Source organism: Fringilla coelebs (genome assembly GCF_963513975.1).
Source record: "Fringilla coelebs genome assembly, chromosome: 11".
In the NCBI taxonomy this organism is placed as follows: domain Eukaryota; kingdom Metazoa; phylum Chordata; class Aves; order Passeriformes; family Fringillidae; genus Fringilla; species Fringilla coelebs.
In genome coordinates, this window is record NC_140037.1 from 17,634,581 (window position 1) to 17,696,515 (window position 61,935).

General features: G+C 42.2%; 3 protein-coding genes across 5 annotated transcripts; 1 reads left to right on the forward strand and 2 right to left on the reverse strand.

The window, feature by feature from the left end:
- Window positions 1–8,548: 8,548 nt before the first annotated feature.
- LOC311157990 (PABIR family member 2-like) lies at window positions 8,549–19,323 on the reverse strand. Its single transcript, XM_084213078.1, has 10 exons — window positions 19,031–19,323; window positions 18,642–18,720; window positions 17,303–17,359; window positions 16,880–16,923; window positions 16,745–16,799; window positions 16,417–16,518; window positions 15,066–15,154; window positions 14,486–14,550; window positions 12,124–12,220; window positions 8,549–11,095 (listed from the first exon to the last, which is right to left on the reverse strand). The coding sequence occupies exons 1-10, from the start codon at window positions 19,144–19,146 to the stop codon at window positions 10,945–10,947; spliced, it is 855 nt and encodes a 284-aa protein (XP_084069204.1). The 5' UTR covers window positions 19,147–19,323; the 3' UTR covers window positions 8,549–10,944.
- Window positions 19,324–22,601: 3,278 nt separating this feature from the next.
- On the forward strand, window positions 22,602–38,499 carry LOC311157956 (P2R1A-PPP2R2A-interacting phosphatase regulator 1). 2 transcript variants are annotated; one of them, XM_084213034.1, is made up of 10 exons: window positions 22,602–22,923; window positions 26,136–26,214; window positions 30,091–30,147; window positions 32,206–32,249; window positions 32,329–32,383; window positions 32,810–32,902; window positions 33,354–33,442; window positions 34,072–34,136; window positions 35,147–35,243; window positions 36,379–38,499. In XM_084213034.1, exons 1-10 carry the CDS (start codon window positions 22,775–22,777, stop codon window positions 36,536–36,538), a joined length of 888 nt encoding a protein of 295 aa, XP_084069160.1. In that variant the 5' UTR covers window positions 22,602–22,774; the 3' UTR covers window positions 36,539–38,499. The 2 variants fall into 2 exon arrangements, with proteins under 2 accessions (XP_084069160.1, XP_084069161.1); XM_084213035.1 differs by having other exon boundaries at window positions 34,075–34,136.
- Window positions 38,500–43,916: 5,417 nt separating this feature from the next.
- On the reverse strand, window positions 43,917–58,624 carry MOSPD1 (motile sperm domain containing 1). 2 transcript variants are annotated; one of them, XM_084213063.1, is made up of 6 exons: window positions 58,539–58,624; window positions 53,312–53,568; window positions 53,055–53,130; window positions 50,104–50,330; window positions 47,997–48,158; window positions 43,917–45,642 (listed from the first exon to the last, which is right to left on the reverse strand). In XM_084213063.1, exons 2-6 carry the CDS (start codon window positions 53,463–53,465, stop codon window positions 45,611–45,613), a joined length of 651 nt encoding a protein of 216 aa, XP_084069189.1. In that variant the 5' UTR covers window positions 53,466–53,568; window positions 58,539–58,624; the 3' UTR covers window positions 43,917–45,610. The 2 variants fall into 2 exon arrangements, with proteins under 2 accessions (XP_084069189.1, XP_084069190.1); XM_084213064.1 differs by lacking the exons at window positions 43,917–45,642; window positions 58,539–58,624 and adding an exon at window positions 45,653–47,412 and having other exon boundaries at window positions 53,312–53,531.
- Window positions 58,625–61,935: the final 3,311 nt, after the last annotated feature.

Genomic DNA, 61,935 nt, shown 5'->3' on the forward strand with positions numbered 1-61,935 from the left:
ACAGAGTGAGCCAGAGAGACAGTAATGGTTATTTCTCCAAGAAGGAAAAGCGTAATTTTACCATGGGGATCTTGCCTCTGCCATGACCCCTCCAACAGCTCACAGGAACACAGGAGGAATTAACCAGCAGTGAGGACTAGTTCATCTTGTAAATTTGTAAAGAGTTTCATCTTAGTTCTTAACAGCAATATCCTTGATCCTGAAAAAAAACCCCAACAAACAACCTGCCCATCCCAAACTCAAATAAACAGCACCTAGTGCTAGATGCACTCAGCTTCTCCATAGCTTGTAGCACCCTCCTTTTTCCATCTAGCCAAGACAGAATTAGGGCTTGAACCTCCTTGGAGACTTCCCTGGGCTGCAGCTGAGGTGGTCAGTGCATGAAGAGCAGTGAGCATTTCACAGGCAGCAACCCTGGAGGGGCTGGTCCCAGAGAAGATGAGAGGACAGGGAGCAGGATGAGGATTATCAGGCTCAGAACAATTTGTGTTTGCTCAAGGTTGGTATCTGTGCATCTGACTGGTAAATGAGATGAACAGGATTTTTCCATCTTATCTAAGCAATATTCAAGTGATTCTTCTAAGGGATAATAATGTCTTATTATGACTAGAGGGCTTATTACTAGAATGCTGCACTAAATTCAATAATCTGAACTCACCAAATATCATCCCTCTTGTGGGAGCTTCAGCTGTTTGAGAAGGAGCCCCAGAGTTGCGTGATCATCCCTAAAACCTTCTCCCCTAAGTTCCAGCTTTGGAGAGCAAGTTGTTCATCATATGCTGAATTCAGCCTTGGAGTAACTCCAGTGAAAACAAAAGGAGTAACAACAGGAATGGATTAGGCCCAATTGCTTTCACATTTCTCCAACTTGAATTTTCAATTCCAATACTAAAGGAGGAGTAAAAAAAACCTGACCCAACTCATGGCACAGAGACAAATACACTCCAAAATGTAAGTCTGCTTTGTGATGTGACCTCATGCCCTTTGGAAAGTGCACCAAGGAGGGCTTCCCAAAGCCTACCTAGGGAAAAAACTCTGCTGTCATCTGGCAGGAGCAATATATATTCCTGTTTCTGCCACTGTATTGTACCAATTTTTGCACAAAATGGTCAAACCCTGCGGTTCTAGACTGCTGCATTTTGACTACTGACCTTACACATGTCTGAACAAAAGCCAGTATCTGCCAAACTGAGATATAGAGTCATGAGGTTTTAATTTAATTTCATAAAAACATATTGAGGAAGATTAAACAGTGTGTTTTCTGCACCAGCCCCATTTTCCAGAGGGAGCTGTGCTCAGATCAAGAGAGGGCACAGTCTCACCTACAAATTCTCATCTGACAGATCATCACCTTGGCACCTCTTTGGTTAAACAGAAGTGAACAAGAAGAGAGGAAGTGGAATAAGGACAGAGACAGAGAACCCCAAGCTCCCCTGCTGACTGTGGAGCCTTGCTTTCTTGCAGTGCTTGCTGCACCACTCACTCATTAGCTTTTAAGTTCCTTCTAACTTTGACCTGCTGTTTCCTGCCAGGGCTGATGAGCCACGAGTGCAGAGTCTCTTCCTCTGGGCCAGTTCCTCAGTTCCTTCCAGTGGCTGCCACATGAAGTTAGCTGAAGAAAAAAATGTTGCTCTTGTTTTGACTGGAGTTATTCCCAGTGAAATTCCCAGGCTATTCCGGTGTAAAGGGGGTAGCACAATTATCCAGTGATTGAAGAACTAAACTGCAAGTCAGAAATCCTGGGTTCAATTTCTAACTCATATTCAACCAACACTAACCACATGACCTCTCTGTGTCTCCACACACTCGAGGGTTTCAATAATAATGGTGACACTCAAAGCTACTCCCAAACAAATAAGAAGTTTATGAAACATCACAGAAGCACAAAATATTGAGGCCACGTTTGACCCATGAGCTTCACTAGGTGAGTGCACAGCTTTGTCCAAATGACAGGCTGGAAGTGGAGGAGTTCAGCTCAGCTGCTATCTAGCTCAGAAATCACTGCACATTGTTTGCAAACTTATCAGGAGTGACTTGAATTGTGAATTAGCTTCAGCAAGGCAGCTGGCAGGCTGCTGAGGCATACAATGCCTGCTGAATCTGCACTTCCTGCTGGAGACGTGCAAAGGAGAAGGCAAACTATGAAAGAGCAGAGAAACCCTCCCAGCTCCAGTCAAACCTACGTGCAGCACAGGCTCAGCAGGGCCAGCTGCTGATCCAGGGGCCAAACCAGAATTCCCAGCAGCAGCAGTGCTGACAGCACTCAGCACAGCACAGCACTTGCTGTGGAGGGAGTCCAAAGCCCTTTGGGAAGATCATGAGGCTCCCCCACCTTCCCCCAGCTCTTCTCCAGACGGGGTAAGGCCACAGAGCTGGAGGGCAGCACTTGGACCATCCCAGCCCACACTGTGACCCTGCAGGCAGCTCTCACACACAGCCCAGAGCTGGTGCTGCCCCCTTTGACACCTTGGTTTTCAGTAAATAACCAAATCTCTGTCCAAAGCAGCAGCAGACCTGTTCTGGCCAGCCTTACCCGAGCTCTCAGCTGGCCAGGGCAGCAGAGCAGGGCTCCATGGCTGGATGCTCCCATGCAGGCAGACATTCCCTGTGTGCTGCAGGTACAGAGCTGAAGCTGCTGTCCATTCTCCAGGATCCAGGTCTGTGTGTGCCCACTCGGAGAAACAACAGGAAGATGTGTGGTCTGATGGGAACACGGCAGCATCAGCACTTGGGAAAAACCCCAGCTTGTACACTGCAATCCCCCAAACGCAACCAAAATGTGCCACAGCAGGCTCCTGAAAGGCTCCACGGGCTGGGGAAACAGCCAGTGTGCAATGCACTGCTAGGGAAGCTCTCTTCCTGTGAGCAAGGCCATTCACTCACTTCAGGTTGTCAAGTAAATTTGATCCCAGTCCCCTCTAGCACGGACTTGTGTTATCCTTATAGCCACAGAGAAGTTTTTTTAAAATCAGTTTTAAGGTTACTATCATGAAGAAGTCCAAACCCTCACTCTGGGCAGTTGGTGTTGACTCTGAAAGGAAGAGGTTACCTTGTAAGTGAAAGGGAAGAAAACATTAGAAGTTTCTAGCACCAGAAGCGGCAGGGTCAGTGCAGATCCGAGCACTTCAGGCAGCATCACCGCTGCTCTTCGAACACCGCCCTGCGCTTTGCAAGCCGCCAGACGCCATCCCGTGGCCATCCCCATCCCCACAAGCCTCCCCAGCCGCTCCAAGGCTCCCAGCCCGGTCAGGGATGCGCTGTTTGCTGGCAATGGGGCTCGCTCCGAGTCCTTCACGCTCCGTGTTCTGTGTTGCTGATGTAAAGCAAGGCTGGAGAAGTTCTGCTACTTCCCCAAAAAACACCCAGAGAGGCGCAGGCTGCAGGATGTGCCGGGCAGGTCGCTGCCTGCGTTCAGCTGTGCCATCACCTTTCTCTCTCAGCCTGAGCCTTCTGCTGAGCGCAAGGACAGCCCTGCAGGATGAGCAGGGCCCTCTGCACCCCGAGTGTGTGCCCCAGCCCTGCCAGCCATGGTGACATTGCTCCCTGCTCAGCCACGGGGCTTTACTGTGGGGGGTTCCAGTTGTTGCTTTCCCTGGGTCTGGGTTGAGGGCACTTGAGACAGTAGTTCATGTTCAGACTCGGGTGTTTATTATTTTTTATCAGTAAAACAGTCTCATTACTATGAGTTGGGCAGCTTTTCATTAGAAGGCACAAAATGGCCAACAATCTCGTTACAAGGTCTTTTAAGACTAAACTATCCAATTGAGAGCTGACACCCAGATTATTTTCCCTTTTAACCCAATAACTGATCCCACAGAGCCCACAATGCAGACTCTTCTGCCCAATTAAAAAGGCCACCCAAACCCATGAAGAAGAAGGAAGAAGCAGCATGAAGAAGAAACCCAAGACAACACCCTGTGCCCTCCATCTTGCTTCCATCCACAACACACTAAAAATCCCAGAACCTCAATTTCTCACCCAGTGACACACCTACACTACTCTCCATAATCTATTTCACACTTCTGTGGATTCCAGTCTATCTTGAAGTCTGGGAAACTTTCTCCATGGATGAGGGTCAAAGTCAGTGCTCCCCTGGGGGTCAGGACACCCCAGAGCAGACAGAGAAATATTCCCTGTGCCCTGGGTTTGCACACTTTATCTACAGTCCCTTGTCCCACCAGCTCCCTGGTGCTCTGCCACTGTGCCCAGAGCTTCTGGAGCACCTTTGTTCCACTCCTGCTCCCTTAATTCCCCTCTCATTCCCCCAGGAAATGTTTTGCCCCCATGCAGGACACATCTGACAGAAGCTGACAATCTCGTGTGCTCACTTTCCAGCTGAAGACACGAAGCTGAGCTTCCAGCCTTGCTTTGGTTGTCCAAAAAACACAACCACAGCCTTTAAGGCTGATGCAAACCCCATGTGAAGGGGGTGGGAGGGAAGCTGTGCAATCCCACAGAAATTCAGCTGGCCCTCCATATCCCTCCTTGATGCCCATTCAGCTCACCCTACCCGTGCTCCTTTCATTGCTCAGCTGCTGTGTTTTAATACAGGAGGGGGAAAAAAAGAGGAAAAAAAATAAGAAGTGACCAGAAGCAAAGAGAGTCCTCAAAGGCAAATGTTTTCTATTACAGCACCAGTTCTTTCAGGGCCTTTGATGTTGCTTCTCCCACACAGAGCTGTTTCTTTCACAGTCTGTTCTTGCACATGAACAAGATGTTACACGTACTCTACATAGCACATCCTCAGCTCTTATTCAAAGCATATTTGTCCCAACTCACTGTACTTTGTAACATTTTTCAAACCAGAACTCATGCATCATAGGCACAGAGGCATTTTTATTCTAGTTCCCCCTTTTCTTATTTAATTTTCTTCCAAATTCTTGGAGGCTCTGCTCATAAATAGGGATGTGTTGACATTAACTAGGGTTGAAAGAGAGCTGTTAAGTTCATGGCAGTAGATTAATTTTTCCAAAAGTTTATGGGCTTGTAGAGCTTTGTCAGAGGCTAGATCTAACATTTGTATTTAGATGCTGGATTAGTTACCTTTCTTTATTTTACTTGGGCCCACATTTTTAATACCACCTGCTTCCTACCTGCCTATCACAAGCCCTAACTTTTACATACTGAAAAAATTGTTGAGCACACATTGCATTCATAAACGATTACAGTTCTCATGATAAATTTAAATTGCAAATTATTTGAGGGAAGGAAAATATTTTTCTTCTAGCACAATAGGGCTTTCGTAATCTGTGTTATAAACTATCCAAACACAAGTAACAGCTGGGAGCTTCTGCCAATTACTCAACTTTGGTGGTAGCTCAAAAGTGGTGCCAGAATGCAGAACGTTTCATTAGGTCATGGAGGGGGTAAGCTACTCATCCTCTGAAAAAAATCTCATGTCATTGTCTCCAAGATTCATTTAACTCATGTTGTCAAATAGGACTTCTGCATAAACTTAACGTCTGAATAAATCCAAACACCTTGCAGAATCAAAATACAATGCATAATTCTTCCAGAAAATATCACATTATCTGAAAAATAATCAAAAATATCAAATTCTGTTATACCCCAAGATAAGAGACAGGCAAGAGACCACCAGGAACTTTACCACAACTATTCAGTAAGACAGGCAACCTGTAGTAATGAAATCATAATTTTGTTTGTATAGAAGGTAATAAAATTTTATGGCCCTCAGAAATAAGCTAAGGAGGAACAAGAGTGTTTGAACTCTTGTACAGCGGAAGAGGATGCTTTTTGGACAGACAGGAATTGCTTGACAGTCTGGTGTCACCAACTGTCCTGTCGAATCACAGGGAGTGTTACTGCAAACTTAGGCAGAGACCAAGAGAGACCTGGCCTGGTTGGTCAGAGATGAACAAAACCTTTCAGTAATAAATTCTTACTTTACAGTTTGAAGGTGGAAGCACATTGGGTTTTGTTGCTGCTGCTAAAAATATGCTCAAAAGACTATTGCCTGTGTTTAGAAAAAGAGCCTGGTATCAAACCAGCCAAATTGGTTCACTAAAAATAGACATTTCTTTGTTCTGTGTTTTCAAGTCTCATTTCTTTTAAACCCCCACAATCTTTTGTGATCATCCAAGCTAACTTGCATTCTTTGTTAATAGCAAGAACCCACCTCCTCTCCATCTCCAAACTTCATAATGCAAGAACAACAAACCAAATTGCTCCAGGTTTAAAAAGAAAATGCTGGCCCTGGCATGATAATCAGAGGCAAGACTCAAACCAAAAGGCTTTAAGATCTAAGAGCAAGTAATAAAAAGCAGCTTGAATGTAAAAAAGGGTTTGGATTGAAACAAGAGACTTCCGCCAAGTGCCCAGTCCACTCTGGAGGGATAAAGGATAGCCTGGAGGTGCAGGGACCCTTTGCAGTGGCTTCTGTGCCTTTGCATTTGTAGGAACAGCAGCCCTGTCCCTGCAGCAGGAAGCAAACCCCAGCTGTCACACTTAAACCAGCTCTGCAGCAAAATTACTCCCTCAGAAAACAGACCAGCCCTAAAAAAGATCTACTTCTGATTTTAGCCTGATGACAAAGGTCCTTGTTGGGACCTTTGGGAATTTGATAAGCAGCCCTTAAGGAAACCCAAACACCAAACCCCTGCCCTCCCCAAAACCAGCTAGAACTGAGAGAATGCCACTCCAATTCTGATGGGCAAGCACAGCTCCCTCTTTTTGGAGTGGATTAAGCAAAACAGCCCTAGACTTGTCCACAAGGAGCCTTTTCCTCTAAGTCTGAACAGGGCAGACCCCCATGAAAAGTCTCAGTTGTCTGAAAAATGCATTTTTCCTCTGAAAATTAGCTGGGCAAGATTAACTCAAGACTAAAACTTAATTTATCATGAGGGAGCACATCACTACTTCCTTCTCACTGGGTCTTCTGGTACCTCCAGTGTCCAATCTTACACCGAATTGCTAAGGTTTACTTAACAAGCTTCAAGAGAGGGTAAAATACTCAATCATAGGCAAAGATCCTTCCCATCACCTATGGACAGCTGCCATTCATGTAATAGCCTTGGGATACAAGGGGCAGTTTGTATAGCTCCAAAAATATTCTTTGGCCTTTACTCAAAAAAAAAAAAAAAAAAACAAAAAAAAAAAAAACAGCAAATGCAACAGGCCTATGACTTCATTAAATTCTTGAACTCATGTTAATGCAAAGCTTTTTTATTATGAAGTTACCAGGAAAATTATATGCTGATGAGATTCCTTCCAGGAAAAACAAGTTCTCATCTTTGTTGTCACACAATGTATTAGCAGGGTCTACAGATAAGAATGTGAATATTTGCAAAAAATCATTTCCCTGGGCCAGTCTGTTGTGTTTGTGCACCAGAATCTCAGTTCCAAATCTGCCTGAGCCTGCTCAAGTTCCACCTCTGCAAACAGCCCCCAACATGGACCTGCCTGGAGAAACATGCCAAGTTAAAGCCTTGCATTTAAAATGTTTTTAGCATTTTGAATTGTTAAAATGAGTTTTCTATTTTTATCATGACTTGCAAAATAATTTTTAAAAAATCCCACTTTAATGTTTTTATGCAGAATAGAGTTCCTCGAGCCTTTCAAAAATTAGTTTTCCAATAAAGTCTGCAGGACTCAGATTCACATCCTCACCCACTGACAGTTTAATTACTTCCATTGTAGGAGAAAGTATTTAATCACATACAGTCAGAAAAACAGCCCCTTAAATACAGGCTTTTGGGCCCATGATCCCCCAATTTGAAATTCAATGAAGGAGAATGAAACATGCACACTGTGATCCATTTCCTGATGCAGAACACTTGATATTATCAAAACATACAGAGTTCCACAGCTGACACACACATTTTTCTAAACCATTGGTAAAATCCTTCCAGCATTTTAAGCCCATGAAATGAGGATTCAGTGTGCTCTGGATATGATCTAAAGGCAGTGCTGGTCGATGAGCTGTGCAATGACCATTGCTGTAATGCTGTGCTAATTAACATATTAAGAATAGTCCATCTAAAACCTGTTGAATTACACAGGTATTTTTACTTGGTTCTCAACTATTACAACATTAAAGGTACCTCATCACTGTGATTCTCAGCTAAAGATAGGCATTAATGATCCCTTTTAAAAAGAAGGAAGTGGGGGAAGGACAGGAATTCTCAGACACTCATCATGGCAATTCAGCCACAATGAGTCTGGTGAAGTCATAAAAAACAGTTGTTAAATGTCAATAATTATACATTAAAGCTGACTACCAGCACCAGCTGGCCTTCCTTCCCAACTGGGGTCTAATTCCCTTGGACAAGGCAGGTAACAAATCCAGAAATGCAACTTTTAAAAGTCAGTTTTAGAGTATGCTACAGTATCAATGATCCCTCTAAGCAGCAGCAACTCAAACGCAGTGAACTGCAAGAATCAATAATCAGCATGTTAGAAAACTTTGTTTCAAAATAAAGAAGTTGTGCTAGGAGTGTGGAAGAGAACCTGGGCCTACCCTGGAGCTGTTACACAGTGACATCCATTCGTTCTGAAACAACAGACACAGCGAGAGCAGGCATTACGGATATATTTTATATTTTATAAAAGAGCAATGTCTCGTACAAGACCTTCCAAGAGTGGGGAATAGCCAGAACACTACAAAAAACTGCTGGAACAAGAGTGACTGTTTGTGCGCTCGCTTTATGCAGCTTACATTCGAATGTTTACAGAGGCCAGCACTCAGATAGGACTCTCCACTAACAAACAAATCTGGAATACATCAATTGTACAGGTAAATCAGCCAAAATGAAGCAATAGCTATGCTCTTCTCGGGTTTAAGAAAGCATGCAATAGGTTTCCCCCTCCTGCCACCCCTCAGATTTCCACATCACAGTACCAGTAAAGCACGGTGGAAGGGAAGCAGGGCACAGGTAAGGGGTTGGATTTTATCACAGACTGTTTATCAATATTTTGCAAATGGAAAAGCAGCCTTCCTTAAGCACCAAGAAGGCAGAGAAGATACAGGCATGAATAAAAAAATAATTAAGCGACTTAAGACATCAAAAATTCAAGAAATAGCACTGTGCATATACAAACAAAATTAACATTCAATACTGTAGAGCTCATTTAAAAATGGCACCAATGGACAATATTTTACAATATGCACATTTATTTGAAGTGGGGAACTAATGTTCCACAGGTGGAAATGATCATACAAATAATAGTGCCACTGTTGGCCCATTCTGGTACTTCTTACAATTTAATGGAAACACTTTAAAAAATAATCTGGTATGTACATGTCTTCTGGATATCCAACGGCTTCTTCAGAACAGAAAAAACAGTTCTCCCCCTCCCTTTTAGCCAGACAGTATTGCCAGAGGTTTGTGCTCACATCTAAAGCACATAATCTTACTTTAAATTCAGTGCTATTTTCTTTCAGAAAGATCACAAGTTGTACTTTCAGGTAACAAACGCATTTATGTTACAAACATTCAAAAATGGAAGCTTATGATTCTGGCAGACAATGTTGCGTATTAAATACAAACCAGCCAGCAATTACTGAACATAAAAAACTTATTCAATCATAAAAAAATACTATAATTCATCACCACAGACTTTTTACAGAGTTATAAATAATAAATAGCATAACACAGTAGATTACAAACGGATTTATTTTGCCCCGTTATAGTCTTTAAAAAGTAAAATATCTGTTCCTACCTCTGACTGACCAAGGTACTGTATCAAGACTACTCATAGGTCAAAGGGAACTCCTTCACCAAGCAATTTGCAGAGCTTGTATCCAATCCAAAGCTTTTCCTTAGGAATCCAACGTTTGCTGAGCTGTTTGCTCTGCTCATGACCAAGAAAGGGACAAACTCTGCCCCGAGCAGCTGCAAAGGGTCTCACCTTGGCTGCCCCTCAGAGCTGGGGCTGCCCCAGCACCTCCATCCACACCTCAGAAAGGAACACAAAGGGAAGCAGCACCCCCGACAGGCTTGGGTAAGCACTCTATAAACAAGCTGTACACAAAGGACTTTCCCCACCCACCCCTCTGGTTTACATTCCATAATTTTGTAACAATGTCCCCTAAGGCACAAAAATACTTATGACCTCAATGCCACAGGAGACATCGATGGTGCCATACATGGTTCTCCTACACAGTAGTTTAATTAACTTAGTTATCTGCACTGTATGTCTTCAATCGAGGTGTGGATTAATTTTTCCTGGCCAAATCTTGCTGAATAATGACCTTATTTCATCCAATCTGTAGGACAAATGCTCTGGGAAGAGAACTATGCAGCTAATTTAATTGTTTGCAGAGGATTATTATTTCTTCACTGATGGCAAAAGTGACAGTCATTAGTTATTTTGCTGTGGGGTTTTTAGTTTAATGTAATAGAGTGAGATTTCCACACTCAATGTGGTCTTCTGTAAATGAATTCATAAAAATGACTAGCAGCACTAAGGAAACAAAATATTTTTTCTCCCTTCCATAAAGGAATTTGAGTCTAGTGACTGAAAAGAAAAAAAAAGCAAGAGTAATTTTACTCAATAGTAGAAGTGCCAGAGAATAAATTAGTATTTTCAAATCCTTCCAAACCAAGTTATTTCCCTAGACATAGCGACCATGATAATGATAGAAGTACATTCCTAAAAACTGCAACACTAATAGGTAGATACCTATTCCTGGAATCAAAAAGTGTATGCAAGTTCCTGAAAGCAAAAGTTAGTATAATATCAGCATACATCTTGTTTAAAAAATAAATTTGCAAAACCAGACATTAATATGGTCTACAATGTCCATTAAATGGAAAAATTAAAAAAAAAAAAAAATCACTGGAAAGTAGCCAAAGATTACAGTAACAACAATTTTTCCTTTTAATAAACCTCATATGAATGGTTCAAGGATCAGAGTTCATTTCTCTGTACGAGTGTACAGGAAGGGGACAGCACAGCCAGACACTGACTCAGGACTTGGTAAAGTCACTTGGGTGAGAAGTCATCCATCAGAATGAATGAGGAGCAGGAGTTGGAGCACGTCACTGGAGACTCCGTGGTGATGCTGCCTTTAGTCAGGGAATCAGAGGAAGAGCCAACGCTGCTGCTACTCCCGTCGAGAATATCCGAGGACAGGCTGGGGAAAGGGAAAAAGGCCCTTTAGTGCAGGGGCACCAGGCTCTGAACAAAGCTTTCCCCTTGGACAGGACTTGTAGGAGACCTATACTACCACTCAGTCTTTCCTGCAAGACTGGCAGCCCTGAAAACTCCTTGTTTTCTGTAGCATGTTAGAGATATTCATGCTCCTCATGGGAACGAGGAGCAGAACTGTTGGGTTTTTTTAACATGCAGAATAAATTATGAAGCTGATTTTAATCAGACATAGAAAGGAGGTGACAACAAGTAAGTATAAAATCTTAAAAGCTTATAGTAAAGGAGAAATAATAAATTAATCAGCAATGCAGCAAAGATGTCATTGATTAGCTGGTATGCTCTTTAACACGGCACTACTCAAAGCAAGATTGAGACCTATTTTTCTCACAGAACTCCACTGTTTGGATTTTGAAGTCTAGATACAAGATCCCAGAGGGCACATAAATTGATGCTTTTCCAATTTAGGGGGAAGCAACATGGAAAAAACCATCTAGGCAGTTTCTAGTCTGTAGCAAAAGTCTGAAATTACAGTCCTAACAGCTGATATTTTTGAATACTTAGTCTCTGACTCAATTAAAAAAACACCCTGGTATTTTATGATTGTAATAAAGAAAGATAACTCTAAAAATAATGAACTTACGGATAAGACCAATTAAGTACCCACAAACATTTTCTAAGTATTCAGTGAAGAGCCACAGACACTGTATGACCACTGCCGACAACATATCTTAATGATGAACTGAAGTAACTTTGCTTATGAATCAACAGGAATTTTTAACAATTATATTCAGCGTAAAAGCTTTGATACCCAAAATCTAGGCTAGAGTCTGTTCAGGAAGAACTGATCAAAGGAGAAGGACCATTGTCACAGGACACCATGACAGGATAGCTTCCATTAATACACATCCACAAGATACAAAGTATTTTTTTCCTGGAAAAAAAAAAACTAGAAAGCTTGTGATAAATGCATATTCCCTCTTTTGGCATTTCAGGGCATGTGAAATATTTTACCATGAACTGAGATCTGTCAGATGTGTAACATCTGGAGAAAGCATGTTGGTTGTTCCTTGGAAAAGTCTCTTTGGCTGACTTTCAGTTTCCATTTCACCTAAGGAAAACAGCGCAAATAATCAAACTCACTTGAGCCTCTGCAATATCCATTTAATATTTGTCTGCTGTAAAAGACAAGTTTGACCTACAACACTCCAAGGTTGCATTTGTAACACCAGCTCTCTAATTCAGCCAACCAAGACTAAGACATCAATTGATGATAGCTCTTGTTAGACCATCCAGTCCATCCTTAGCTAAAACTTCAGCAGTATCTGAGGGGCTACAACGATCTCAAAGACATAAAACTTACTACTTGTACTGCAATCAGACAAAATAATCTAAAGCAAATAATTACCATGACTTATTTTAAGTAAACAGCCGAGATGAGGTAACTGATATAAGTCAAAATATGAAGTTTAAAATTGTTAGTGATTATGAAAATAAGAATGACAGCTGGGTTCATTTTCACCCTCTCCTGTGCAATGAATTCTGATGCATGGGTACACTTTTACAGGGAAGCTGAATGGAATAAATCTGTCATGTGGAATCATTTCCACTTACTCATCATGGATCAGACTATCTTTGTACCTGTAATCATCTACAGACATTAAGAGATTAAATATGATGGGGAGAATTCATGTAATCTGTTTAGTATAATCTGCACTGAGAATGAGCTGGCTCACTAATAGCTGCTCTACAACACACATTTGAAAATATCATGAACTTGAAAATAAATTTTAAAAACCCAAACCCTCTCACCTACAGTATATTTTCATTCTTACTTTGGGGAAAAAAAAGCATGAAATGGTAACAATTTTTCTGGCTTTTACCTACACTTTGCAGTAGTTGCAGAGTCAGCTCAAAAACCTGACAGAAGCTGAACATTATACCAAACCAGTCTATACATTCTGCAAGAGAATTACACTGCTACATTTTATAGAAGACTGGTAACTTCCAAAAGTTTCATTTCCTTCAGCCCACAGGGATACATTCCTATCTTAAGACAAGGAATAATTGCTTCTAGCAAGCAGAATGGGCAAAAAACATTTATAAAATATTTGATCTTGCAGAAAATGAACAAAACACCAACTTAGGTAACACTTTTGCCCCTTAAATTTCACAGAGACAAATTTGCACTGCCCAATACATTGCAGAGTCCACCAATATAAATCCCCTATGGCAGTGAAAAGTTCTTCACTTCATGGCTTTCCTTCTCCTACTGTAAATCTATGGCTGAAATTCAGAAAAAAACCAGGACCACGTATTTAGGAAAAGAAAGTAAGAAAGAAAAGAAAGTAAGTTCCTTTAAATGGATTAGATGCTTCAAAATTAAGCAGCATTTTGAAAATTCCTTGATATTACAAGTTAGAAAAGGAAAACTCGTATTTCTAATTTGTAGAAGATGCTCCATTGGAGCACATGGATTTGGTGAGGAAAGGCCTGTCCCTCTACCTGCACTGCTTTTACAATTTGTGTGAAGTGTAGGTGTGGATATTTATTTTTTATTGATCATTTAGCTTAATAAACTTTTGATCAATTTTAGTGCCTCTAAAACAGAACTGACATCTATGAGAACACTTGTCTCTCTTCTCTGTCAAATCAGTATCAGTTAGATAATGTTCTTTATCTGACAGAACAAGCAGTACTAAAAAAAAAAAAGCCAAACAAAACCAGTGACTTTTCTCAAAGCCTAAATATAAGTCTTGTACAATAAAAGGACGTTTTTGGTGCAGTTGAGAATGCCAAAGTTAAAAAAAAAAAAAGCAGAAAGGATAAGTACAGCTAAAGCCACACTTTAAGAATATCTCATTTTTACAGTTCTACTGTGGAGATTTGTTTGAGGATGTTACTTGTAAATCTCTAACATGGAACAGTTCCAGGAAAGAATGCATTTTCCCCCTTCAGGAGGAAAGGGCACTGATCTATTCCATTTCTCTAAACACTCACCTTCTGAACTTTCAGAGTGAAAACAAACATTCAGTTCTAAGTTTAGAAGATACTGCATGATAAGCAACATTCCTAAGATGATCTGAAGGGTGTGCACTGTTCAGTGGTACTTGGAGGAATGTTATGAACATTTGTAAGCTCTGACATTTAATTTGATGTATAACAAAGTTTGCCTCTGTCAAGCAGTAGCTGTTTTTTAAGTTACTCATTCCTGTGTTTTAGATTAGCTACTTTACATTGTATTTTTGAGTAATGCCTGGCAAATTCCAGTTCACTGTGGATACAAGTGCATTATATTTACAGAATAACAAAAAAAATGTATCCAGCTAGAAAACTACATCCATATTAAGACGTCTGGTAAGGTAAATACACATACCTTTTCTTTTAATGGGGCCAAGAACACTGGGCCTGATACAGTTGATTGGACTTTGACTCCTCCTGCTGAAGAAAGAATACTGAGAGTCAGGCCTGTAAAGGTACCAGTTTGCATCAAATCAACACAACCACAGCATATGAAGCATTCTTCAAAACTATTCCTGCACAACTGCAATTCTTGTGGAATCTAAATACATAGATAACAAATAAGGGCTGCCTATTAGAGCAGATATCTGCTACACGAAGTTGTAGAAGATTTTCTAAGGTTTCTAAGTGAATTTTCTAAGTGAATAACATCTTCATTTCAATACTTTTCTAAATTTTGCAGTGTATCTATGTAAAACCAACCTGCTGACAAAGTTAATTTGAAATACCTGAGGACTTCCCCCCAAGTTACCAAGTCTAGTTTAAAGCTGACACATGCTCTATAAGAGTACACACATAAAGCTGCCATTGGTAAAAGCTGAACTTTCAGAGCATCAGCAGCTGTAAAGTTGAATGCCTTTTAACGCCTTAACATCAACCTGAATTAATCTTCGGCTTAAATTCCAATGTTAGCACAACAGACACTCATTTCTTACTTGCAGAATCGCCTTGTTGGACTGGGAATAGGGCTTGGAGGTAATCCATTACTGCTCACAAACATTTGCAATGATGGTGAAAAACATTGCTGCAGGAAGAAAGTTCAAATGAAGATAATTTAGAATTTCCTTTAAAATACTCAGATGTTACACTCCACCCTCCAAAACAAACATCCCCTCTTCTATTCCCTTTTTATTTTTAAAGAAAAGCTAGCAACAGATTACACAGATTATCAAATATAATCTTTCAAGTACTAGAATTTAACTTAAAAAACATACTGGCCCATGCAATTCTGCTCAGATTAAGCTAAAATTGAAACTCACAAGAAAAGTAAAATTGAAATAGACATTGTTTTCTAAGTAAGAGAATTGTTTCTGGTCTTTGTTACATTTAGAAACAGCAATACAGTACTCAGGACTTACTTCTTTCAAGGGGCTTTTTAAACAAACAATTTGAGTTTACTCAAAATACATCTGACCTGAAAACTGACAATACTCCAAAGTAAAACAGGATATTTAGCTCTGTGATTCTGCAGCTAATTTGAGCTTAGCCGCTGAATGCTTCTAGTTAAACACAAAAATCTTTCTGTTAAGTTATCTGCTAGTGCTTTACAGTCAGAATTCCAAAGGTGCAGAACCAGGTGCCAGCAGCAGTGTTTTCCCAGGAACACATTTACCCAGCACTCATGTGTGGCTGTCATATGCACCAATCTGGTGGGAGCACACAGACTGCTCCTTTTCTGTACAAAAGCAGAATGACACAAAAAAAAGGGTGCCAACAAGGTCAAGCAGCTCATCTTTAAACCCAGTGCCAGCTTCTCTGTGATACATTTCAGTTTTCCAATCCTCACTGGAAGTAGTTTATCTAACATCCAGCTCTTTCTCTGGAATCTGCCACCAATTTTCAGAACAAGTTCAACACACCCAAGTCCTCCTTCAGAGAGCATTTGTGCCTTCCTTTCCATAACTGATGGACACCATACATCTCTCACCATACAGATTCGCAGTGCAATTTTGGTGTTTCTTCCCCAAAATCCCCCCACTTCTGCACCTGGAGATCCTGTCCATTATTATTTTCATGACCTCTTCCAGCTTCCTAAACACTGCACAAACAGCAGAAAATGAAAACATCCAGTGTTTCATTGCCTAAACTCTGCAGGCTCCCAGATGGCAACCATTTGATTCTAAGAAACCAACAAAATATGGATTTGGCTTTTTTGGTGCTTGCTTGGTTGTGTTGTCCAGGGGTTTTTTAAACTATGGAACAACTTGTGAAGTTACAGATCTTGACAGTTTAGCTTGGTCCAGAATTCTGAAATATTGTCTCAGCTTGGTATTTCACTTATCCTACCTTTCCTATTCCTCTTGTAGGTGAAGGTGCAGGTGAAACTGGAACGAAGTCTATTCTCTTTGGGGAAAAAGATTTCTCAGACTTGTCCAAGTCATTGTCGCTCTGTGAATACAAGGTTTCAGACTTAACTCTGGCACAGGACATTACCTTGAAATCCAAGGCACAACCTTCTAATGCAAAGTCATTGGGTCAAATACAGAAAGTAGCTAAAGCAGATGGGCTTAAATTCTTCTTAAATTATTTTCACAGTTAATTCCTCTCTTTCCCTTAAATTTGTCATTTGAGTGTAAAAGTGGAATTAAATAGGAAACATCTATAAAAAGATTACCAGGCTCAAGCTTTCCTCCCATGACTGGCTTATCTGCATTGCTGTCTGCACTTCCCTAGAATACAAAAAACCCCATCAGTAGCTACGAAGAGGATAACTCTGGCTATTTCATCACCTTTTTTCAGTAACACTCACCTTTCATGTGCTGCTTCTCTGTTCATTAAATCCACTCCTTCCTCCTGCAAGAGATAAATGTCATAAGTTTTCCCATAACATTTGATTCATCACAGATACTTGAAATAACACTTGTGATTCCATTATTTGCCATCAGGATTGACATATGAACAGCAGAACCACTACACAGAAAAACAGGACAGCCACCAGTCCAGCTCACTGCTTTTCTTAAATAAAATACTGTTAAAATGTAAGGTAAATTAAACACAACAATAAGCCTTGGAAGGCCACTTCCTTGTTGGAATTAAGTCTTAAGAAATAATCAGTTTTCTTTAGTACTTGAAATACTCAACAGGAAAGAAACCCCCACTGTGCAAGTACTTCAAAATCATATAGTATACTCTTCATTCTGTTACTGAATACACAGATAAAAACTCCACCTACCCTTCTGATCTGATGAAGTCGGCTGCTAGGAATACGAATAGGAGATGATGACAAAAACTGGGGAAAAAAAGTGACAGCCACAATGATTAAATCACACACAACTGCTTGCATGCACACTATTTACCATCAACTTCATTCTTAGGGAGTTCAAAATGAGCTGCACAACTACATGTGGATGACTCAAACAATGTTGCAAAAAAGCAAACACTGACCTTCAAGAGAAAAGACTTGTTTTACCACTCACAAATTCTTTGTATCACTCAGCAAGTGGCACGGATCTGACTTGCAGGCAGACACTGCTCAGCATCTCCAGTGCACAAATAGGTACAGATGCCATTTAGACAAGGGAGATACCACAAATGAAACTGTGATTGTTACACAATTCCCCACTGCCCAGGATATGACAAACTCCTGAAGGACACCCTACTCAACCTGCTGGCTATTGTAAAGGAGAAATCTCAGTGCTTCAATCCAGTCTTGAACAACACTCCCTAAAGATTAACTTCTGCAAGTTTTCAATTGTATGCAATTTTATGCATCTAATTCCTCTGGAACTCTAACACCACACATAAATGGGCCAACAGTTTCCACTCAGGATGGCCATGTGTTCAGTGTCACACCTACTCACATGCTCCAAAATTCTGGATTCTTAAGAAGTCTCACAACAGAAGACTCTGAATTAAAAATCCCTGACACCTTTCCTGAACAGAAGACACAGAGGAAACTTATATCAGGACTTTTAGGCTTTGAGAAAAGCAATATTCAATCTTTGCTATCCTCAGATAAGGCAGAAAAATTTCTTTGGAAGGAGCACATAAATCCCTCACCTGACAAGGATAGGGTAGAAAAAAGAAATGGAACATTTTTGAAAAGTTAAACAACTGCAGTAGTGTACACTACCAGACTTATAACAGAGAGCAACAAATATATTTCTCTTCTTTCAGTGATTTTCTGAGGTCTAGTGTTCTGCTTTTACAAAAAAAGAGCACTATGTCAAACAGGTCAACAAAGAACTGTGATACTGTCCATTTTCAGAACACAGTAAAACACCCTCTCAAGACTTTTAATTCTGACATTTTACTTCTAACATAGACTTAAATTAACTTCAAAACTGGACTTAATATGGGGAGTCACATGTCAACTACTCTTGTCTTCTTGGGGACAATCAACACACCAGTATTATTTCACTATACATTGCAGTTAGAGGTGAAAAAATGCTTATTCTGCAGCTTGGAAGCTTGCTAGGATACTTAGTGCAAATACAAATCAAGTTTAACTTCATTTCTCTACTCCAATTATTCCTTGTTGTGTGTAAGCATGCATGCTTAAGATTCCTCACCATTCCATGACGGCTCATAACTGTTGTGCTGTTCCTGCGAGTCCGCAACACGTAAGGCTGAAACACCTGGGAGTTGTCACTGCAGGGGAGAAAACAAAAGTTTTGTGAACATCTTTTTTGGGTGCGCTTTACTTAAAGCTCCACAGCGCTGTGACACGCGCTGCAGCCTCCAGAGCGCTGAAAACACCATTTTATTTGAACGGGAGCGCGGCGAGCACCTTCCGTGAGCCGCGGGGGGACAAGGGGGCACTGGCAGCCCCGGCCCCGCGGGACAAGGGACACGATCCACAGGCCGCTGAGGGAGCGCCGGGCCTGGCCCAAGCCGCCGGCGAGGCCGGCGGGCAGCGGCGACCCTGGGGCTCGGTAAGCCGAGGCCCCGGGCCCCTCACCTGAGCCCGTGGATGAGCGGGGCGCTGTTCGACCGCCTCAGGCCGCCGCCGTCGCCCGGGGCCGCGGCGCTCCCCGGCGGCAGCTCCAGGTCCAGCTCCATCTTCTCCTGAGCCATCGCGGCGGCTCCGGCTCCGGCTCCTCCGCCCCGCCGCGGCGCCCATTCACTGCCGGCGGCCGCCGCGGCTCCTCGGGCCGCCGCTGCCCCGGCCCTACAGGCCCCGCGGGCGGCGCCGCGGGCTCAGCCCGGGGGCGCGCCGAGCCCGGCGGGGGGGACGGCCGCAGCAGCGCCGCATCCCGGGGGCGGCCCGGGGGCGGCCAATTCCTCCAGCGGCTGCAGCCGGTGCCGCTACCGCGGTGGCGGTGGGAGCGCTCCCGATGCTTCCCTCGGCGCCGACCGCGCTCCGCGCCCGCCGCCGCCGCGCACTGCGCCTGCGCGGGGATCGGGGCGCAAGCAGCACCGCCCGCCTCGCAAGGCGCATGCGCCGTGGCTCCGCACCCCGGCACTGCTTCGGCGGCGGGAGAGCTCCCGACAGCCCCCGGGGCAGGTGCGCGCGCTGATTGGCTGTGGGAGGAGCGTGTGTGTGTTTGAAACGCCGCAACGGTCGCTAGGACGCGCGCGCCGCGGGGGCGTGGCCGGGCCGTGACCTGGAGGAGGATCCGGGTTCGAGTCCCACCCCGGCCACAAACCCGGCGCCTTTTTCCCATCCCAGTGGGGACAAGGTTTTAGGCCCCCTCCGACCTGATTCCCGCAGGCTTTCCCAGTGTTCTCCCCAGCGTTCTCCCCAGCGTTCCCCAGCTGCTGAAGCATGTACCAGGGCTTTGATTGTAATGAGAGTGGGCTCAGCATTCAGAAATCTGCTGTAAAACTCATAATGAGACATGATCCCAGTTCTTGACAGTGTTCAGGTTTGGACTGACTTGGGCAAACCCACTCTAAGTGATCAAATTTGTGCTTACTTTACACAATAACTGTTGTACATATTTGTCTCTTACATACAGGGGGCTTCAGAGTCTTTCCCAGCACCAAATTTTAAAAGGTCTTCATTTTCTCCTGGGATAAAACACTTTTGGCAGAGTGCTACGTGCTGAAACTGTTAAGATAGAAAAGTTAAGATTTTTCAACATTTCAACTGACTTAGTTGGGAACACACTTAGATGAATTACTCTCTGAAACAACTGAGCGTAGATCCTTCTAGATAATGGATTAGAACTCTTGTTTCTGTACCTTAATATTTATTACCTCCTTGCCTTTTTTGTTAATCAAGACTGACTTGAGCACATTTCATTTTTCTGTGTTCAGGGACTCTGTGTCTCATCAACTGTTGCTGATGCTTATATTTCTTTCACTGAAATGATAATATTAATGAAGAACTTTGTGCTGACATGCACAAAGGTGCATGGAGTTGAGTCAAAAGATCCACAAGATTACATTTAAAATATTTACAGGATTTGTGATATGTATTTATATTGAAAAACCCAGAGAAAAAATCCTTATCTTGAATTACTGCAGAGGAGAAATACCTTTCCCAGTCCTGTGCCCCTTACACTATGTATGGCCTGCCACAGCCCATAATGACACCCTTCTGTGAGATGGTACAGAAATGCCATCTCCTGCAAAGACTGAGAATGTAAATATCTAAATAATTTTGCTTAATTTCTAATCATTATAACCAGTCTGATTCATTGGAAAATTAGGATCTGCAGCTGTGAAAGAAATATACTGTTAATCACCTTTTGCTGCCACCATTCTCTAAAAGTAATAAAACACTTTTACAGAACCTGCACCAAAATCCTTGTCTGCTGCTTCAGCACAAGCATTTCACAGCTTGGAACAGCTTCCATACCTTCATTTTCCATGGCTAGAATTGCCTAAAAGGCAATTCAGGTGAAAGTTCCTAGCAAAACTTCTAGCTCTGAAATCTACTCACAAATATGCTGGTTCTCTTAATACAAAAGCCACCTGCAGGATCTGACTACAGCACTAAACTATGTGGATTTTGATATTTATTTTTATTGTGGAGTTATTATATTATGTCCTTGCCACTAAGGGCAGCAAACAGCTTCAAATGCCATGTACCAGGATACTGTTAAGGAAAAAGCCAACGATATCCAAAATGTGGCTGAGAGCTCAAAAACATCTGCTCCATGTTCTCAAATTTCCAGTGCCAGGCAGATCATCCTACTGTCTGACCAGGATTTACTGTAGCCAAGAGAACTTTAATGGGAAAGTGGGGGCTGTCAGGGTGACCCTCAAAGGGCTGCTGTGGAACAGAACTATGGAAATGAGGAAATCACAAGTTGTTGAGATAGATAACACCATGGCAAGAGGGGTTAAGAAAGGAGAGAACATGTTAAAAAGAGCCTTGAGAGGGTGAAGGATGGATATTCATGGTGGGGCAACAGAGACTGAAAGAATGAGATACATGGGTACAGTGATACAAAGGGACTGATGGGCATGAAGTGGGTGATGTTACGGGGTGGGTATTTAATAGTGTCAGGGAAATACCCTTGTGGGTAAAATAAACACAGTCACAAAATGCCATCAGCCTTAGATAAATTAGTAAGTATGGAGCCCGTGAAAAAACGTTTTAGCTTTTCATAATCTACCCTCTTTCTCTGATTATTTCTGTTCCTAAAGACTGCCTGAAACTCTCACTATAAACAGATGAAGAGATGGAGCAGCTCTCTTATAAGGAAAGGCTGAGACAACTGGGATTGTTCAAACTGCAGAAGAGAAGTTTGGGGTGACCTAATTGTGGCCTTCCAGTACCTGAAGGAAATTTACAACAAAGATGGAGAGAGATTATTTACAAGGGCCTGGATTGACAGGACAGGGGGGAATGGCTTCAAATCAAAAGCGAGTGGGTTTAGACTGGATATTAGGAGGAAATTCTCCCCTGTGGTGGTGGTGAGGCACAGGGTACCCAGAGAAGCTGTGGCTGCCCCATCCCTGAATTGTCCAAGGCCAGGTTGGACAGGGCTTGGAGCAACCTGGGATGGTGGAAGGCGTCCCTGCCCATGGCAGGGGGTGGATCAAAATGGTTTTTAAGGTCCCTTCCAATCCAAACCATTCCATGATTCTACGATTAATGCCCTGTTTAGGCAAACCAGATTCCCCACTTCTCCCCAAGAGTTAGGAGCCTTAGCAATGTCCACCAGCCAGTGTGACATTTCCCTTCCAACCTATTTCACCACAACCTCCTCTAGGTATAAACTAGGGCCACACGTAGCTATTAAAGTATTCTGAAAACGTTTGGTTTTATTCTTTATTCCTGGAGCTTTCTGGGCCTGCACAGAACCACCCGCTGATATTTCTGCGAGGGAGAACAGCTCGGTACGAGTTCAGAGGCAGAATTTTCACTGTGTAGCGATCAGCGCGGTGTCCCTTGGCCGGAGAGCTGTGCAGGACGAGCACGCTCCGGTCCCATCAGCGCGGTGTCCCTTGGCCGGAGCGCTCCGCAGGCCGAGCACGCTCCGCTCCCCTCACGTCGCTCCCCTCACGGAGCCGTGCCCGAGCGGCCGCGGCCCGAGCGCTGCGCCTGCGCCCTGCGGCCGGGCCCGCCTGCGCTGGGGCCGGGCGGGGAGAGCGGCCCGGGGCCCGCGGGGCCGCGGGGGCTGCGGCGATCAGCGGGAACAGCGGGTACGGGCCGCCCCCGGAGCCCCGGGATGCGGCCTCGCTGCTGCGGCAGCCCCCCCGCCCGCGGGTTCGGCAGGGCCGGGGCAGCGGCGGCTTGAGGCCGCGGATGGGCGGAGCGGGAGGAGCCGGAGCCGCTGCGATGGCTCAGGAGAAGATGGAGCTGGACCTGGAGCTGCCGCCGGGGAGCGCCGCGGCCCCGGGCGACGGCGGCGGCCTGAGGCGGTCGAACAGCGCCCCGCTCATCCACGGGCTCAGGTGAGGGGCCCGGGGGGCTCCCGGCCCGGCCTGGCCGTGCGGGGACTCCGGGGATGCTCCGCGGTGCCACGGGGAAAAGCGGGATCCCGAGCGCTGTCCCAGGCTGGGAGGGATTTAGGGAACATACCAACGTATGGAGGGGTGCGAGGAAGCCCGGGGAGACGGGCTTTGGTTTTACTGAAGCGCTTTGTTTTCACCAGGGTCTGCCGTGTGTTGCAGAGCACCGTCCGCAACGTCAGAGTTGTGGCTGTTGTTATGCATCGAATAACAATCGCGATGATTTCTGTAATGGATCAGGTCTGAACAAAATAAATCACTGCCCTGTATCATGACAACAGTAAATGCTTTCGGAACAATCAGGCAAATTTGGTCAGGAAGGTAATTTCATGGGACCTTGACGTAAGTTTTGCATTTAGTGTAAAGCAGTGTGTCAGGTGGCCGGGAATTTTCCTGGGTGGTACTAATTTCTAGTATGCATTAGTGGGAGAAATACCGTGTGCTGTGTAGACAGTTGTGCTTGGATGTTGCCTCCAGCCTGTGGCAGGTCTGTTTGCAGGAGGGTTGGGTGTTTGCCAGGCCTGGCTCTCTTCAGCCGTCAGGACAGAAAGTGCCAGTGGCAGGCAAGGGCAGGTGAAAGCTTTGAGACAGGTAGGGTTTCTTGAACAGTTTTGTTTGGGTAAGTTTATAACCCAGAGGGCTGTTGCTTGTCTCCTCTGGGCTGTTGAGAACTTGGGAGATGCCCCATTTGCTACATGGTGTGGCTTCCATCCAGCTATAAGGTGGTCCATGTGCTGCTGCTGTTAGTGGTGTGTCTGCATTTGGGGAGAGCATATTGACAATAAGTTTCATAAACTGTAGTATATTCAATGCTAAGTACTTCCTGGTGGATTGATTTTTTTTTTTCCTTTTCTGTTTCTGTAAGGAACTGGATATCAAGAGATGAAAAAATCTCACATACCTCTTTTACCAAAATGGTTAACAGTGTCTGACAGTTCAGATGAAATACTACTTCTTATTCTATTGTGATTTAATGTTAAGTGAATGTAAATTTTATTCTTTTACATAATCACAATGGAACAACTCCCATTTTACATTTTGATGCAGTATGGAAGGGTTGTGTATGACAGCTCTCCCCTGGGAGGTTTCTGAGCAGGTAAACTAATTGAGTATCTGAGACAAGACATTTTTATAATCTCAGCCTTTTGTAAATTGGAAATTGAAAGACCCTTGACTCTTAAAAAAAAACCCTGAACAAATTATTTAATTCTGGGTTTGGGCAGATAGAAGGTTAAGCCTGAGCTCTTGCCTTGGCACTGTGCATACACTGTGGGTTAGGTGTTCATACAAATAAAACTGAAATGCCATTGAACTAATCTGAGGTGGTTGCAGTGGTTTGCCTGTTAGTTTGGAATTTTCCACCAGAATACTGTTTTTGCAAGATTGCAGCTCTTGGCAAGAAACTTCAGTTTTTCCCAGAATGGCTTTGTTGGGTAAACTGAAACAAAAGCTCTTGCTCTTACACAGCTTGCTTTTTCTCCTCTGCCTCTTGTTTTGACTTCTTCATTTTTTAGTAGGGAATTTGGAAAATGAGATCCAGAGAACAGTTATAAGTTACATTTCACAGAACTTTTAACTCTTGGTTTTGTGCCAAATAAAATTGTTTTTTAATGGGAACTGTAGTTTTCTGTGAAAAATAAGTCAGATCTGACCAGTTTTTGCAAGGGAGATTAAAGATAGGATTATTTGTAGGTCTTTTTTCTCTCCCTCTCTGCTAGTTAGCACTGAGTATTGGACTCGGGCTGTGATATTGTGGGACAGGATTGTTCCAACCTGTTTTCTTGACTCAGACCCTGGATTTCAGGATGTGCTGTTTGTCTTGTGTTTGCATGCCAACCAGTGCACGTACACTGAAAAGAATTGTGACTGGTGGCCTCAGCCAAAACTCATCTCTAAACATCATGTCATGAATCCCTTCAGTTTCTCCTCTTCCACCTCTGTCAAATGGCAGCTGTTTGATCTCTCGTGGGTGTTAACCGAGAGAAACTTCTTGGAAAATTGGAAATGATGTCTGGTCCTATGTACTTGACATTTTGGAGAAGGAGAGTCTATGCATTTTTCTTGGCAGAAAGTGCACTGCTTATACCAGTTGCTGTTGGCTTTTATTTCACAGTATAAGCTTTATTTGTTTTTTATTTACAGCTACATAAAAGCTGTCTAAAACTTATGTGTCTAACTGGTGTGTTTTAAACTAGAGGATTCTGACAATGGTGTGTCATGAAAGTGCAGTAGGATTATCAGTCCTTACAGCAAGGTAGTGCTGTTGGTCAGGTTAGTTTTCAAGAAATTGTATTTGTGGGAGGCTTTTGTTCATCCTAAGTTAGCAGCTGAAAAAAAAAAGTTAATACAATGTGAATTCTTGTAATTGGAATCTTATTACAGTCTTACATTTGGATTTGTTCACCTTTGCAGTTCCTCATTGATTTTTGGGCATGGGGATTGTAGGGTTGTGGCTCAACATTTTTTAATGCTTGCTAGAAAAAAAGTTTATTTTTGCAGTCACATTCATTAAGTGCTGATCATTGGCTGTTGATAACATTGATGATGACATGACCAGTAAAACTTGCTTTAGGAATCAATGGAACTAAAATTGCCTTGAGAAAGAATTTCATTTTGTGTCGGATAAATAATCCTATACCATTTCAATGGGTATGCTGCTGTGGGGCCTTAAAAACTGTGTTTACTCTAATTTAACTTCTGCTGGAAAAATGTTCAAAAGATATTAAATGTTTGTAGTGATAAGATTTATCAAGATGCTGTATTTTTAAATTCTGTTTTATCTGTGGGATCGAAGCTTGTTTCAGTTACTTAGAAGCCATTTATACATTTGTTCTGTTGAATGACATTTGAAGCAATATACAAGCAGCAGCCATTCCAAACATAATAAATCCCCACAGTCTAAACAATCCTTCAATTATTCTGAAGACACAAAATGATTAATTGAAATCATTAATTGAAGTAGCTGGGAATTGGAGGATGAACGAGTTGATTTGCACTCTCTGCCAACAAGCTGAAAGAGTTCTTACCTGCCTGTCTCTGGAGTGCTTTGTCTCCACAGGAGAGCTGTCACAGCACTTGGAAGGGAGCTGATGTGAGGAGGGGCTCTGTGCTAGGAAGGAAATGGCTTTTGCATTGACGAGTGTTTCTCTTCGCAGCGATAACTGCCAGGTGTTCCAGGGCAGCGTCCTGCGCACCCGCAGGAACAGCACCACGGTCATGAATCGGCACAGCCTGGTAAGGACACTCCTGCACCCACCCACAGCTGCCAGGCACAAGTGTGCAAACAGCAATAAACAGAATTAGACTGCAGTCTGTGAAACCAATACCACATTGCTTTCAGAAACAAGGCTCTAGACTGTGACATTAATATGCTGTAGCTGTAATGAAATGTTACTTATAGATCATTGGGCTTAGAGAATGCTTGTACTTCATTGTGATCATAACTTTGTTTGTAAAATGGATGTTCCAAGGTAGAGTAAGAAAGGTAGCTTGCTAAGAAAACTGATTATATAACTGTACTGTTAACAGTAATCAATGTTTTAAATTATTTTTGATGCTCAAGAAAAAAAGTGCAGACAAATACTTCAGCAAGGTTGCATCTGTAACAGAACAGTTACGTATAAGAAAAGATTGGTGGAGAAGCCTTTCTCCTGCTAGGATGAAAAAACTGAAAGAAAGTCAAGATTTCTTAACCAAGTCTCCTCCTTCATATTTTTGGGACAGCAGCTTAGTATAAATCAGTTTGGGCTTGTGGTCAGGCAAGAGGAGAAAAAAACAACGGCAAAAGCTCAGTTTATTGTGTTTACTCCTGAAGATCCTCAGTTGTTGGGCTAAAAAGATGCTAATTCAGGATGCCTTGCCCAGAACTTGCTGGGATGCAGGAGCTAATTCACCAATGGGCTGCTCTTCTGCCTGCCCCTCATAAATGTTGCAGTCTCCTGGACTTAACCAGTGTTTCCATCTTCATGGTATCATGTTCCTAACCTTTCCCCTCACACTAATGTTATTAAAAAGTGTCCCTCTTCACTCTCAGGCTGACAAAATACATAAATTTTTACTTACACTGAAAATCAAGTTCCCCACTGACTGTTCCCCAGTGCCTTATCTGCTTTGAAATGTTCCTATGACTTGTGATCTGGGTTATGGTTCTGTTGGATATGACAGGGAGGATGGAATTGGAAAGGATCTTAGAGATTCTCATCCTTCTGTGGTCTTAAGCCAGGATCATCCACAGATAAATGATTTTGTGATAGAATTAAACTTTCAGCATCAAGGACCCTAAGCAACCTTCCCTGGTATTCTTCCTGTAGCAAAGAAGTACATTTAGTTTTATGATGTTAGAGGTATTCTAAGGAGCTAGATCACATCTACTTTTGTAACTTAAATTTTACATAAGAAGGTGATAAAGTGTATTTCAAAACCTCCTTCTTTGTATTTAAGAAAACTAATCCAAGTTTTACTGCAGTGTAAACTGTAAGAGGGTTAAAAGATTTAGTAAGCAACTGAAACTTCTTTATTACAAGTATTACAAGTAGGGCTTAAATTTAATGTTCTGTTAAACTTTGTGGGAAAAAAGTTGATTAGTGTTTGTCTAATTTGTGTGGTGTTCCCTGTCAGGGGAACAACAGGAGTTGCTAAAATCTCTGGTAACTGATGGTCATACACCATCAACTCCATCTTCAGTGCTGTCCCAGTTGCTCAGCTGAATTCCACAATCTGTTTTTGGAGTAGCTTCTCCAAGTCTCAGACTTCAGCTGGCTTATAATGATGACTGTAAGGGCAGTGGTGCCATTTGGGCTGGGGCTAGATCTGCAGTTTTCTGACACTACATGTAATTGCCAAGGAAGGGTTAACCAGGCTCTGCAGTATCTGCAGTTTATTTTCTTCCAGGAGATACCAATGAGTAAATGTTTTGATGTTTTTTTTATTTGTTTTGCACGGCTGGGGTTTTTGTTTTGTTGTTTAAGCAGAGCAGTGGAGTCTGTGGTTAGATGTTTAGGTTGTTTAGGTGCTATTTCAGCAGAAGCTGATGTTAAATTTTTTCTCTTTTTTTTTTTAAGCCGGGTAGTTTCCCTGCTGGGTTCAAGTGGCTGTGCTGCAGGAGGCAGAGGGCACTGCAGGGCAGGGCAGAGGCACTGGGGCAGCCCCTGCTCACCTGGGCAGCAGCTCCTGCCAGCCTGGCACTGCTGAAACTTTACCTGCATTGGAGCTCAGTGTCTGACACACTGGAGTAGGGGGGAAGGTCATAGTATAATAGTTTGTAATGTTTTTAACAAGCTTTTTGCTCTCTTAAAACAATGGGCATTTGAGTAGCATGATTTTAATATATGAGTTCAGTTTAGCAAGTAGCCTTTGAAAGTGACAGAGGTTTCTTTTCACAAGAGTTAAATCAAAGGATGCAAACAGAGCAAAAGTGAGTTTTATACACTGACAAAGCAAGGATGATGACTTGTTGGAAACAAGATGTAGGATCCTCAGAGCTGTGTTAGTGCATCAGACCCTGCAGAGGAACACTTAATTGCCTTTTTTTATTTTTTGTTTTATACTGCAAGCCACTGTTTTTTTATATATTCTATTAATGTCAAACCTTAAAGTATGTGGATCACAGTCACAAAATTAGAATATAATGAGTGGAACAAATGCATTTCTACTGTGGAATGGCAGAGTGAATAGGCAGGAATGCACTATTGTCCAAATTCTTTTCTGTGTGTGAGAATCAAGGTCAGCTCAAGGTCTGCATTGACTGGTGCAGCTTGGAGGAATTTTTATTAGGTGCACAGGAGGTTTGGGAACCCAGTATGATAGTAAAGCTGACCTAAACTGGACCTTAAAAGTAGCAAATCAAGATATTATAGTTGTTAAACTTTAGTATTATGTATTATGATGACTAAATTCTGGCACAAATGTTAGTCATCCTCTGTGTGAGCCTGATAGGCTGAATTCTTTTGTGAGAAGCAGGGTGTGATGTGTTCATGTTTGTTTTTTTAGAAGGAGGGTTCTGGATGTATGAAGCATTAATAGTCTGTGCTAACTTACCCTGTCAGGCAGCAAAATCCTTGTATTCTCTGTGGCACTGATTGGAAGATGGTGCAGTAACAGTTAACTGAGTGTTAGTTCTCAGCTTCAGCATGATGAAGAGCTCTAGTAATGTTTTGTGAAGCAGATGAAGCCTTATAATGAGTGAAGTATAAAAACACCTATAATAATGCAAGCCTTACTTTCTGAACACATCCATTTTGAAAAGACACCTTACTTTTTGGAAGAATTGTCATCTTACAGAGAATTTAAACCTCTATTCAAGGCTTAGGTGTAGAATTTTTGTTCCCTGAATGGCTATGACATAAATAAACTGAAGGCTGACAATGCAGTGGGTGGGAAATTTATGAAAGAAAATTATATTTTGAGAAAATAATCACTTTAAATTACTCGGTTTTGGATGTGCAGTTTTTGATCATAGCATTCTAGTGAGATCTTGATGCAAAACTGTCAACATTAACAGAAGACCATTTTTAGTGACGTCTTCTCTGATTTCACCCAAATTGGTGAAGCTCTTGAGAAACCATAAAGAAAGTGTTTAACTCTTTGTTAGCCTTCTAATAGCTGATTTTTTTCACCTGTCAAAGTATTCATTTATAAGCAGACAACAATCCAGGACTCTTTTTGTACAATTTGTTGTTTTGGCTTTGTATTTCAAGGGAGCTTTCTGGACCACTTAAATGAAAATAAATATTCTGAGTCACATAAAGGAAAATATATATATGCCCCAACATATATACTAGGGGTGACAGTGTGCTAGTGAAAAGCAGCTCCATTCTATGGGGAAAGCTGTCAGTTCTAGTTGCCTGGAAATGGAATGGAAGCCAGGCTGATACCAATTAGCATCTGTGAGCTTGCAAAGCAGTATAATGTGGAAATGCATATTAACATGCAAGAGTGCAACCTTCTTGCAAGTAATATAGGTTATATCTACACTGAGAATATTAGAAATTATATGGATTTTTAAAAATTAGGTTCTTTTTAGTTTGGGGCAACCCTAGTTTACTGACTTTTCTGTGGCACCTTTCCCTCCCTTCTGCAGTACTTTCAATTGTGTGTGACTTTGTTTTGCAGTTTGTGCCTTCATCTCCTATCCGTATTCCTAGTAGCCGTCTTCATCAAATCAAACAAGTAAGCACAGATTCTTCTAAATGTGTTTTTTATAGGTGGCTGGGGTTTTTTGCAGTCAATGTTTAATGTCCTTCAGCTGGCTGTAGATTTTATTTTCAAACTGCCTGCCCAGTTCCACGTTTCATGAAGCAAAATGCATCTTACAGCAAGGAGAAGATTTAAGCAGAGAGAGGATTCTTAAAATGGACATTTTAGAAAGGAAACCTTTAATGTAAACCCTTAGGGTAAAGTTTCACCAAGTTTTTGGCAGCAGTGCCAGCATAAATATTCGGGGCCAATAACAAAGTGTTCCTTAACTTGTGTTGGCACAAGACTCATGTGGAGCCAGAAAATGAGAAGGATAAGGAAGCACTCTGGCTGAAAAATAGTCTGTACTCTTCTGGCTGGGCTATTTTTCATCTGTATAATTTTCTTATCCAGATCCCTGTACTTGTGCTGTCACAGCAGGAACGGAGGGGGAAGGGCAGCAGAGCAAACACTCGGGAAGGGGGGTGGTGTGGGGAATATCTGAGCAGGCTCAAATAGCTCTGCTCCCAGCCAGCACACCGCAGGCTGAAGACTCCAGCTTTAAAATCAACAAGCTCCAACTCTTGTGCCTCCTTCATTTTATATCTCCACTTTTTGACAGTAGAATGGTTATAAAATTGGCTTGAAGATTCTTAATATTTTTTAATTTTTTTTTTTTAGCAGGCCAGTTGTTAATGGACAGGCTTGATTTTTACAGGGTCAAAAGTTAAGAAAACAATTTAATGCTTCAGGCAGCATTTTTAGCGTATGGTGCCTGAGTGGTGGAAGGCACTTCTGCTTCCTACCTCGGTTATTTAAGGTAGTTGCACAGTAATCCTGAAGAAAATAACTGCTTGCTTTCATTATGTAAATAATTTACTGGCTTGAGTAGACTCTGAAGCACTCAGGTCTGTTGTACAGCTCTTTTTATCAATATAAAAATGCTTAGGATTAATATGTAAATATCATAGAATCATAAATTAGTTTGGGTTGAAAGAGACCTTTAAAGGTCATCTGGTCCAACCCCCCTGCAGTGAGCAGGGAGATATAATGAGAAATACGCTGAAAGCAAAGGAATTAACTGTTGTGGCTCTGCTCTATTACCTGAAGTAAAATTTGATAATTCAATCTTCTGGAAAATGCTTCTGAATTGATGTTTGTGTCATCCATTTATTGAAGCAAACAGTGTAATTTCCTAATTTGTGTTTGAGCTTTAGATTCACTAGTTGGAATTAATTCCATGTCCTGTATACTCACTGCGAACCTGTGTGATTCACTTCTGATCTCTTTCAAATCTGTGCAAATTATCACACAGGTGAAGAAGTTAGACTATTCCTACTTATGATGAGGATTATGAAGATGTTTACTTGAACTTTTACTCTTGAATTAGGGAACCTACTCATTCACTGAACAAACTGGGTAGCATTCAGTTAATTTTAAGGAATGGTGTCTGCCTAAGAGGAGATTGAGACATGTTTGTACTTGGTGTTAATGTTTAGTTTAATTTTATATATTTGATCCATTTTATTAATACTTTATAAAGTTTTTTTAGAAAAAAACCCTCACTGACTCCTGAATTCATTGTGTGCAATGCAGTGTATTGCAAATGACATGCTGACAAGTGTCTAGTTAGTCACTAATCCATAGAGTCAGGTAAGAATCCAGCCTGTTTTTGAGGTTTATCTGTACTACCCCTTTGTAAAATGAAATTACTCAAGACTGCATAAAGATGCTCTGGCATGTGCAGAATTTCTGGTTCATACTACCATTATTCAGTTTGGTAGCTACTTCTTGGTTAGCAATGAAAATAAAGCTGCTTGGGAAACAACCAGCTCACATAAGCACTTCTTGCATGATGGTGTCTCCTGCTGCATCTTTCTCATCCTCTCCTCCTCACTCCTTTCCATGGATGAGAACTTGAGGTTATTGTTGCTTAACCGAGTTGAATTAAATTTTCCACATGCCAAAGTGAAGTGAAACCACAGCTTTTCTGATTTGCTGGAACAAAGTGGGGTTTTTTTGACCTTACTTCTTCATGTGCTAATCTTTTAGGAGGAAGGAATGAATTTGCTGAACAGGGAAACCGTTCATGAAAGGTGAGCACTAAGGCAAAGCAGAACAGTCACTGCAGCCGTTTGTGGGCCCAGGACAATACATTTCTTTTCTTCTTTATAGAGAAGTACAAGTAGCAATGCAGATGAGCCACTCATGGGAGGAGAGCTTGAGCCTGGTAATGCATTCATGCTTTAATTTGTGTTTCTATCATCAGTATCAGGACACTAGAGACTCTCTCATGTCAACATTTCCTTTGATAGTTTGACCTACAGTTAAGTTGTTATCATAGTACTGCTTTTGATCAGCAGTTTATCACACTAACAAGGCATAGAATTATCAACTGTTCAAGGTACATGTGGGTTCCTTGGGCTGCTGTGTGAAACGGAAATTGCATGGATGTCTGCCTATTCAAATTTTCCTCCATGTTCTGATACTCTCTATGTAATGTTTTAGGCTTTTTTGGTTTTGTTAAGCCTAAGCTCATAAATGGCTGCCTAATAATTGTTGATTTGATGGAGGATAACTTTGGGATTTCACACCAATCAGTCCTTTTCTTGTTAAGGTACCTGCTTGTAAGATTAATTATGTGTACTGTTTACAGAGTGACAATGATTTTGAAAAATCACTATCACCAAAGCAAGTAGACTTTGTTCCAGTTTCTCCAGCTCCTTCACCTACACGAGGAATAGGGAAGGTGAGCAAAATGTGGTAATAATGGTTTTATCTTAAGTAGAGCTAAATAAATTCAATGAAATTAGTAGCAAAAGATTAAGCCACCTGCTCCTTTCTAACTCAGCTGCAAACAAGAAACTAGAGAGTAAATAAAACCCCCTAAAACCCCAAACCAGAAAATACCAGCTGCTCATGTTGTGGATGTGAATTTCTGTGGAGTGTTCAGCTGTTATGCTGTGGTTAATAAAAACCAAATAAGTCTGTCTAACCAGAGTGCAGTGGAATAAATCTGCATGAAAATGGAATCTGTCCAATTTTTTTTTTCTCATTAGCAAAAAGTGATGTCTCAGTGTAGCCAATGACTGGCTGCTGAATTTGATACTGAGTTGTTTATTTCTCTGAAGTTAAGCATCAATTGTTACCACATAGGAGTGATACAGTATTTATAATAACACAAACTCTTTTCCTCTCAGCAATGTTTCTCACCATCTTTACAAAGTCTGGTGAGCAGCAGTGGGTTGCCCCCAAGTCCCAGCCCAAGTCCAACAAGGAGATTTTCAAGGTAAGTCACCAGATCATAGCAATGATAGAAAATTAATGTAGCTTCTTCATAGTAGGCATATACCAGAATTTGTTGCATCCATAATTGATTTCTGAGCACAAACACAATTTCATATACTCATGTAGACTTTAGATTTTACAGTGTTGTAAAACATTTGTCAAAATCCTCATGTCATAGCATTGGGAAATGGGCTGCATTGTGGCATCTGTCTTCCCAGTGTAGTCTCTATATTGCTCTCATTCACATCTTTAGCAATTGAATTCTGAGGGAAAGAAAACACAAACAGATTTAGGGTTTGTTACTCCTTTGAGTGATGTGGGCATACAATTAAATTTTACTAGGCCCTCACAGTTCAGCCTGTCAACTGAGATGTAGTCAGTGCCTGGATGAGAGTTTTTGGCTGCCCCAGATGTGAAATAATGTAATTAAACATTTCCTGCTCAGTTCTATCCTTTCTGGCCTATCTTCAGAGAAAAAAAAAAAAAAAGGACTAGTTTTGGATAAGCTGTTTTAATGCCTATTTTCTTAGTGGCTTCCACCCAGTAGTTTGTTCTCTGAATATCTTTTGATTGTTTTTTCAACCTTTCTTTTTCAATGATGGTCTCAGTGCAGCATTTGTCTTCTTTTAGCAGGAGAAGCCAGAGCCCAATTAACTGCATTCGACCAAGTGTTCTTGGATCAATCAAAAGAAAAGGTACAGTAATTTGGTTTGGCAAATACAATAGGCCAACTTGTTAGTTATATAATAATTCCTATAGCTTTCTTCATAATTCTGTCCAGTCAGCTGATTCTTTAAAAAGTAACTAGAAATAGAAGATATTACACATAATGAAACAGATAAATCATTAAATTAGATTTTACTATATAATAAAGTTTTAAATTCCACAAAGCTAATAATTATTTTGTTCTAATTCCTCCCCATTGCTGTGGTCATATAGATGTGATAAAAAATCTAGTGTAACCTGCTTAACAAAACAATAAATACAACTATTGGTATATTTAAGTTAAACAGAAAACTTTGCAAGTCCTGGTTAACTGAAGCACACAGGTACTGTACATTTAAAATAACTCTTCAAAACCCAAAGCTGATGCACAGGCCTGGTAGGCACCTTACAGCTTTATTAGGAAATGTTTCTCTGTCTTTCTGCATTTTTCTTCAAGTTTAACTTCTGGAAATTTTATTGCACCTATTTTTATATCTTCAAGCTTCACCTCTGTTACAGAACATCTCTGGCTCTGAGACAACTTCTAAAACACTTTCAGCTGAGTTCTGTCATAGCCTTTTTAAGCATATATCTATCCCCTCCTCTTCCAGAGTGTTTGGAAATCAAAGTCAATAGAAAAGTTTTGTGAGAATTCTGGAGCTTGTTCCTTTTCCTTATTTTCAGCTTCTGTACTCTGGTGGAGCTGGTCAATGAAGTGGTAGCTGGGTAAACTGAAACAAAAGGATTATTCTTCACTACTGAAGAATAAATATCTGATATCTAAGCCTTAGTTAATTATTCACTAAACTGTACTGAAGCTTGGACAAAATGGCTCCCGAAAATAGACAGTCTTTACAATTTCAGCATCTAAATTCTATGTTCAACATATGAAATATTGTAAGTTTGAACCTCTATTCTGTTTGCTCTGTGGAAGTACATTGAAAGTAGATTTTAGTTTAGGTGAGTTGTAATTTTTACCACTTGGTATCTCTTCCCAAAGGTGTGACAGAGATGGAAGATCACCCAAAAAGATTATTCCAAGGATCCACCACCATGCTAACCCCTGAGGCTTCACATCAGGCGGACCTTGGGGCATGGTAAATCTGTGCTCTTTATTGTCCCTTCACCAGGAACATTACAAATATTTTCTTTTCTTAGCAGTGAGAATGCCTGAAGTTTTTTGTGCTTGTTTTTGTCTTTTTTATTTTTTTAGTAGAGATACCTCATAATTTTACAGCACTGAAATTATCACAGTAAACAGGCAGCAATGTTCCCTAGAATTCTGCAGTTTCTAGGCCTGGCTGATGGATTTTGAGCATGTTTAGGAAAAGACACCTCATAGATGATAGCTTTTGGAGTCTGATTCAAATTGCAATCAAATGTGAATGCTGATGCTTTTTGGGTGAATTGGGTTTTTCTTTTCCCTTGTTCTTAGTCACAGTGGAACATGAGTCTGTCTGATCCTCCCTGGAGGATCAGAGGAGCTGGGAGGAGATAAAAAGTACTTTGTTAAAAATTGTAGTGATTGGTAATAGCAAGGGGTTTTGATCCAGTGTTTTAGTCAAAAGGTTAATCGTACATAGGGTGTGCCCACACAACTGTCTAGGGCTGTTCACTGTATTTCTGTCTTTTTGCCTCTCAGCTGACATACAAGTCATGCAGAAGCTTTGAGTAGCAATAGCAAAATAGATATTTTACAGGTACTTTAAAAACATATCTTTTTTGCACATCCTGTTTACAGTGGGGATAGCAGTGTGGGTTCAATTGCTGCCTCTGGATGTAAGAGATGGTAATTAAAAAAAAAAAATCACTCTGCTGCTATCACTGATGACAGATCAGCTGTAGTTATGACTTTGTGTCCTGTGCAATACATAGTACAATGGAAGAGGGACAATTTATCATTTGCTCTCATGGCACAAAGGCCTCAGGTTGTTGTGCTGGCCCAGGGCTTTGAGGATGGAGTCAAGCTGGAGTGGATTGTTCCATCTGGAATTTCTGATCTTTGCTCACTTCTGATTTGGGTGAGCAAAGGAGAAAATGGGCAGAGTGTCCTGTGTGAGTCTGGAAGTGACTGTGTGTGTGGCTGCAGGGGTATTTCAGATCACAGGGCTTGCTGCTCCTTCAGAGCTGCACATGTGTGTTTAGAATGGCTTTGTGGTGATTTGGGCTGGTTTTGGGCACTCCCCTGAGCCACTGCCTCGTTTCTCAGCCCTGGTGTCCCTGTGTTTTCAGTCTGTCCTCGCACACCCTGGATGACAACAGGAGCAGTGCAGGCTCCTCCTGTGACTCCCCAGCTGAAGCTGGCACCAGCACAGACTCTCCAGTGTCACTCTCTGACTCCAGGTCCCCGTTTTTGCCAGTGGATCTCATGGCCAAGTTACCGATGAACTGAGGAGCAGGAATCTGCTGCTGGGCACCGGGATCCCGGCGGATATCGCCCTGACTTTCTGTTGTGTGTGACCCATTCTGTTCCTCATAGGAACTTTCAGCAATGTCATTACTTCTAGAAAACTTCCAGAACAGTTCCTTGAGGAGGAATTCACCTTTCTAGTGATTTGTATGACATTTACTACAATACAGAAGCATTTGGGCTGCAGACACGTTGGGTGCTCGCGTCAGTCAGGCTGCTGGTTTGCAGTGATGTGATCTCCTTGGCATGAGATGTGTCCTGCTTATGGAAGACTTGGCCTGCCAGCAGCCTCTGTCCTCCCTGCCTGTGGAGGAGCAGATAACTCACATTTGTCCTCAGCCTAAAACCAATGAAGCAGCTTACTAATTGTTTCTATTCCCAGAGTGTTAGATCTTTATTTTTTTTTTCTTCTTCATATGAAAGGGAGAATATTGAAGGGAGAAATTGATTATTATTAATATTATTGTGTTCTGTTATGATTGGCTCTTAATCAATTTTGTGTTCCAGTGGATGTCAGAAAATAACAAGTTGGTAAATTGTCAAATTTATATGTTGGATTTCATTCATGATCATGACTGCTGTTGTGACTAAATCTAAATTAGGTGTGGAACGTTCTTCTGGGGTTTTGTATCTGGCATTTGTTTCTTTTTCTTCCCCATTTAGATGATGTATAGGAGTGGTAGATGCTCTGTTAAAGGTCTTTTAATAGGGAAAAATAGTGACAATATTTGGAACAATGCATTAAATCCTGAGAATGTAGTATTTAGTACTTCAGAAATGCTTATTTTAAGTCAGTATTTGTCCTCATATATGACAGATCCGGTGAGGAATCTTGAATGCCTTTTTACAGCCTGAGGCCATCAAACATATTTAATCTGTATTTAATTTCTTGATGTTGCTTCCTCAGACAATGACATCGAGTCATTTCTGCTGTTGAAAACTTCAGATGCTGATTGGAAGCCTGGAATATGGTAATCTGAGATGCTTGAAAAATCAGTGTATTGAGACATCCTGATCTCAACTTTGAAATTCCCCAACCAGGAGGAAGAATTTGCAGGCCCCCCCTATAGACAGCTGTCTGGGATTTTGCAGTGACACCCTCAGTGGGGTTGTGCAGCTGAACTCCCCCAGCTGAGTCCCTTTTTTGTACATGTCTGTGCATCTGTGCTATGTGGTTTCCAACCTTCTCTCCAGAGAGGTTAAGAATGAAGCAAAATGTTTTATTTTTAAACGCTAAATCTTTGTAGTGTGTCATAAAGTGAGAAAAGTGTGGAAACTTCCTCAAGTAGGAGAAAAACCTCCCCTAAACCCTGCTTTGAAAGATTCACATGGATGAAGCTTTGACTGATAGCAGCCATCAAAATGAGAAAGGGATGACTTGGAGTGCAAAGACCTGGCGACCTGAGGGCCAGTGACCCATTTCTGTGTGTCCTTATTGTAGAGAGAAAATAGAATGTATTTCATAGTCTGACTCTGTTCTAGTTAACATTCGACATGGTTTACTTCTGGTATCATTCCTCTTAAATTATTGTAACAATCACCCTGCTGGTTGCAGTCGCTCGCCGGTCCAGCTGCCCTTTGTCCCCGAGCAGAGGCACACAGGAGTGCTGGGCTCTGTTTGCTCTCTCTGCTGAGGCAAAGTTTGGCTTTGCAGTTTCAGGTTTGTGCCAAAGAGTTGCTGTGCCACCACTCTTCCGTAGTGACAGCAAGACTCTTCTTTTTTTAAAATCTTGCTTATTTCTTAAGAAGGAACCTCCTGGTGTCTCTTCCAGTCTTTGTTAGAAGACACATCAGTATAGGGGGGTTTAATAGCTGAGTGTGGGTCAACTTGTCTCTTTTCTGTTGAATATTTATGCTATTTTTCAAATAAGTGCCAATAAATGGAAAAATAAACGTGTTTTGCTGTTTCTGCACTTTTTTTAGATTACCGTATTCTTGTTTCCTTCTGGGATTAAATGCTTTCTTTTAAAATCAGAGTATCTGTTGTAATTTACTTCCACCCAGTCTAGTTAACATGCAAGCAGGTATGAAAATCTGCAGCAGACTTACCTTGTTTTCCTTGTGCAATGCTGTCTTGCAGGTCTGTGACACCTCTAGGAATAAAGAAGTATAAACCCAAACATTTTTGAATATGAGTTACATTATACCTAGAGGAAGTTGTAGTGAAATAAAGAAGACAGAAGCTTCTGCTGGCTGATAAGAAGTACTGAAGGTCTTAACTCTTGGGAAAAAGTGGGGAATCTTTGTGGTTTGCTTTAATAGGGCAGTTAATAGTAGAATTGTGGAATGGGTTGGGTTGGAAGGGACCTTAAAAACCATCTCATTCCACCCCCTGCGAGGGCAGGGACACCTTCCACCAGACCAGGTTGCCCCAAGCCTTGTCCAACCCAGCCTGGAACAGTGCCAGGGATGGAGAGTGGAGAGTCTACAACCTCTCTGGGTCAATTAATGCTGTTGGAGGAGAGTGAAATAGTTATTTATCTGCATCTGCTCCTTTCCCTGCTTTTGGAAAACAGAAGCTGCAGTTTCACTTCCTGGAGTCCAGTGACACATACAGAGGTTTTTTCCACTGAAATGAAAAAATCTGGAATCAGTTATTCTCCAGAATATGTATCTGGATACAGGGAACCAGGATGTTATACAATGCACATAATCAACCCTGTACTTGTCTAGTAACTCATGCTTTTAATATGCCTCTGCTTCTCTCTAGGATTCTGCCATGAATGGCACCTTCCAGAAATCACCCTTGGGTTTGGCACTTGCTTGGTCTGGTTGAAAATTATCCTGCAGGATTTGTTGGCAGTTAAATCAAATCTTGGGCTGCAGTGTCTTCCTTGACAAAGGATGGGTGTTTTCCTTCCTTCCACCTTCTCCAGAGTGACACAGTTGCTGAGGGAACTTTGGTAACCGTGCCAGTGCTCAGAGGGCTGTATTTTTGGAATGAGCCCTTCAGTGGTTGCTACATTTAGCAGAGGGATAGATACTTCCCTCTGGAAGAGAGGTATAAATGCCAGGAAAAATGAGCCTCTGCCTCAGCTAGATTGACTTGCAGGATCCTCTGTGTGCTGCCAGCAAGGCAGGTGACCTGAATGCTCAGCTGAGCAATTGCCCAAGGTCCTACTGAGATCAGGGTAAGAACTCAATCCTAAATTCTTACTTCTCACCTTTTTTCAGAAAACTTGCATGTAAATGATCACCAACCCATAGACACAAAACAAGTCTCCAAAGCCTGGTGAGACTGAGATATTTCCATTTATAGATGTGTGCTGTGGTTCCAGTATCAGCACTGTTTGTGAGTCCAGCCCTGCTATTGTGCAATGATTTGCTGGTGAAGTGACTGGAGGGACCTCCAGCACTCCCTGAGCTTGAGAACAGCTTGTGCCTCCCTTAGCAGTCATCATTTCAGAAATGTTCACTTTATGCTGTTGTACTCTTGCATATGCTGGAGTCGTAACTCATTTACTTAAAATAGAGAGCTTCAGGAGTCATAATTAAACTGTGTGAGCTCTTCCTATCCTCTTTTAAGCAACCTTTCTCATCACCAACAGGCAGATGGAGTTTAAGTTGATCCCTCTTCTCCTGGAAGCAACAAGTTAAAATATTTGTACATGCAACTGAATGTTTACAGCTACAGCACAGTAATTAAAACCTTACTGACACAGAGAGGAGTGCTTGGCAAGAATCCTTTTCAATAACTGGGTGTAAAAATTGTCACCTCGGCTTCATTTTCTCGGAGTGATTGCTTTACCAGTACCAGTGGAGGCTTCCCATTTCTGCATATCTGGTGGGAGCATCCTTATCCTTGATAAACTTGAGAGCAGTTGCCATCCAGCCCAGGCCTTGCTCAGGAGATTCTTTTCCTCTGGCACGGAGCACTCGAGGCTGACACCCTACATCCCAAAGACCCAAACCCCACACATGCTGAGACTGCTTCCACCACTGGGGCTTTGTGGTAGAAGCACAAGAGAGTAGGTGAAAAAAAAAAGCTGAAGGAGAATAACCTTGTTTGACTTCCAGTAGCTGGCTCCAGAGCAGAAATTTCAGAAGGGGGGAGGAGTCGGGTGCATTCAAACCAAAGCCAAAGGCAGCCTCACAGCCCTTCGTGCTGGCTCCCCTGTGTCTCTCAAGGAACTGGTGAGACATCCCCAGTGCCACAAAGATTCCTCAGACAAATGTGGCACTTATCAAATTTAAGACTCTTCTGTTCGTTTGGTTTCTTATCCTTTTATTTGCTTCTTAAGAGCCTTAGAAAATGCTTGCTATTTTAAGACTTCCTTCCATGACAAATAATTGTATGTAAAATGTTTAGATTTTTGCTGGATGTCAACCCAGGTAGGAAGAGCTCCTCAAGAGGAAGCAGGTTTTGCTGCAGGGACTAATCTTTGGAAATGTGGCTTTCCTGGTTACTTTCTGCTCTTGTGTGGAGAAAAATCAAACCCATGATGTGCACAGCACACATCAGGGTTTGTGGCACAGAAATTGGGTACCGTATTGTCTCTCAAGCCAGTTTAATAAATACAGCTCGCTCTGAAATCGCAAGAAACTTCCTGCTAAAAATACATCAACATCCTTTCATTTAAAGTGCATCCACTTCAGCAGTCGGTTTGGATTGTGGAGATTCCTGGCAGGTTCCTGAGGGAAAGGCGCTAATAGGTTTGGTGATGTTGATGCAACACGGGTTTTCTCCCTGTTGCAGTTCTGTCTCTCGATGGTGGTTGTCTGTTTGTTAAAGCAATGTTCCTCTAAAGCCTTCATGTTCATACCTCAAGCCACCGAGTATGCCGTTTTCTAGAGAACACTCTCATTTTGTTACTGTGAATCATATTTTGCTATTGAAAAATTTATGGTTAATTTTTTTTCTTTTTTCTTAATCTGGAAACGTGGATTGCAGGGTGCCTGTTACTCAGCTATACCTTACCAGCCTTTTTCCTCACACTGAGGAGACACCCAGAGCGATAATCGTGGTTGTGCTCTTGCTTAAATTATTTCTTTGCAGTCTCTGCTGTTTTGAAGAGCAGTGTGGTTGCTTTGCCTGCATGTAATTCCACATTACATCCTCAGCGTGGTCATACAGCTTTGCAGATTTCCTAGAGCTCATGTGCATTAGCTACAGCTCATTATCCAAAGCAAACAGCTCGTTAGCGTTCAGTGGAGAGCTTCTAAAGATACCCCCAAAAGTGAGTGAATAAACCCCTTACTCGGCTTTACTGAGATGCTCCCAGTGTCACCTGTCTGTGTTCATTCCTCCTGCTCTCCTCTGGGGAGGATGAACTTGTTCTCCAGGCTCCTTCCACTGAGGTCGTTGTCTGGAAGTGGCTCCTGCTGACTGCGTGGGGTTCCCGACCCTCACCGGCTCCTGCGGGGCACTAACGAGTGAGTGACGGCTGCTGGCAGCGCTGAACTTCGCTTTCCTTCAGTGATTTCAGTCTTGATTTAATTTCCTCAGGCAGCACAGTATGCCCGCAGGAAAGAGACTCCAGCGCTGTTAACTTTGGCTGTTTCTCCAGCTCTGGTGAGAGATGGTGCCTCCCCTACCCTGCAGCCAGCAGTGAGTGCCCCATTTCCCAGGGACGCAGGAGGGAACCTGTGCTCCTCTATGGGCACACAGCTGGCAGGAGCGGCAGTGGCAGCATTGCTCAGCCCTTCGTGCTGTGTAGGACAGTGAGTTCCCTTCCCCCTGCCCTGAGGGGCTCGTGCAAGGTCAGAGGCCAAAGCACCTGAGCTGCTCCAGCCCAACAACTCAAAACCCACCTTGCAGAGATGATTCAAGGTTTGGGGTTTTTTTAAGGCCTCCTGTACAAGAGCTTTTTTAAGATGTGATCCTTAAGCTTGATGTTGCCGAGTGGAAGTTTGAAGTGTGAGATTCACACTCCTGACAAAGGAAAGGGGTGTTGGAACTTGGCATTTATAAGGAAAGCCAGGTATATTAAGTGTACATTGACAAATAAGGACCAAACTACAATGATTTATTGCTAAACCTATTTGGCAGCCTCTTTCCAGTTTAGGCTTGTTGGTCATCAAATACCTGTACACATTAGCATAAGATGAAATAACATATGATTGCCTTTGACAGTTCTTAATTAGCTGATTGCAGGATTTCTGTGCTTTTTTTTGTTGTTGTTGAAGGCACAGTTATGTTCATGGGCTCCTCTTGGAGCTGCTGCAAACATCCCTTGGAGCTGTTTCAAGAGGAGCAGTGACTGCAAGGTCCCATTGTCTTCCTGGGGCATGTCTGAGACATGTCAGAAGAAAAGCAGCTCAGCTTTTCCCTTTGCAGGGGCTGATTTGTTTCCAGGTGGTGGCCCTGCTCCCCGGGGCTCCGCTATCAGCCGGTGCAATTAACTGATGCCCTGGCAGCCCCTCCTGTCCCTGCAGCTCTGCAACAGCGCACCGGCTCTGAAGTTTCAAGCACTCTGTGATTCACTCCTCCGGAGAAACACGATCAGCTCAGGATTTTCTGATCCAGACAAGTGCAGACACCTAGGGAAGATCATGTACCAAGCCATGGGAGTGACGCTCCCCAAAGCATTCCCACTTCCTCTGAGGTGTCCGTGCCATGGCAGGCGTGGGTAAACACCAGGATTGTTTCTGCTGGATGATCTCAAAGCCCTCCCAACTGTCTGCTGAAAATGCTTGCCCATTGCAAGGAAATGACTGTTTGTTTGTGTTAGGAGTCAGGAATGGGAAATGACGTGAACACTTAACTGTTTTTCCTGGTGTTTCTAAGATGTATATTCAGTGTCTCGGGTCTTATTTCCAAAGGTGTTCAGTGTTTTCTGAAACTCTACTATGTAAGTACTAGAGGTATGTGCATGCACATAAATGTACATAAAATCTGGAAATATCTTCAAAATCTTGTGTATCCACCTGGTAACATTTTACTGGTGCCCTGCTGTGACTATGCTGTAATATAATTTGATATGTTCTCCCTCAGTGCTGAACAGAAACAGTCCCCAGGTCTTGTTTTCATAACTGGGATAAATCTGGGATTCTGCAGTGTGCTGCAACCTCCCTGAAGGAGAAAGAAGTCAGAATTCACACTTGTCATCCTTTTTTCACTCAAGCACCAGTTTTATCTACATCTGCTGAGTTACTCTACGTTTAATTTTTTTTTTTTCAGTGGCTCCTCCGTTGCCTTGACAAATAAATGGTCCAATGTTTTTAGTCTTTTTCGTTGACAATAACTTTTTGTTCTGATTTCTTTGGTCAAGGTGTTTTTCTAAACCAATCATTTCCCTTCAGATTTCTTGAAAATGACTGCTGGCATCTGTGTCCTGTGTTCTCCCCTCCCACTGTCCTGCAGAACTGAGGCAGCTGCAGGTGTCAGACCTGGTTACACTCAGTGACTCTGGGTTCCTACAGGTGAGATTGTCACTTCAGCACTCCTTCAGCTGCCTGGCAAAACATCATCCCAGTCCATGATCAGAATTCCAGGACACATGGGAAAAAAGAGCTTGTGTTGGGCTTTTTTAGTCAGCTTGGGCACAGCAATATGTTTAGCCTGGCTGTTGGGTGCTAAGATAAGGTACCACGTGGCACTTTTATCTCCCCAACTTCTGCTCCACTCCCTCACCTTTCCCCAGGCAGCAGCAGGTTAAACCACCTGGGGAAAATCAGAATTCAGTGGAGGTACTGAGGAACAGTGAAGCTACAAGAACAAGCTCTGCAGTGGCAGGAAAACACTGACCCAGCCACGAGCTCAGTGTTGGAGGAAGAGCTGTGCCTGCAGCAGGCTCTGGCACACAGCCTTGTAAAGCAGCTGGGAACCTTTTTGGTTTTTTATCTTAGTGCACGTTAATGTTTGACTTTATCATCTGATGCTGATCGATGCATGACACAATCCCAGTTCTTCCAAGAATCAAACTGGAGTAGCATTGTATAAGAAAAAATGTAGTGGTTAACAACCTTTTAAACCTTCTCTTTCTCCTTTTTTTAATTTTTTTTTTTTTTAAGAAACGCTTTTTTGCATGGTTTCTTTGTATTTCCATGCATAAGCAGAAAAGTGACCCAAAAGATGCAGGGGGAAAGGTTTGATTTCCAAACTTTATTATTCATATCAGAGCATACTCTATAGACTTCTTACAAACAAAGATTTGTCTGTATGAATCCAACGCAGTAATAGCTGCCCTTTTAGAATTAACATCTCGACAATGAAATGTCAAATAAAGGGAAATACTTGTTGTATGAAACAAGATTCATGTTCACCTCAAATATGAAACTGGCATTTAAGCAGGAGTTTCTGACAGAAAAGAAGTTCCTGTGGTAGCTGTGTGTGGGGGGGATGTAGAGAATGCCTTTGCTATTTCACTTAGTTTGGTCTCTAAAATAGAGAAAATGATTAATTTTGTATTAGTATGAGTTCAGCTTCCATTAATGCCACTTCCATGCATCCCTAAGAAATGAAGGATCTGATTACAGAACTTGGTTTTATTGTCTAGTAATTGTGGTACAAAATGACTGTTGCAAGAAATTATTTCCCCAGGTAAGAAAATGAGCACTCAATGATATATTGGTAATGATGAAGTAAGAAATTTGAGAATTACTTCTTCACCTAAAATTCATGGTTTATTTCATAGTTCCACTGATGGGATTTTTCATTTTCTTCAATGATCAGTCATGACTCTCACCCCTCTGGTATGTATATACAGAAGTGTTATGTGCCAGCCTCAGCAGGTACAACCACAAACCAAATGAGCGTTTTTACAGAAGACAGTTTGCTTTTATAGTGATCACACACTGATGTGAACATAGACTAAAAATAACAAATGTTGTTTTAATAAGGATTTTTTACAGTAGGCATAGATATAAAAGTTTTTTCAAATTATTTTCACAGGTATCACTGAACATTTCATAGCTGTCTGTTACAGAAGCACCACCAAGTGCTTTGAGTCTTTCATTTATTATACACAGTTAAAATATATTACACTTCTGAAGGTATCTTAAATCACTGAACAGTTTTGCTAGCATCTTAATGAGCCAAATGGGAGTAAAAGGCAGTCCACATTCATGATGTGAATATACAGTAAGGTGTTTGACATCCTATGAACTCATTGCTCATGTTCTCAAAATAACCATGGTGATGAGACCTGAAAGACAAGAATTAAGAACTAAACACTTCTATTTCACTCGAAATAAAACATTTTAAATAAAGAGTTTACCCAGTCACAGGCCAGAAAATATGGTATAAGTACACAAATGCATGCAGAATGCATTTATATTCACACTTAAATATTACAAGTATCACTCCAAATTTTGACATAGTCAAAAATCAACGCTGATATGTGGTGCATCTAATAACTGAATGTCAAAGAAGGTAGAAATACTCCAAACAATTATTGACTTCTCTACTGGAAAATCTTAACACTGAACTTTTGACTGGGGTAACTGTAACACCAAACCCCATTCCTCATGGGGGCCAGTTATGGGCAGTGTCATTCAAATGCTGAATCATCAGTAAGGCAGATCAGTTGAAGGCTCCAAGGCTTTTTTTCTGCTCTGTGAATAATAACTGATCAAAGACCAGTTTTAACAAAGATGTTAAGCTTCCTTGTCAGTTTGCAGAAGGAGCTTTCAACAGACTCTTTGTTGTGACCTTTAGAGAGGGAGGAAAAAAAGGACTGCTCTGATAGAGGTTAAAAACTATTAAAACCAGATGAAAACAGGAAATAGGGGCTAATAAACCTACCCATGACACACTGAAAAGTTCATTTTAATTATATGCTGATACAGGAAAAAATACAAATCTACAGTTTTTTAGCCATGGGTTATACTGCACAATGTGAGGTAGATGGAAGAACACATGGGCTCCCTGAATTCCAGCCTTATGTAACATCAAAATAACAATTTATCAGTTCTTGAGCAATCTCACTTTCTTGCAGGCTCAGATGATGTCACTGTTAACAGCTTTTCACTGCAGAAAGCTCAGCTAAAACCTACAGATCTCAGCAGGGATAAAGACATTTCTGAGACTGTTTTATCTCCTGCCACTCCATCCTGATGGAACTTGGCTACTTTATGAAGATGGTGAAGGCAGAAGCACTGTCTTCCATTAGATCAGCAATTTATCCCTTAAAGAGGAACTACAGCTCAGCTTTTTATTAAGGTCTATACTGGTTCAGACAATCAGTGCTCCCACAGCTGCTGGATCCTTAGCTTGGATCAATTCCATCACCTCAGAGGAACAGCAGAGGCTTCTGGAGAACAGCCTGCACCACTTGTACAGGGGCTTGCAGACAATGAAGGGTTTAACTCATTTCTGTAAATCAGATACTTCTCAAATGTCCTACAGTCCTGTTGGTGTGGTAGAACAACCCTTTCCAATTAAATGCTCCACAATCCAGTTGTACTTCCTTGTGGAACAAAGTGGTTTCAAATTCTCAAGAGCAATTGACTTTCTACATGAGCAAGAGCTGTGCACAAAAGAATCTGTCCATGAACACTAAAAGCACTGCCAGCAAAGAAGTCAAAACCTCTCAAAACTTCACAGGGAATCTAGAAACAGGTTCAGCTCTTCCAAATTTATGAAGTCAAAAGGCTTAAAACTGTAGCTGACACCAGCAGAACCCGGAGTAATTTTCAAAAGCAGAGATAAAAACAAAGTGAGGATTACTGCAAGGTCCTGATCTGAGAATCCATCAGCATCAGCTTGGGCAAAGAGCCACAAGTGAGATTTCAAACCACTTCAGCAGCTGGACCTTTGTGAGTCAGCACATGAACCACCAGAACTTGCACTTTTCCCCATCACTACCTCACCTCTAGCTATCACTTTGGAGCTGCCTAGCTCTTTTCCTTTAAATCCTCATTTCTGCCAGGTAGTGGGAGAGAAGAACTGAGTTTAGTGTGACTGTTCTTCAAATCTGAAATAGTTATAGAGAAATAGTCATAACAAATGAAATGTGCAACTCATCTATGCTAGCCAATGCAGGAGCAAGTTATAAATCAGGAAGAACTGGGGATGGTCGTGGCCTCAGAGAGGGTTTACAACAACTTATTGCTACATATATATCAACTCCTTATTAAACAGGTACTGAGAATCAAGCCTTAAAAAACAGCTCAAAGGGGACTGGAGAGAAACACAATAACACATTCTACATTCTGCAATAGAGTAACTATTGCAATGCAAGAGTAAGAAACAGCACATTCTGTTCAGGTGTGTTGGCAGATGACTGTTGCTGGCCCATCATCAAATAAAGCTGAAATTAGCATGTAGGGGCCTGTGTGCAATAGGTATCAACTCAAATCTGGTCTAAAACACTTACAATAACTAATTTACCCTGCTATCACCATGGCTACAAATTAAGATGTAAGCTGAGTTGCAAAACAAAACCTAATGTGGTGCTTTGTTTCCATGCAGTTTCCCGAGGCCGCTGGCAAAGACAGGTGAAGTTTTCCAGACTCATAGATTTTGCAGGAAAATGTTTCTAAGATCCAGAGTACTTACCTAAAACATAAGCAGCTACTAACTTTTGATTCACACTTAAGTGGAGGTAGAGAGGCACCAGGGATTCCATTTCCCCCAATGTAGGTAGCATTAGTGCTGCAACACACACCACTCCAAGGAAGACTGTGAGTAAACTAGGTCCCGACGAGGCAGTTCTGTTTTCTGAAAAAGCAAGACAGCACCAGTTGTAAGGAAGATCTAAATAAAATAAACATTAAATATTCTGCAAAAATGTCTGCAGTACATGGGAGCTGAAATATCCTCAGATTTTCCTTTTTGCTCTGGAGTTTGCAGGGGGTGGAAGCCAAGTCTTAAACCCACCCTTCTAAACCCTCTGCATTCTGCAGTGGAGGAGGCTGCTCCCTGTTCTGATGCTGGAACTTGTTTTCACATGACTTCCCAAACCACTCCCTTCTGGAGGAACAGAGCCTGCCAGGCCCAGTTGCTATATATACACACTCAGGACAGCTGGATGCCTCAGCAATGCTTGAGGTTTCCCTGTGCATACTGACTCCATTCCTTGATGTTTCTTCAGTGATCAGTAATCAATCAGTTAGAGTACCCAAAAGACCTGCACAGGCAAGAAACTGCTCACACCTCCTGAACAAAACCTGCCTGCAGCAGGAGCACAGGTTCTTGGGCCAGATGAGCTCCCCTTCCTTCTTTACAGGGTTCAAGGGCTATACCTGGGCCAGTCACTTTAGATGCCACAAATCAGTCAAATCTGAATCTTTAAAAACTGAGAGTGAACCACTCTGACAGTCCAGTATTATCAGAATAAGAAAATGCAAACCACAGACAATAAAGAGCCCTTCATAGTCTTTATTGTCCTGCAGTTTAACAGCTGGAACCTACTCAAAGGCCCACTGTGTCATCTTTAGCAAGAGCTGTTAACATGTTAACTGAATACCTCTAACCAAATCCTTAAGACCCATTGGAAAATATCCAATGTTTTTATCAACTTCTCCTCTCCTCAGCAACTAGCAATATGTGCTCTATTTTAATTCCATATATCTCTTATTTCCAGGTTGCAGGTTGCAAAACTGCAGTTTCTTTGTTTACTGCTTCTTCTTTTACTGCAATATACCACAGTCAATGAGGTTTTTAAGCAGAGAAATAGCATTTGGAATAAGACCAGTATCAGATTGTTCAGGATGGCTCAGGCCCTCTGTATGGATCAACTATCACAGGAACATTTTGTTCTGTGAGCCCAGAGACCTTTTGCTTTAGGTTTGCTTTAACTGCGTATCCTACTAATATCTATTATGAGTTTGTTCGGGTTTTTTTAATAAAAAGTGTTTCACCAGCTAACAAACTCAGTATGAATAGTGAAACATCCATTTTAACAACATAAATACTCTCAAGGAGATTCATCTATTTTCTGGAATTGGTTTTTGTTGTCCTGAAAAATGTAACAGTGACAAGAACATTTCAGTATGAATTAGTAAAAGTAAGAAGAATGCAGACCATCAAGAATCAGTTTGGATTCATTTCAGGTACAACTTGACCCTTTATATCCTATCCCTTCAATTTAACTATCTGGCCCAGGTTTTCAAGACTGTTGATTCACTTCCTCACTGTGTGTATGAAACATGCAGAGTTTTCAGCCACCAACTGTGCTTTTCTGTTCTTGTGGGACAGACAAAGGACAGGGCACAGAACAAGGAGCACTTTAGAAGAGGTTCTGGCTATATTTCCTGCTCATCAGGAAATGGGGGATTAAGGGTTTGGAACAATCTCACAAGGGGCATATGTTTTGAAAGAGCCCAAGGGAAAAAGTAACTAGCATCCTTTCACAGATAAATTCCCATTGTCTGTATGAGAACTCCTGCTCCAAAGGAACAGTGGATGCACTCTCCAAGGTATGATATACAAACACAGGGCAGCAAAGGGTCCTGATTGATCAACACGGCATAAACAGAATAGCCACAGTTTGGGCTCTTGTATACTGTCATCCTCAAGTGATAAAGAGAGCAGTCTTACAGGTAAGCAAAATGAATTATTTTTAAATGTATTTCTGTTTATATTTAAAAAATGTTTTAAGTCGAGTTACTTGAGCTATTCAAAACTGATTCAGAACATTGGAGTGGAAAAAGATTTCAGCTACCTGGTTGACACAAAGTCTGCTCAAAAAAGACACTTTCAGCCAGGTGCTCTTTTATTCGTTTTTCCTCCTCTTCCTTTTGTTGTTGTTGTTCCTTTGCAGATGGAAGCAGAGTAGCAATAATCTCCTTTTTCCCTAATGCTTTCCTCTGGCTCTGCTCAGACACTTGGAGACGGAATTTATCTATGACACCATAGTAAGAAGCCCGAACGTCTCTGTGACGAATCACACTGCAGAAAAACAACATTTTCAAACAGATGAACTACTAAGAAGCATGCCTGTTGTGGAATTACATTCTATATCACAAGTCTGCCCTCTGCCCCCCTCCTCCAGATAAACTGGAATAATCCAGACCTCCATTACCTCCCCCACCACTCCATGTTCTTGACCACTTATCTTACCTCTTCTCTCCCCTCCTTATGTTTGCTTTAATTCCCAAATATAAATGCTCTTGGCCAAACAGGACAGTTAAGTGTTTATCCCAAGCCCATCTTTGCCCCTGGTGCCAAGTGATGAAATATCAATGATCTGAAAGATGCCTCCTCCTCCTCCTGTATCAAAGTTGTTTGATGCTGCCCAGTGATTTTAAAAGGATTGAGGGGACTGGAGTGGCCAGGGAAGGAAAGGAGTTGGACACGTGTTTGGCAAGCAACAGTCCAGCTTCTGGAGGAAACCAGGCTCAAAGCTTTATAATTCTACTTTCTCAGAAGCAAAACCCATTCCCTCTATAGACAAGAGTCAGCTAGGGATTTTCAAAATCAGAAACCCACCACTGAGAGCATGGAACCTATAAAAAGTACAGCTTTAAAATAGCACTGATCAACAGCAAAACAGACCTCTGAGCAGTACTGTGCCCAACTGCCTCCTCTCTGCATTTGTGATTCATCATGAGAATACATATCTAGCATTGAAAAGCTACAACATTCAGGTTTTGAAGTGATATCAGCTCTTAGGGTAAATAAGGATTTCAACTATTTTTCCAGATGTTTTTTGTTAAAGGTTATTCTAAGTTTCCAAGATGACAGCAGCTGATCTGAAGAACATACATACAAAGAAGGTTGTCATCTCATAAGGGGGAAAAAAATGACTGTACCCTTAGAAACACAGAATAGTAGTCTTAAAATTGCTTCAAGAAACCAATCTTTGTGATACTATATACATTAAAATGCTGCAAGAAATTGATTTTTTTTTTCAGTCCTTATTTAAAGGAACTATATCACATCAAGATATCCACAAGCATTAGCACGTAGCCAGTGCTTGCAACTGGTATCTGGTTTGAATGGACTATTCAACACAGAAACAGAGACCAAGTCATACCCCCAGCAAGAGGCTGCAGTGATGTTTTACGTCACTTCAGAGGCAAAGGAGAGTGCCTATGACAGGCTTCCAGCAAGTGGAGTGTTGGCTGGGCAACTGCCTTCACTAAAACAAAAGGCTTTTTCCCCCACAACTCTAATTCATCCAGCTCTCAGCATATCAGCACAGCAGATCAACTCTGATTTCTGCCTTTAACACTTCCTTTTAAATTGGCGTTCCTACTCCTAATGCCATGGTACAACTACCAACCTAAACAGAATCTTTACATAACACTGAGCTAGGAGAACATGTATCTGCTGCCAAGCAAGGAGATATTTTCTGCAGACCCTTATAAACAGATACATTCTCCTGTTTCTTTTTAGAGATCATTGCATAATTGGAAGCTCTGTAGAATATCTGTTTGTCTGGCAAATGGCCACACTTGCATAGTACTGCTCATATCCTAGCAGTAAACACTGTCCTTAGACAGCAATCACTGGAGTGGGATGGGGAGGTTTTGCTGCACAAAAAAAATCCCCTTGGAACATGTGTCTGTCTTATTTTCCTTTATTTAATAAAACACATTTGTTTAACCAAATGTAATCAAGCTTGTGTAAATGTCTTCTGAAAAATGGAATAGCTCACTGGTACACTGGTATACCCTGACCTGTTTAGTTCCATTTTTAGCATTGTTGCCCCCGCTTACTGAAACCTTCCAGTTCCATGTTCTAAACTTCCTTTCTATTTCATGAATCCTTGGAATTTTTCAAATTGCACCTAAGGAAAACAGTCTATAGGAATAAAGAGCCATTCCCCAAGAACAGCTATTATTTATCTGACAAATGGTTTTTGTATATGGCCATTTGTTAGACAGAGAGTCCAGGTAGTGCTTTACAGTTTGGAAAATGTCTATGCAAAAAATTCAGTCTGCTCTTTTAGGTACTTCAGATTTTCTTTAGCTGTATCTGTACATCAGCACAGAAATAATGTGGCAAATAGAAGATAAAAAGAGTTGGTCTATTTTAGCTTATACACCTACTCTCTTTCAGCTTTCAGCAGCCTACAGACCCTGCACATTACTGTGGTCACTTAGGCAGCTTCCTTCTGTTCTGAGTTACTGGGCTGAGACCTGACAGGAGAGATAAAGGGCAGGCACAGAGACCTGAGAATGGGATGTAAATAGAGGCAGGCAAAACTACCTTTATTTACACGGCCCAGGAAAATGTGTGCTCAGTAGAACTGCATACATTTCCATTTTGCCAATACGCAAACAAATATTTCTCACAAACAAATCTCAACCCTGGGGGTTTTGCTTTTCTTGTTATTTCTAACAAAAAGGTGCTCCGAGAAGGCTCATATATTACTCTCGCTCCTGGTTTACAAACTACATTACAAGATGCATTTACTGGCATTTTATTTATGCCCAAATGCAAAGTTAAAGAAGGATATATCTCCAATATTGTAATACCTCTGCTCTAGAGGGAAAGAACAGCAAAAATCAGAACCACAAATATATACAGGAGATTATGAAAACACATCTTTATCCAACTTGTGTATTATAACATGCATGCTGTCATTTACAACCTCTTAAATAATAAAAGAAGGTAAGGTAAAAAAATGTTGTATATTAGGAAAAAACCCAACCAACTTCTACTTACATATCAACACAGCACTGAGGCTTCACTGCACCAGTAGCATCCACCACCGCATATTTATTTGGAGTTGTACAAAGAACTGCAAGGAAAAGGACAGGAGTGGTAACAAATCATGAACTAATACATCACCAGATCATCAACAGATACATGTAGAGAGACGAGTTTGGTTTTGTCACAGATATGATTTTTACATGAATTATAATTGGACTGTTCAAGATCATCAACTAGCCCTTAAATAGAACTTAACCTAAGAAACCCACCTTTGAATTTTAAGGCAAACTCATAGGGGTTATATAGAGTCAACACCTGCTTGTGTGTTGACTGGTCATCTGCATAAAATATAAGTTCTGTAGGAAAAACAAAAACAGGAAGATTTCCTTCCACTAACTCTGGCTGTCTTTTTTGTTGCTGCATTGGCACTGAATCCTCCTTGCTGCTTCTTGTGTTCTTATGCTTTTGTATCCTCAGAGACTTCAGCTTTTGAATCGTTTAAGAATTCCAAAGCATTTTGGCAATTCTAAAGGAAAAAAAAGGGGAAAAAAAGAGAAAAGGCAAGAAGATTATTTCCGTAAGTCTATACTAAACTGAGGCAGTTAACAAAGGTGCAAAAACATAAAACATGATGCTTGATTATGAATCTACCTCTACTTATGTTCCTTCAAAAATACTGAAATAGAAAAAAATATTTGCACAGGGCTTCCATCTATTTAACAAACTTCTACAAAATAAATGGATGAGCGCCTCTCCAGTGTATCATGGCAGCATTGGGGGCCCAGCCCATGACTAGGGCTGCTTATGCTGGGTCTATACAACACAAACCAAACCATGACAGCAGAAAGAAATCCCATCCTTGCCTCAGGACAGTAACACATCAGAAACATGAGGGTAGAAATGAGGAAATGCAAGGACACTGAGGCAGCAGGAGTCACTGTTTGGACAGGAACCTTTCCATGGGGATGACCTCCCTGGATGAGGTATAACAAGTTAGGAATCTCCTCACCAAGGCACCCAGGTATGTCAAATCCCAGGGATTCAGAACAAAGGAATGGGGAACACCTTCCTGTCTTGTTTAAGCCAAACTCCCTGTTCCAACTGCGTAGTTACAGGTAATGAATGGAAAAATGGCTGGGATGAGTAACAGCAAACAGATTTGGGATTCACTATTTTATGAAAAGATGACAGGCTTTCTACCACCACTACCTCTAACCAAAGTGCAATCATCACAATTCTCCCTCTGCCACCCCTCATAGTTCTGTTTTATTTTGAGTGACATTCCAGAACTAAAATCAGAACCAGTGACCCAACCAAGAAACAATCCCAAATGTAATTCATAAAATAAAATTAAGGCCAGACTCCTCAGCACACATACCATTGACTCAACACATGACAGAGAGAACAAAGTCTTTCTCCTCCCCCAAGAAGGTCATATTTTACTGCAGCTTCTATAGATTAATTATAAAACTGAAGGTGTCCTTTGAGATCTAACTTTATAGCAAAAAGTATTGAAACAACAAAAAGTTCCTACTGACTCATTAAATGTCATTTCCAATTCCCAAAGAGCTTTTTAATATAAGGTACATTTTACCTGTTCTCCAGCTCAATACACTGGATAGTTGCACCTTAAAGAATTTAGCTTCCAAAATTTCTAGCAGCAAATAGCCCAAACATTATGAACAATCAAAAACAAATGCTTGTTTCTGCATTCTAAACATCACAACCATCACGTTTCCAGGCACCAGATACATATTCCACACTTGAAACATGACACACATTCATGTGTTTACAAAAGTATATCTGTCATACCATCACGTGTACAGGTTCTGATCCTTATTCACAAACTAAGCTTTTAATTTTATTTATTTAGTTATTAAAATAGCAAATTAGCCCTGTAGAATTCAAGTTCATGGATCTCACTGGAATATCCTTCCTCATGATCCAGTCCCTTTTCAGAACGCAGGTTTGTTTCCACTTCACTGAAATGCTACTAATAATATTCTGAAAACAAATCCCCAATGACAGTGTTCCAAGCTGATGTTCTGTTACCTTATTAAGAAGGGTCTAGAAAAAGAAATGGCTCTCTAAGTGGCAATTTGGGTTCTGAGTGTTTCTTGGAATTACGGTGAATCCCTTTAGTTTTGGTAGAATCAACAAACTCTGGAATGACTTTGTACAGCAAGTGTATTGTTTCTTGAACAACTTCATGCACTATTGCAAAGTAAGTTTCATTGTTCCAGTCAAACATATTAGAACTATGAAAAGCTAATGTGGAAAAACTGCCAGCACGCAGGAATACAAAATACCTTTTGATGCTTGTCATAGGCAGAAGATGAAGAATTATTTATTTAAATTTCTTATACCAAAGTTAGCTTAATGCAGTATGCAATAAGGTTCTCATATCTATCTACATGTTGCACACCATGTGTAACAGAAATACAGGCAAATTTTGACATTAACAAAAGGGATTTTTTTCAAATAAATGTTTTCAGCTACCATTAAACCAACAGCAAGCCACTGCTTCATAATTTAATTGACTATGCTTAATAAAATTTTCAAGTATTATTTATAATAATCAGTATGATTTTGATGCTTCAGTTTTTTATTTAAACACTGCACATGTTTCATTCCAATTCCTGGCTTCATCCCACATCTTCAGTTTCTTCAGCTCAGTCCGTGGCAAGTGTTCAGTGTCCAAAACCCCACAATTCTCAGTATCAGAGGAGGTATGGATCACTATGCCTACCAACAGGCACATTTTTGTTACACATCTGTGGAAAGCAGTGTGCAAACCTCCCAGGATTCCACAACCTGCACGTAGAAAGCCACCAATCTTAAAAAAGAATATCCCATTATTGCTTCCTTTTCCTATTTAACTTGGCTGGATGAGGAGCTACCGCCCCAACTAGCAAAAGAAACGTCTGGCAGGCCGACAGCAGACACATTTGCTGACACAGCAGTGTCATTCAGGGTATAAATTTCTGTATTCCTAAGCAAGCAAACCAGCATCCCTTTTGAGACAACAGTTTTAACTTAGAAGTCACCTTGCTGGGACATCTCACCAAGTGACAGCAGTAAAAGCACTTTACCCAAAGACTGATGGATAAGCCACACATATGATAGGGAGATGTGATGGTTTAGTACTGATACTCTTGATAACAGCCCACCTTTCCCATCAACAAGAAACTGCCAACACTTTCACAGAGGACGTTTGTATCACCCCAACTTCTTGGCCGGGATTAATCCCACAGCAGCTCTAATGGTGAGAATAAGGTCACGTACCCCAGACAGTTCATGAACAGAAACTCAGCTGCTGCTCTTCTGCATCTCCACTGCACCACAACCACTAAATTTTGTGGTCAACAGTCACCACGATTACTTGCAGCACATCATGGTAAGCACAAGCAAATCTGTCCCAATCCAGGATCTGTGGTGTCAGGCCTGTGATCTGCACTGCACAGATGGGCTTCTCCCAGGATGGAATTCCCACAGGAGCAGGGATCTGTCACAGGTAACATTTGCCAGGGCCAGCACGCAACACCTGAACAACGCCAGCTCATTTCCCAGCGCCTTTTGAAGTCCTGACAAACAATTGTCACTGGTATTTTTTCAGCACAATAGGGATCTTTCCTCCATGAAGTTACTAAATATATACTGCTGGTGTCACAATAGCACAGATCTGCCAGTGTTTCCTTTGAAATCCCTTTCTTCATAAATTTAACTTGACAGAGAAAAACACAAAGAGAAACGTAACTTTTTCTCCAGGGTCAGAAATAACATCCATTGTGATTTGTTTTTACTTAACAAGTATCTGTTGAATAAATAAATCAACTGAGGAACTTTTTTGTTCCCATTTTAACTTCCAACAGCCTCATCACCATGGCTTCCCAGGGCATTTGTTGGTTGTTTTTCTTCATAACAACTGCAAATAACTCTACAGAATGTCATCGGGTAAACACTTCATTCAGAAGAAAACCCCTTTACAGTCATGCCTCCACACTGCTGCTTTAAAAGTTGCCTAATGACAGTGTAATCTACTTTTGTTACATCTCATGATCTACCTCCTAAATATACACAAGTCTTTCTACACTGTATACTCAGTAAAACTGATGCTTTTTGAGCACATATTTACCAAATAAACCACAAAGTCTTCTTCAAAATTCCCTCCTATGCCAAGCTGAGCAATCACTTTAGGCTACATACAAATGCAGCATGGGACCTGAAGCACACCATAAACATTTTGTTTCTTCAAAATGTTTTGAAGGCCTCAACGTGCACTTACGCAAACCAATGTTTAAACTACCTGCAATTATTTGGGAGCGTCACCCAATGATGAGAGCACAGAGCCAGCAGCCAGGATGGCTGGATTCCATTGTTGCTAACTCTGTCACTGACACTCCATGACCTTGAGCAAGTTGGTTAACCTCACCTCAATTTGCTGATCTATGAAGGCGCACACATTCTACAAAGTATTTCAGTAGGCGGAAGGTCCCCTTTGAACCCGCAGAACTGCTCTGATACTTTGCAAAACTGCTACTGTTTACCCCTTCACAGGATGATGAGAAATGTCACCAGTAACTGTGTCCAGGATGCTGTAAAATGAAATAGTCTCAGAACATTAACTATTAGCATGGATGACCACACGCATAAATCACGCTGACACTGACAGCAAAATTTACTAGGACCATATTATTGTTTTAAATGCTGAAAAGGTGACTAACAAAAGGAAATATTCAAATACAACTAAGAGGCATGAAAAGCAGTGAAAAATTAAGTAACAGCTGTGCATTGCTTCTGATCCATTCTGCTACAGGCTCGCAAGGATCCTAGAGAAGACATTCAAGGGCACATGTGCTTTAGCCTCTATTTCCCCACTTTAAATTTGTGTTTAATGCACTAAAGTGGCTGATTTTTAAAGGTGTGTTGTGCTCATTAGCGCTGCGTGGTCCCAAACCGCCTCGGCTTAACAGAGGGGAGCACTCTTCCCCGGGAGAGCGACGGGAGCAAAGGCGTTCCGAGCCGTGCCTACTGCCGGCAGGGCACGGCGGTAATTGCACACTCTTAATTGATCCTCTTTGTTCTCCAGCGAGGAGCAGCAGCGATACGGGCAGAGGCAGCTGCGCGATAACGGCGCCTCCCGCAGCCGGCCCGGCCCCGCCGCACCGCCCCCGGCCCGGCCCCGCCGCACCGCCCGCGGCGAGCTCCGGCCCCGCACCGCCGCCCCTCGGAGCGACCCCCGGCCCCGCAGCCGGCCCCGCACCGCCCGCAGCGAGCTCCGGCCCCGCGGGGAAGCGGCGCCGAGCCGGCGCCTCGGAGAGCGGCCGCCGCCCCGCTCCCCGTCCCGGCCCCGCCGCGCTCCCGCAGGGCCTGCGGAGGGCAGGGGCGGGAGGTCCGGCCCGCGGGGCCGCGCGGCCCGAGACGGGCCAGGCCGGGCCGCGGGTGTCGCTCCGCTCGCCCGCCCCGTGCCCGCTGTCGCCCCTCGCCGCGACTCACCCGCCCGGGGCCGCTGGTGCGGGCTGGCGCGGCGCCCCTTTGTCCGCCCGTCACTGCGGGCAGCGCTGGGGCTGCTGGGACCGACCGGCCGCCGCCGCCGCGTCACCGCCCCGCCCGCCGCCCGCCCCCGCCGCCATGTCGGGGCTGCCCCGGCACGCCGGGCTCCGGCGGGTCGGTACCGCGGCGTTCGGCGCTGCTTCCGCCGCCCGGCAGCTCCGCCGGCACTCACCCCGGCGCCTCTCACCTGCGGGGAGGTGTTTTTAATAACACCGCACCTCATGGCACGGTTCCCGGGGCCCGGCCCCGTCCCGGAGGGGTTGCTGCCCCTCTGCCGGCTCCCGCTGCGCTCGGGGCCGCCGTGTGTTCTGCCCTGCGGCTCGCAGCGCGCTCGGGCTCACCTCGCTGCCGCCCATCGCGGCAGGTCCCCGCTGGAAGGGGCGGCGAGTGTCACCCCCGGGCTGAGCCAGAACAGAAGGGTTGGCGAGCGAACATCCAGGCGTGACCGCCTGCTCACCCAGCAGCACGGCTTAAATGGGACACGCTGTCCCTGTAAACACTTCCATGCTCGTACCTTTGTTCTTTTTCCCCTTATTTACTTAATGTGCTTTCATTCAGTTAGGCTGTTTGTGGAGTTCAGCTCGTACTATGCATTATCCACTATATCATCTTCCCTTGTTTTTTTCCCCCAACTTCCCCTCTGTATAAACAAACAAATCCGAAAGTAATCACCACCCAGTATCATCCCAAACTTCAAGATCTTTAGTACAGCAAAATGTTTTCGTTGCAAGTCAAGTGGATAATTAAAGTTTATATTGAGCCACCCAGCACAGGATTGCAAAATCTTTTACCCATTACCAAGCTTTACCCTTCAGTGAAATGAACACACGTCCGTGGTGAAATAAACACAGCAGCCATAAGTGTTTCACAATAACAATGAAACAATCCAGAACAGGAAGTAATATATTTAAAATCATGGAAGACATTAAATAAAGAAATTCTAAAAAATATATTTTCCAACTTAAGCAAGGTATGTGTACTAGTACTCACCTTTTTCTGCAGATCTAATGGTTCATTAAGAAGTTCAGTCTTTCAGCCACAAATTACACAATATTGTTAAATTATTATATAGAGAAACATAACCTTGTCAGAATTTCTGAAAATCTATGCAGTGAAAACTGGCAAAATATTTTGTTTCTTAATGAGTGTAAATAAGTTCAGACTTTTACATGTTTAAAAATAAACTGGAATTCTTGTTTTTAAAAAGATTATCAGACTTCAACCTTTCAGGATTTCAGAAAAATATTATGATTTTAATGAGTGTTAATCCAACAGAGGGTGTTCCTCATTTTGGAAACCTGTCTCAGAAGAAGCAGCAGACATAAACATGCTTCAGAGTTATTCAAATTAATAACAAACAGAATGATCAAATAAAAACATAATCTCAAATGGCTAGACTTAAAAGCACGTTAATTAGACAAATTGGTATTTTCCAGTTCATCCAGTTCATTTACAAAGAAAGTTCAGATTCTCTAAAAGCAGGTGTTATGTCTGCCTCTGTAAACTTCCCAGGATCCATTTTTTTTCTGTCACATTTGATAAGGTTTGCATCCACCTGTTGAAAATCAGGAATTGAGCTGGTCTCCTTCCTCTCCCACGCATGGATCACAGTGTCCAGGTTGTTTTGTGATTTTTAAAAGCCCTCTTTTAACTGCAACTAAATGAGAAAGCTTGTGGGGCTGTGAGCAGGAGCCGGTGGTGTTCTGTCCTGGCTGCTGGTGCCTCGGAGAGCCCAAAGCCGCATCCCTGACCGTGGTCCCTTGGGAGGGACTCCGCCACCCCAGACATTCCCAAAGGTCCGTGCGTGTCACGGCTGCTGAACCGGGCACCGAAACATCCCAGAGCTCTTTGGTTTGGGGCACGCACCGAGCCCGGCTTGGCCCCGTCCCGCCGCTCCTGCCGTGCCCCGCTGCCCCGGGGATGCGGAACCACGGAGAGGGCGAGAGCGGGGTGCTCAGCGCCCGCTGCTCCGGGAAGGCTGCTCGGGGACATGGGGACTGCTGCCTGGTGTGGCAGTAACCCAGAGTGTCTCACAGCTGTGCCAAGTTCTCTCCTTTATCGTTAGGTCATTGGTTCTTTTGCCTTCTCCTTTTTGGGCTGCTTTATTCTGCCTGAATAACCAATTATTTCTGCAATTAGAGGGAGACTGAGGTTACATTCCTTGTTTTGATGCTGGTAGAGCAGGGAAAAGATGAGAGGAGAAGATGGACGAAGAAGACAACACACATTCAAATGCAAAGGAGCGCAGACCTCAGATGCAGTGAAGAATCTGCAACAAGTTTGTCAGGTCACCTTAAGTGTGAACCAAGGTGTAAAAAAATGCTGTTCCTGCAGCTTATAATTGGTCCTCTGATTATTTACCTACCTTAGAAACTGCTGTGAGTTACCTAAAAGCATTGACTAGTCTTTTGTTACATAAAATATTGCCTCCTTATAGCATGAAACCTGACAGTGGAGTGTGCGGAGATGAAATGCTCCTGAATGACTCTGTGGTGGTTTTGGTTGCTGTGGTGATTATCCATCTGTTTAAATACTTCATATGGGAGATTCACAACTCATTTATCATGGAAAAAAATTACCTAAGTTGTGAGAAACACAGCATTATGCCTGATTCCTGTAATTTTGCACACTTGATTAGTAAAATATTCCACTTTATCTGTCATGGCATGAGGACATGGTGCAGCATTTCTAATAGAGGGTACCGTGCTTGGGCTCTGTATTCACCACTAGCCCGGTGGGCCTGGGACATTGGCACGTGTGTGCTGGACCATGCAGTTGCAGAGGCTGACTGCAAGCACTTCATGAGGGGCGTCCTTCAAAGAATCCTCAGTTTGACGAAGTGAACATGGATTAAGTTGTATGTTTACAAAATCTGATGTGAAAACAACAAGCGAGCAGATAGGAGAGAGCTAAACGCTTTATATATCTGAACCTTACTTATAGCTCATAATGCATTTAATTCTTACTAATCTATGTTCTTAATGTGATGTTTTGCTTTTTTTTGACAGTTCCCCTCTCCATGGCACAATATGGCAGATCCTCTTTGGCTTTGAATTGACTCAGGAAAGGAAGTGACATATCTGCCTTTCCAGTTGCACTCGTGCTGTCTTTCTGTAGAAAATGATTGGAGTTTTCTTTCTAATTATTTCCAATTTATTAAAAAGTCTCCATAACAAATATTTTTTTCACTTTTAAAGACTAGCAGAAGAAATAATACTGCATTTAAACTACCACCTAAAGCAGCATACATATTCTGACTTACAATAGAAGCAAGAATTGTTTAACCTAAATTGTCCAAGCTGTTCTTCTAACTTTAATTCACCAGCAATAGTGGTGGTTT

Bases quoted from the DNA above. Each gene is read 5' to 3' on its own strand.
- LOC311157990 (XM_084213078.1), bottom strand. From the start codon at position 19,146: ATGGCTCAGGAGAAGATGGAGCTGGACCTGGAGCTGCCGCCGGGGAGC. The intron at 16,519-16,744 runs GTAATCTTTTTA...TTGTATTCACAG, and splicing joins GGGAGGAAAGCTTGAGCCTG to AGCGACAATGACTTGGACAA. The intron at 14,551-15,065 runs GTAAGAAATGAG...TTCTTTCTTCAG, and splicing joins CCAACAAGGCGATTCTGCAA to CAGGAGGAGTCAAAGTCCAA.
- LOC311157956 (XM_084213034.1), top strand. From the start codon at position 22,775: ATGGGCGGAGCGGGAGGAGCCGGAGCCGCTGCGATGGCTCAGGAGAAG. The intron at 22,924-26,135 runs GTGAGGGGCCCG...TTCTCTTCGCAG, and splicing joins CCGCTCATCCACGGGCTCAG to CGATAACTGCCAGGTGTTCC. The intron at 32,903-33,353 runs GTGAGCAAAATG...TTTTCCTCTCAG, and splicing joins CTACACGAGGAATAGGGAAG to CAATGTTTCTCACCATCTTT.
- MOSPD1 (XM_084213064.1), bottom strand. From the start codon at position 53,465: ATGCAGCAACAAAAAAGACAGCCAGAGTTAGTGGAAGGAAATCTTCCT. The intron at 48,159-50,103 runs GTAGCTGAAATC...TTGCTTTTTCAG, and splicing joins GCAGACTTTGTGTCAACCAG to AAAACAGAACTGCCTCGTCG. The intron at 47,413-47,996 runs GTAAGTACTCTG...TAACTATTTCAG, and splicing joins AGTAGCTGCTTATGTTTTAG to ATTTGAAGAACAGTCACACT.